At 44.4% G+C, this 70,662-nt stretch overlaps 4 protein-coding genes and 1 long non-coding RNA gene across 6 annotated transcripts in view; all 5 read right to left on the bottom strand.

Moving 5' to 3' along the window:
- The window catches only part of LOC102570319 (keratin, type I cytoskeletal 13), a 6,416-nt gene extending 4,195 nt beyond the window's left edge, over positions 1–2,221 (bottom strand). Inside the window, exons 1-3 of the mRNA XM_059726954.1 lie at positions 1,482–2,221; positions 385–467; positions 1–27 (exon numbers count right to left, since the gene is read on the bottom strand). The exon at positions 1–27 is cut by the window's left edge and continues 130 nt beyond it. Of these exons, the coding sequence (XP_059582937.1) occupies positions 1–27; positions 385–467; positions 1,482–2,138 (767 nt within the window). The 5' untranslated portion in view covers positions 2,139–2,221. The remainder of the gene's footprint in view (positions 28–384; positions 468–1,481) is intronic.
- Positions 2,222–16,261: 14,040 nt separating this feature from the next.
- LOC102576528 (keratin, type I cytoskeletal 19) lies at positions 16,262–22,881 on the bottom strand. Its single transcript, XM_006264564.4, has 7 exons — positions 22,313–22,881; positions 21,552–21,634; positions 21,182–21,338; positions 20,060–20,221; positions 19,165–19,290; positions 17,766–17,992; positions 16,262–17,047 (listed from the first exon to the last, which is right to left on the bottom strand). The coding sequence occupies exons 1-7, from the start codon at positions 22,787–22,789 to the stop codon at positions 16,912–16,914; spliced, it is 1,368 nt and encodes a 455-aa protein (XP_006264626.3). The 5' UTR covers positions 22,790–22,881; the 3' UTR covers positions 16,262–16,911.
- A 4,594-nt stretch (positions 22,882–27,475) lies between these two features.
- On the bottom strand, positions 27,476–42,122 carry LOC109280454 (uncharacterized). 2 transcript variants are annotated; one of them, XR_002086784.2, is made up of 6 exons: positions 41,945–42,122; positions 36,518–36,654; positions 34,915–34,994; positions 29,706–29,867; positions 29,030–29,150; positions 27,476–27,819 (listed from the first exon to the last, which is right to left on the bottom strand). It is a non-coding gene; the product is annotated as an uncharacterized LOC109280454 (long non-coding RNA). The 2 variants fall into 2 exon arrangements; XR_002086779.2 differs by lacking the exons at positions 34,915–34,994; positions 36,518–36,654; positions 41,945–42,122 and adding an exon at positions 32,752–32,874.
- A 4,848-nt stretch (positions 42,123–46,970) lies between these two features.
- On the bottom strand, positions 46,971–55,402 carry LOC102570551 (keratin, type I cytoskeletal 14). Its single transcript, XM_006264538.3, has 8 exons — positions 54,736–55,402; positions 51,225–51,307; positions 50,537–50,693; positions 49,932–50,093; positions 49,697–49,822; positions 49,352–49,572; positions 48,600–48,649; positions 46,971–47,304 (listed from the first exon to the last, which is right to left on the bottom strand). Exons 1-8 carry the CDS (start codon positions 55,327–55,329, stop codon positions 47,210–47,212), a joined length of 1,488 nt encoding a protein of 495 aa, XP_006264600.3. The 5' UTR covers positions 55,330–55,402; the 3' UTR covers positions 46,971–47,209.
- Positions 55,403–62,499: 7,097 nt separating this feature from the next.
- LOC102570783 (keratin, type I cytoskeletal 14-like) lies at positions 62,500–69,615 on the bottom strand. The gene is made up of 8 exons (XM_006264539.4): positions 68,850–69,615; positions 66,934–67,016; positions 66,146–66,302; positions 65,438–65,599; positions 65,203–65,328; positions 64,885–65,105; positions 63,866–63,903; positions 62,500–62,858 (listed from the first exon to the last, which is right to left on the bottom strand). Exons 1-8 carry the CDS (start codon positions 69,435–69,437, stop codon positions 62,761–62,763), a joined length of 1,473 nt encoding a protein of 490 aa, XP_006264601.1. The 5' UTR covers positions 69,438–69,615; the 3' UTR covers positions 62,500–62,760.
- Between the last annotated feature and the right edge of the window lie 1,047 nt (positions 69,616–70,662).

The following is a 70,662-nucleotide window of genomic DNA, read 5'->3' as shown; positions in this document are numbered from 1 at the left end:
TGGCAAAGGGCCAGCTCAGTCTCATACCTAAACCATGGGCAAGAAAAAGGAAAAAGTTAGGGTTGCCAACCCTCCAGGATTGCCCTGGAGCCTCCAGGACTTAGATATAAATCTCCAGGAGACTGCTGAGAATCACCCGGAGATAAATTATAGGGCACTCATTAAAATAAATATTAAATGTTGAATCCAATTTATACAGTAGTCATCCAGTGGATTTTTAAAATGTAATAATTTTGTGCATTTGTTAAAACCCACAAAAATGCCATCTGTCCCAGCTTGAAACTCCTAATAATACCTCTTTGGAGAATTTCTTGTTTGAGTAGGATGTGCGGGAAAGGAGAGAAAATAAGAATGAAGGTTTGTATCACATAGAGAAGCACTCACTTCATTCGGAAGTCATCACCGGTCATCCGGCTGTTATCAATGTCCAGAATGATCTTGTTGTTATCAACGGTGGCACACACAATCTGGAAGAGAACAGATTATGAAGTTTACAGTCCTACAGGCTCCTCACTGTCTTAGGTTCAATGTCTCAATGTAAATTTTGGCTACTGTTGCATTGCCCAGATTTTTCTTTCAATTTATTTTCTGTTTCTTTTGGGGGGTGAAATAAATTTATATTACTCCCTTATTTTTTACATTCATGGAAGAAGTAAGTACAGACAAGCTGAGTATCGAAGACAAGTTTGTGAAATGCAGTATGTGAAATGAATTCATATGTAAAAATATACTGATCCAGAGAAAATTGTAATTAAGGTAGGTGCTGAGTAGCACTATTTATAACATGTCTCAAATTTGCAAGTACAGAACACACTTTTCATTTTAGAATTCATCATTTCAGGATATTAACTATGTCCAGATGCTCTAATTGATGATTTCCTGTTTCTTATGACCATTTGCTTTGTTTTTCTGAGCAGTCTGACTCCCCTACACTGCCTAAAACCTAATTTGGAATTACCTACTCAAAACTAATAAAAGCTAACCAGAAAATGTTGTCCTTTAGGTTTCTTTTTTTAGGAGAGCAATAGTTCTTTATTCTGCACGGATGTGCAAATTTTGTTGAAACAGAAATAAGATTTTAAACTAAAATTCTGGAAAACTCATGACAGCACTACATGCAATGAAACAGATAGCATACTCAATAAATAAATATCTCCATCAGTCTCTTCCTTGAGCATTAATTTATCAAAACAGCTTGAGACAAACTTCATTCAGAAGGACTTGCTTCAGAAGGACCAAGCAAAGATTGTTCCCTGTGCCTACCTCAATAGAAATCTAATCATGAAAAAAAGAAAACAGCCATTTTCAGTGCATTTAACTTGCAATGAAGAGTTTTATACATGCAGTTGTCTTAGTATATGACTGCAAAGAGCACTGAAACAGTGAAATGTTGCTTCTGAATACCAATGTCAGGATTTGAATACAAACTCATGGAGAAGCCTTTACAGCAGGGAAGGCAGCTGAAAAAAAGGAGGTCCTACCTGGTTTTGAAGATCTTCTATTTCCCTGATGTAGCAGCTGTAGTCCTTTGGCTCACAGGTGGGGCCATGCTTGGCATACCAGTCCCGGATCCTGCACTCCAGTTCAGCATTCTCTTCCTCCAGGCATCGCACCTTGTCCAGGTAGGATGCCAGGCGGTCATTAAGGTTCTGCATGGTTATCTTTTCATCACAGCAGAAAAGTAGGCCATCACCCCCAGAGCCTCCCCCAGGAACTATGCCTCCACCAAAGCCACCACCAAAGCCACCACCAAAACCACAATCAATGGGACCTCCAATGCCACCAACAAACCCAGAGCCACCGCCAACACCAATACCACCACCACCACCAAAGCCACCACCAACACAGGTGCTGCCACTGCTGAATCCAATGTTTCCCATGTTGCATAGTCCTACGGCCCCTCCATAACTTCCACCAGCTAAACTACCAGTACTCAGCCCTCCTCCATAACACCGTCCACCACCGAAACTCCTGGCAGAAAAACCTCTACTGCTGCCCATCCCACCAGAGATGCTTTTTCCAGAACAGACTGATGAAGTCCTTGCTCCCCCACCACCTCCACCAACACCATAGCTACCACCACTGCCCTTAGCTGAGCTAGAGACAGTAGTAACTGTTCTCTTGATTCCACAACTCATAGCCACAGCAATTAATTATCCAACCCAAACCCGAAAGCAAGAGGCAGAGCTTGATAGGAAATCAGACTGCAGATTATCTGTCCTTGTCACTCTTCATTTATACTTACACAGTGGGTGTCACAAGGAGGGTGTTTCTCCTTCCCATGGGGCTGACTAGTCTTGCTGTTTCTGCCAAGAATAATTTCCCAAAGGCAGCTTCCCTCCAGAAATCCCAGTACACAAGGAAGATGCTTTACATATCAGCAATATTTTTTATGAATCATCAGCTTTTCTTTATGATGAAATCTTTACACTAACAACGAAAAACAAGTGTCTGGAAGATGCACTGGAAGATACAGGGATACACTGGATTATACAAGGAATAATTCTTTAGTTAGAGCTTGTTGAATCAACAGTTTCTTAACCTATTCTTAATTTATTTAAATTAATTTTGTTCCTAATAACACTTTTTATATGAGGTACTGGTATTGGGAAACACAAGGTCAAAATGAATTAAGGAAAATGCAGTGTCATATTCTGGAGAAATTAACAGTATGATGTAATTACTATGGAAAGATCTCAGATACTGTGGTACAAAAGTAAAGTCCAACCAATATCCCTATAATGGACCCTTGCTCCAATATACTTCTAAAGATAAGGAGGTTCTCAGGCTATGGGATAATCTCTGGAAGGAAATAGTGTCTGGGTTCCCAAACTGTGCTCTGTGGATTGGCGGGGAGAACTTGCTGGTGATCTGGCCAGACCTAGCTGCTTAAAAGTTGCTGACTCCTCTTTCTCCTTGTTTTCAGTTGTCCAAGGACACCAAGATAAGCTAACACCTTATAATCTATTTCCTTAATGCTGCTTTTCAAGTAAAGTAAATATTGTAGTTGCCACCTGGTTGTTACATGATTTTGAGTGGAAACTGTCATAATCTCTGCAGTGGTGAGTGAGTTGATGTCTCCATGGACAACTTCCCTCTTGATAATATGCTGCTTGGTATGGAAAGGTCTGGGAACCTCTGGCACAGAAGACATAACATAAAAGTGGACTGTGGATCACACTAGAAGAGGAATGGTTGTAAAGAATTTCCCTTTTGTCCACAGGGCACGGACAAGATGTGACCTAATAGAACTTTTCCATTGCCAAAGAGTAAGACTCGGTGCTGAGGAAGGAAATTAGGCATAAAAAGAGCCCTCCACAGTTGTGAACTGAAAAGGTCTTAACAGTAATTGGAGCCAGTACAGTCTAGTTGGCTCCGGGAGCTTGGGCATTATTGCTGATACGATATACAGGCTAGAGCTGTCTGTGGATACTGGAAATGCCCAAAAGAGAGTTATTTTTGTTCAAAAGGTCATCTTAGTTCAGAAAAGTCTTTTCAGTACATACTGGTGCACACATTCTCTTATGAATGGAAATGTACAAGTTGTTATTACTGTAGTAGTAATTGGTCTCTGCCTCACATACACCCAAAAAGTCCTGTACAGAAATACTTGTTAGGAGCCCTCATTTATTTTGAGGGTGACATCTCACAGAGAAGAGAAGATGTCACCTACCCTCTAGAGAGGGGTCCTCCTTGTCAATGAGTCAGAACCAATTATAACCAGTCTAAACCAGTCTGCTTTAGAGTTCATACTGACCTTCATGAGCTTTTGTTCCTAAGGTGCTGGCAGCCTGTACTTCCCAAATTAGGAGTGGTGGTTCACTCTAAAATGGGATCCTGAATTCACTGATTTATGTTGCCTGAATGAGAAAGACTGTCTGTGTCTGTGTAGGAGAGGGAGGAGAGAGAGAAAGAGAGAGTGATTTACCAGAGTGAGATAGAAAGTGCTCCTGAAAGTGTTTACTGCTACACTCATCTAATTTTCCAATTCCTACTGGTAAGATTTCAGAAGAAATTACCCAAAAGCGTCTCCAGAAAATAATGTTTCTGAAAGAGCATTCCTTTTCCTCTCTCTAAGGCATTGTTTTAAGGGACAAATGTGAAAACTTACCTCCCTGTGGCAGGGGAAAGTGTTTGCCTACCTATCTTAGCAATTTCCAGATGGACGGAAAGGATGGACCGTAGTCCACCAAAATAAACTGGTCAATTGTAAGGGTTTAGCCTCATTCAGTGGACCCAGGTGAGGTTTCTATAAATGTCCTACCCACCCACCTCTGCCAGATGGCCTCACAAAATTGTCCATTTCATGTGCCTGATTTTTATTCCACTTGTTACTATTTCTGTTCATGTCATTTTTCTCTCTGGGAAGTGGGCGAGCTGTTTTGCAAAACAAAATCAAATAAAGTGAGACAATCTTGCTAACCATTCCAAAATTTTCAAATAAGGTTTTTCACCTCTTTGATGGGCCTCATCCAGACAAGCAGGGGCATGTGGCTTGTGGTGCCACAGTCCTCTTTGTGGTGCCACAAACCACATGTGTGGAATGTGAAAGCATGCCCCACACTGCAAATTTGCAGCACAGGGACAAAATTTGCTACTGGAATTTCCTGGTAGCAAAAAAAAGCACCAGGGGAAAAAGTGTAGGGCACGCTACAATAGCATACACCAGAACAAACTGAGGCTTGGTCCTCCAGTGAGACACTCTGGATAACGGCCAGAGTATCTCTGTGCTCCATTTGTGCCCCAGCTGTTCCAATACAGCAGGAGCCAGGAGGAGTTGGGCAAGGGCACTTTGTGTCCCACAACAAAGTATTTGTGCAGGGGCATACGCTGCAGCACAAAAAAGTGACACAAATTTGTGCTGCTACTACTTGTGCTGCTGCAAGTGTATACTGCTGCTCATCTAGACACGGTCTTGAGCTCTTTGGTGCCAGCCTGATACTAACCCAGAAACAATGAAAAACCTCATAGGAATACCTATATTCATGGGATTTCCAACCCAAATTTTGCAGATGCAGGATGTTTTCATAATCCCAGGGAGGATCCTAGTAATGTGCTGCTCACTGCAGGCCATTCAGATGCATCTCATCTCACATGTGCACAAGCTGACAGCAATCTCTCAGCAGCTGAGACTGAGAACCACCTGCACATGTACCACAGTACTGGGATTGTTGAATCAATCAGAGTCTTTGTGGCATTACTTTTCTATTTTCCTTAGAACCTCAGACTAAAAATGGAGGGGACCTTTTACTGTCATGATCCCTCCTATCTCACACAGCCACATCATATAGGCCTGTTCAGAAGGTGATCAAGATCCATCTTAAAACTACTTAGGTTTTCTGCCCTCACTACTCCCATTAAAAGGCTGTTCTGGAGCCTCTCTGCCCCATTTTACTGCCAGTTATACAGACCATGCAGCTTTTAGAGTATTCAGGGACTGCATGCAAGCCATGGTTTGTATCAGACCTTTCGATGTCCTTTTCCCCACTTGGAGTACCATCTTCCTGTCAACATCTCCTTTATGGCATGCATGAACAGAGGTCTATCAGTTGCACTTTGACTGTTTTAGCAAAACCTGTGTAATTTTGCAATTAGCTGAAAATGCCAATCCTTGATATTCAGACCACACCTTGGACCAGGCACAGAAGTACTATTTAATGCTCACCAGTTATATAGTTAACCTCTCCTCTGCCTGACTGCAACCTAGCCTTTGACTTCAAAACTTTCATCTTCATGATCTTTTTCCACAACAAACAGTAGTGGTGTGGTACGACCTCCCACACATGGGGGTTTTTATTTATTTATTGCCATTACTCTGGCACTATGTGTCAATGAAACAGAAGAGCCCAAGTCAGGAGCCAAGGCCCAACTGTACTAAGCTCTGTAGAAATGCAGGGTGTAAAGGTATCCCCTACCTCCAAAAGGCCTTGCAATCTCTGTATGAGACAACAGACAACAGAGTAGATACAGGCAAACAGGGGGAAATAAGAAAACAATGAGACATTAGTCAGTATGGGTGCGTCTATGCATTTATTAAAGTGTGGTGCCAACTGCACATTAAATTTAGTACTCATATAATCAAGTACTGAATAAATGTGCAGTAGGGTGCCGTACTGCACATTAACATGATTGCACGCTTTGTATGTGACAGTTAATTCTCAGCAGACTAATATTACTGTGTATTAACCTAATAGTATGGTTTTGGCTGTGACACTGTAATGTGCAGTCTATCAGTCTACTGCACGTTAAGCCTCTCACGTTGATGCACCCAATGATGTGTAGCGGTCTCAGCACACCAGAAACTACAGCCAATATTTTCATAAGTCATATGATACGAGTTTTAAGAAGGGATCAGAAGGAGGACAGAAGGAGGACAATAAAGTAGCTTTGCGGATGTTTATAGGGAACTGCTATCAAAAGTGAGGGGCAGCATGAGAGAAAGCAAAAAAGTTCTTGCTTGAAAGCTAAACAATTGGGTTTTGGAGGTGGAGAACATGGGCTAACTGTGATGGTCACAATGTGCAGAGATCTTCTTGAGGATGTACCCACCCCATTTCTTACTTTGTCAGGTTGTTTTACTTATCAAAAGGTGGCTAGAGCAGTGTTTCTCAACCTTTTAAGTAGCAAGTACCCCCTAATTTCTGAAAATTTTAATAAGTACCCCAACACTCAATTTTCCAGGGGATTTTATATTTACAGACTAATGCGTGCCACATGTTGGAAGAAGGGCTATGTATATAAGGCCGTGATATGACAGATGTCTGATCTGGTGTGGGTAGGATTGCCACCTTTTACACCAGGGGTGCACAATTCAAGTATGTACCTGGGCTAAAGGTGATGTTGGCTAAAGCTAGGAGGGCTGAACCCAGTGCCACACAAAGCACGGCACACCAAATTATTACTGGGGAATTTAAATTTACTGGGGAATTTAAATTTTTTGCCATAGTTTTGAGAGGAGGAAGTGGAGAGAGAGAGAGAGAGTATTGGGGTACCCACATACCCCCTGCCTGTGTCTCGCATACCCCCAGAGGTACGCGTACCACAGGTTGAGAAACTATGGGCTAGAGAATATCTTCATGTGTACTCCGTGAGAAGGGTGTGTTCAATCCAGTAAAGCATTGTTTGTGTGAGTGTTGCTTCAGTGATGCTTCTGCAACCTTGTTAAACATGATTTTATCTTGTCACTTGCTGTAATTCTCTTTTGTAATTTGCATAATAGTTATTAGGCACCGTTTATTAAATGCTCTAAAATCTTTGAAGTGCAAAGAGGAAATAAGATTAAAATAATTGCTGCATGATACATATGGACTTTCATGTTTTTGCGTGTGTATGACATTGGGCTGGCCCCAGACTAAGAGACCCCACCTTTTAAACACAGATTAATTCTTTTCATCTGGCTAATGATTCATTGGTTTATAGTGACTGAATCTGATTGAATTCCTGTAAGGAAAGCAAAACAATTGCAGCAACGAGTTTAGCAATATCATGGACCGACATCTTAAATATACCTTCCGTGGTACTGCTTTGTACATTACTTTAGTTTCTTTCACACTGACAGTTACCTGCAAGCTATAAACTGTTTCAAGCTGTTTGCTGAAAAGGAAGTGGAGCCCCAGCAGAATATATTCAACAAGAGAAGATTGTCTCGTGACAGAAGTTTGCCATTCATCTCCTTGATTTATTCTTTGGAGAGTTTTAATTTGCTCAGTGAGTCTGCCAGATAATCAAAATGCAGTAACAAGACCCAGAACTTACATCTTTGGTGGCAACATCAATCATCACTGCAAAGAAGAGTCTAAAGAGGCTTACATTAAGCCATATGGGAATACTGAAGAGTGAACGAAGTCACAGCAAATTCATCCTGCTGTCACATCTGTCATCCTGAGAGCTGCTTGCAGCATATGTTGGGAGAGAAAGAAAAGCTGTCACCTGCAGCTCTGCTCTGAGGTATTCTGGAACACAGTGGGAAGCCAAAGGCAGAACTGGAGTATTTTAGGTACTTCTAACACCCAGATACCATTGTGATGGGTGCAATACAGACAAACAGACAGAGGTGTGTCCAATTCAGAGTTCCTTCTGCAAATATAATTTTATTTAATATACTTTTACCTATTTTCCACTTAATGCATTTAAGGCAATGATAATCAGACAGCAACTTCTAGGCCACAGACATTGCAAGGAAATGTTATCACAGTTCTTTCTACCTGCACTTGTTGGTTCTGTCTTTCATGCAATCAAGAATAATGCAGCACAAATGTTCGCTCTTTCTGATAGTCATGGTACAGGGAGTTAACTGGATAACTGTATTTCTTTTGAACTGGAGTGTGTTTGCTACTATTCACCTGCTGCTATTCTTTTGCTGCTGTGGCTGTTTGGTTAACACTAGGTGCAACTGCAGGGGATGCTATGTTGCCATAGCATCGGTGGGCACAAACCATGAAGCTGATGCTACATCACCATAGCAACAAGCTACAGTACAATAACTCTTCGCTACAGTGACATAGTGCCCAAAAATAACCATACGCGACCAGGACTGTGCAGTAGTGGTAGGTACTGCACAGTCATTTAGTATTTGCAAGTACTAAATGACTGCACGTACTAAATGTAGTCGGGGGCACACATAGACATGCCCACTGATTACTCACCTGGCTGCTGAGCCAGTCAGGCCCAGAGTGTCACTGATGTAAGATGGGAAAAGCATGTGACTGCCTCACAGGGGGCATATCTACATGAGACATTTACTGCAGAGCTGGCTAATTAGCTCTGCAGTAAACATCTCAGTGTCTACACATGCGCCCCTATTAGGGCACAGGAAACTAATAAGCTCTGCAGCACGGTAGTATTTGTAAATGCAAGTACTACCCTGCTGTGGAGTTTTTTTGTGCACAGCAGTGCACATGTAGATGCTGACCTGGCAGGCTGGGGAACAAGGGTGCTTCAGTATGGAGGCTGCCTGCCAAGTAGTACCCTTACGATCCGCCTGCCCCTCTACATCACAATGAGCCTGGTCAAAGCAGCCCCAGGCTGGCAGGCTAACCCCCAGGGCCTCCCAGTGGTTCTCAATGTATTTAGACTCAAGGCACACTTCAGAAATTGGTAGTTCTTCACTTTCATTCATTTTTTACTATAGAAAAATAATAGGCTGCTGGGCACTTGGGTTAAGAATCACTGATCTATTCTTTCAATCACAGTAGTGTGGATAGATGCCACAGAGGTACAAGGCACTACTGTACTAGACACTGGACAAAAAGCAACATAAAGACAAAGCCTACCTTTGAAAGCTCATTATGGAAGGGTTGGTAATCATATAGTGGTTTATCCTTATGTAATTCTTTATAAGTATTAGACACTATGCAATAAATAAGTGAAGAAAAACATAATTAACATGCCTACACCACAAAAGGTACTTTTATGGAGAAATGCTAGTTCATGCCTCACACCATAAAGCACACCAGCATCCAAAAAAATCTCGAATGTACCCAAACCCGTTTATCTTCTTACCACATAAACAACTGACTTCCAACACTTCGCCAGCCAGCTGACTAAGGGGTTCTCCTTTCAATCACCTAATAGCTGCTGATCTTCTGTCCCCTAGAGAAGGCCTAGAGATGTCTTTCTACTGATACTTGCATACTATATTCACTTCTGCTCCCCCATGAATGGGAAACCAAGCTTTTTTACTGCCAGGCTCCCAGTGATATTAACTCCAGCTACTGGCATCAACACTGACTGCCTCCCAAGCTCTGAAACTCCTCCCTTGGGGTCCACCCACATTCCTTAGCTATTGCTACTTTGGCTCCTTCTATTCAACCTTTTCTGCCTTTTCTCATGCTGCCTCTTTTTCCAAAGGCACAAGGCTTTACTAGTCCCCTTCTCTAAATCCATCCCCAGAACTTGCCCCCTTCAGCCTGAACCTCTGCCTCAGTCCTCAGTCACCACTTGCACATGCCTGGCCCAGCTCTTCCTGAGCAGTGGCTAGAGGTGGGGGCAGGCTAGGCTGGGCACCTATCCTCCTGCCTGGGGCATGGCTCGGTGGAAGCAGGGCCAGGGGAAAAGCTGCTGTGAGCACAGGCAGCTCACACACACACATGTGTGGTGCACCCCTGACCACAACACCCTGGGCAGTCATCCACATTGCACACCCCTCTAAGACTGGCACTGTGTGGCAGACAAATTCACCCTGCCAAATTCTTTTCTCGGTGTTTTTCTAACAGTGGTAGGGCACTCTTCTGGCGCTGAGAAAAGAATCTGGTGGGGTGAGCTTGCCTGCCATAAAGCACTGGCCTTAGGGGTGGGCAACATAGGTAACCACCCACAGCACCATGGTCAGGGGGATGCCACACACACACACGTTTGAGCTGCCCCTGCTCACAGCAGCGCTTTCCCTCCAACCCTCCCCATCCAAGCCCACCTCAACCAATCCCCATCCCAGGCAGGAGGAGGGTGCCCAACCCAGCACACACACACACACACACACACACACACACACACACACACACACCCTCACCTGCAGCCACTGCTCAGGCACACCATGCCGCTCTGCCTCCCCACTGGCCTGCACCCTTCACCCCTGCAATTCCAGAACTTTTACCTGAATTTTTGCCAACTGGCTGAGATGCCAGAGTGGCCTACAACCCAGGATGTATGGTCACCCTATCTATCCTGCACTTAAAAACCACAAAGGATGGATATTCGGCAGGTTCTGTAGCTCAGGGTTGCATGTGACCTGCCAGGGGTTAACATGCAGCCCCCAGGCTCCTATCTGGCCTCCTCTGCCCTTATTGATTGGACTGCAGCAGCAAACAGGGTCTCTAGGCTTCCCTCCCTCCTCTGGCCTCTGTTGCATGCCCCCACCTGAAGAAGTGGGGCAGGGTGGGGCAGGGCACAGCCACTGTGTTGGGGGAGCTGGCAGACCAGAGTGCTCACAATGCACTGTACAACAGGAGAGCCTGTGGCAGAGTAGCCCAAGGCAAGGTAGGGCATCATGTACTGTGTGAGGGGGGAGTGCCTACACATGGATGGCATGCAGCCTGAAGAGGCCATGAGGCCTGCAGTCCCCAGCTGCTTAGAAGTTAGACATCTCTGCTCTAGGTCAGGGGTGTTAAATATACGGCCCACAGGCTAGATTTGGCACACATAGCCTCTCTATCTGGCCTATTAGGCTACCAGAGAGCACCAGAAGTTGGGCCTTCTGGGTGTCTTGGACACGGTCATCAGTGGCGAGCTTGGCTCACCACGGCTAGCTCCAACATTTCTGCTGCCCCTGCTGCCACTGAACCACATGCTGCCACTGCTGCTTCTTTTTATGTCCTGTCTGAGAATGTTGATGACAGGTATTTCGCAGAATTTGCAGATTCGTTAGAATCTGAGGGGGCCGTGACATGAGCACTGCTATGGCCATTATGGCAGTTGGTGCCCCAAGTAAGTTTGACACCCTGGCTCTAGGTCATCTGTCCCTGTATTTACCCACCTGTAGAATTAGAATCAGAGAGATTTTCCCTAGGGCTAGTGACAGCAATCATATGCAGATGGTTAAACACTATCGCTTGATTAGAAAAACACACAGAAAAGGCAGTTCCAAAAGTTGCCAGTTCTAATTTACTCTGTTTTAGAAATGCTTTGTATTGCAGAGCATATGTCTTGCTGTGACCCAGTCTGTGCTCTCAGTGCTGAGAACAGTGGTCTCCGTGCAGTCGTGCCATGTGACTTGGGGTAGAGGGTGAGAGGGCAAAGGAAGAGGGCCTAGGAACAGACTGTGCTGTAGGCCAGTAAAAAGCTACGGCCCAGAAGTGGGGCGGGATTCTGGCTGCAGACCTGCTGGCAGTGCTACCTTATCTGGGGTTTCCACAAGTGGGATTAGTCCATCAGGATCACATTCCTATTGGTACCACCTCTATCCAAGGTTAGGAGGACAGTGTGTCAAACCAAATAGTCACACTAGCAAGTATCTTGAGTTGGCTAGATGGAAAAGTTACATCAGATGGCCTTCATGCCATCATTCAGTTTAGGATATTGGGGAAACTCTATTGAACAACAGTCATGAAAAAAAAAAGGCTGCAAGGCAAGAGGCCTAACTAGCACATTTGGTGCCCAGGGCAGAGACCAGGATGGGAGGCATGCCGAGCACACCCTGCACGCTGTCTGGTGCTCAGGGTTACCATATTTCCAGTTTCAAAAAAGAGGACACCTGTCTGGGGAGTGGAGTGGATAGGGGAGGGAGAGGATGATGGTGGGGGGGGGTAGTATTTCTAACTATTACAGTAAATAACAAGTGTTGTTGCCTCAGAAATTTAATGAAAAATAAAAGCATTAAGTAAATGCTGAAGTTGCACTCAGATGACGGACAGCGCTCTTGTTTTATGCAACGTCTGCTCCGTCACCACAGTAAGCACCAAGTTTTCTTTTTCTGTTTAAAATTGAAAATTGTCTAATAAAAAACCTGAATTCATTGATTAAAAAAAAAAACCTGAACCCACATATTTCCATGATTAAATTGAAACGCTGTAGTCCGCAGGTTTGTCATTGCCCTGAAATAGAATAGTTTTCTGAAAGCATACTGTTAGGTTTACAATAATTTGGATTTTTAAGAAGTATTAGCTTTACAGCTGAATACAAGGCATGACCTGTGGCCTAGTAATGCAGCTGACCACAAGGCAGAATGATAGCTAGGCCTTTGCTTGTGTCAAGTAATCATTTTAACTGCAACAAGCATTTTCTGAGTTAAAAAGTGAATCTGTGTCTGTGTGCTAAAAAAATCAGCTACAGCTAGAAGTAAGATAAGACAGAGAAACCATTGTTTGAGCTTACTGGTTGTGTCCTTGAGAAGTATCTTCTACTGTGTAAGGTTTTGCTAACATAATGTTACTGTTACTTAACTTTTAGCTTTTAAAAAAGTGCTAGTTCAGCTTAATAGAAATATGCTGTTACAAAGATTTGTACAGCACCGCCCCAAGTATTGCTTTTTGTTAACCATATAGTCTTGCTTTGTTGTAAGAAGTATAAAAGATCGCCTCACCCTTGAGGGGGGGCCATTTTGCCTTTTGCTGGCTTCATGGTCTTTGCTCGAGCAAATAAACAGCTGTCTTTCTTTACCCGCGTTGTCTGTCAATCAAATTACAGCTAGACAACGGACCTTAGGGAGGTTTCTCCCACCACAATGCCACTATATATATATATATAGTTGTCAATTTAACACAATGTTTTATTGATTTATTTACAATTTTAAAACAGTTTGGAAACCTATCAGTGCGTCAGTCATTATAATAAAATATATTTGAAATACCTATTTTTTTTACTTTTTTTTAAACAGAAAGTCAGAGCTTTCCCGCCCCCTTTGCTCAACAAGATATAGGTCCAGCTGTGGCTGTGCCCCCCACTCTGCTGCTTTGTAGCACTGAGCAGTAGGGCTGTGCAAAGCCTTCAGTAGCCAATTCAATTCAGAGGAGATTCGGCCCAATTCAGTGTCCGAATCTCTGAATCCAATTCAAATCAGGGGATCCATTAAAAGGTCCGAATCAAATTGGAAGCCTCCAAATCAATTTAGAGAGATTCGGAGATTTGGAAGGCTTGCAGGAAATAGAAACTGGGAAGAGGGAGGGGGGTGGAGTGATCTTCCATATATGGAAAAGGCTGGGGGGGGGCGGGGAAAGACTGCTCTGATATGGACATCTGTAGCTGGCCAGTGACTGTGATCTTTCCCTGAGTTCCCTTCCCGTCACAGTGCTCCGGGGGGGACAACATAGAAACAACATAACAAGTTGTGTCTGAAGTGATCTGTGCCTTTTGTGAGCTGTCTCTCTCTTGGAGCAGCAGCGTCTGAAAGGCTCTGGCTTGCTATATAGTCTCTTGCTAGCTAGCCTCTCTTCTTGTAAGTTGTACTCAATCCTTTCCTATTTACCCTTGCCTACAATCCCTACTGTTATCCCTATCTATTCCTTTCAACTTATTCTTTCCCCAAAATCCTCTTATTTGTTCTTGTTAGTCTGTCTTAATTCTTTCCCCCGACAAAAAGAAATCTGTGTTTTTCCTGACTGTGTGTCATCACTATGCAGGAGAGCACAACATATATTACACACACACACATTTTGCAGCACACCAAACATTATGAAGCATAGTGGAAAGGCAGGTTCCAGGTCTTCTGGCAGGGAAGGGAGAGGGAGCAGAGGGAGAGCTGCAAGATCCTCCCGACCCAAACATAGACGCACCCTCTTTCCTGGCAGTGATGAGTCTTCTGCTGCTAGTGGGAGCAAAGAGGTGGTAGCAGTGCCTGCACCTGCACCACCACCACTAACACCACTAACCATTAGCAGTATGCCATTCTCCACCCCAGTTTCAGTTCTCAGCAAGAAATCTGGCAGGCCTCATGCCCGCATGACGGGCGACCATCTCTGCTGCATTTATCCCACTCTGCCTTAACACACACAAATGATACGAGTTTTGCTTTCAAGAGTTTGAGGTGCACTTTCACAGAAAACCCTGGCCTATCTCCTTGAAACATGGCAGACTTCATGCCCTCAAAAGGGGCTACCATCCCTGCTGATTTCATCAGAATCTGGAAAACAATGACAAAGTTATATGTATTTTAGTGATTCCCCATTATAGTCTATGGCCGAATCTCCAAATTGGCGCCGAATCTCTGAATCCGAATTGGCCGACTTGAATTGGGACAGTGATTTGAATCACCAAATCAAATCACTGTCCCTCTGAATTGGCCAGATCCAAATCTGAATCAAATACTTGCTGGTTCACACAGGCCTACCAAGTAGCCCCGAGTGATATACCAGTGCCCTGCCCCTGCCCACGGCTGTGCCCCTCAGTCCCATCTCCACTCCCCTCTGGGCTCTGCTGGTGCCCCTCAGCTGCCACCCACATCCCCCTGCCCCCCCAAGATCCTGCCAGGTCCCCTCAGTCTCAATCCAAATTCCCTACTCTCCTCTGGGCTTTGCTGGTACCCCTTCCCCCAGCTGCCCCTGTCCTGTCCCGGCTGGAGCAAGTGCAATGGCTGCATCAGCAGCTCCAGCTCCTGCAGGTGGTGGTGGAGCAAGTCCATTCACTGCATGGCCTGGAGGGTTGGGGAGGGGAGGCCTGTGCACCCTCCACCCTGGGCAGCATCTCCCAGCCAACCGGGCTGCGCAGCTCCCCACTGCCCCCTCCCTTTAGCCCCCATGCCCTGCTGAAGCCCCAGCTCCCCAGCACTACACACACACACACACACACACACACACACACACACACACCCCTCTTCCAGCTTACTTGTATCCAGGTGCTCGGCCAGGGCAGCTCCCATACCCTGCCTGGCTGTCTGCATCTGAGTGTGTGCACAGAGAAACACGGTGACTCCCTCCCCCAGCCCCTCCCCCCATCCACTGAAGTGGTATCACATTCTCCGTGTTTTTTTGCAATAAAGTGAAAACTCAGATCTTGATTGAGAACTCAGGTCCCAATCGTGCATGCACTGGGTATTCTGGGGCCTGTGGTTCTACCTAGCAACAGCCATCTTCAAAATGGACTGGGAATTAAATCCCAAACACTTTGCCTGCATTTAAATAACCAGGTCAGATGCAGCAAAGGGAGCCAAAAAAGAGGATATGTCTAGGAAAACCCAGACATATGGTAACCCTACTGCTGCTGCCATGTTGCAGGTTCAGTCTTTGCTGTTAGTGTTACCACATGGGCTTCTTAGGGGCCACTAGTCTGACCCTTGTCTCTTCCCCACCAAATCAGTACTCAGGGCTGGTGCCCCACTCACACTGTCTAGCTAAGCTATTGCATCCCTATTTAAACCATCTCATCCAAGTGTTTGTCTAACCTGCTCTCACAAACGTCCAAGGATGGAGATTCCAATCATTAATAATGATTAAATAAAATACTAATGCTTTTCATTATGTGGATGAAAGCTTCTGAGCAAAAGCTAAAACACAGGAAAAATTGAATCAGATCTAATGGAAAATGTAATAAACCCTTCTTTTTTCTTCCTTCTTCTTCTTCTTCTTCTTCTTCTTCTTCTTCTGCATTACTGGTTATAAAACAAAAAGCATTCAGAGGCCCAGGCAAGGGAACAGGGTTTCTTTGTTATACTTGTACCCTGCTTACCTGGAAGGGTCAGCACAGCTCTGCTAACCCAGAGTCTCTTGGGTTTGTATGACTTCCAGATCTGAGTGTCCAGTTTGAGATATCTCCAACTTACAGACATGGGTATTCAGAATTTTGTGACAATTAAGCCCTTTAAAGGTTTGATAACAAATACTTCTTGGACACAGGATTCTGGATGCATCAGCAGTAGGAGCGTTTTATTTGAGACAATTTTTTGGTGGTTAGCATATCACCAATCACAGCTCATATGAACTCAAGTAAACAGCAGCAATTGGATAAGTACAGCATTACAGAATGAAAGAAGCAAGTAGCTTGATAGGCAGAGAAGTGGCACCTCTGAATAGAAATGATAGGTCTTTCTGGACAGAGGGCTTCAGCAGAACTGAGTAAATATCAGGAGTATTTTTCAGTTGATCTTTCCCTACAGTTTGCTCTCATTTTTGCCTTGGTCAGCCTCTCTAGAGGGCATGGAGTTAAATTAATCACATGCCCTTCTGCAATAATCTGTTCAGAAAATAACGAATCTGACTGTGTGGCCTCTTCATTCATTTAACGAAGAAACTGTCAGAAAAGTGGCTGGGGGCAAAAACGTGTATGGTGGCAAGCTCAGCTGCACATCAGAACTTAAGTCTTCATCCTATTGCTTTTGGTATGCCCATAAAATAGGAACATTTTGGAATCCCCAGACCACCTGCAAGAGAATGACTCTGATGCATCTTCCTGCTCAATAAAAATGACAGAGCCTAGAGAAACAGCTCATGTTTATGTGATAATAAAGTGTTCTTCACCTTGTACATCCCCACTCTGGGAAGGCAGGGATTACGGATGACAGATGGGTTGACACATTGGTTGGCACACAGGTTGACACTGGGAAGATGCAGAGAAGGAGTGAGAAGATGGAAGTCCTCCAGTTTTTCCAGCTGAAGACTCATTAACTCCTCTTCCTACTGCTCCACTGAGAGAGAGGAAGGTTTTTTGGTGAATAAAAAGAAAAAAAACTTACTTTGTAAAAAAGAACAGAACCATGGGACACTCAGTGCTTTTGTAAATCAGTACTTTTATTTACGTGCCTCTGTAGGCATTTTGGAGTCTAATATCAAGAGTCTTTATTTCAAATCTTAATTGATAAGAACCAACTGCTTTGCATACAAAAGGAAATGACACAAACTTCTGATAATGTCTTTCCCTTCCCATGGTTCACAGGCTATGTGCACAGGATCCTCCAGGGACTCTCCAGGGACTCAATTTTTCCAAAAAATTGAAATATTTTTATAAGTTTGAAATAGCTCAGACAGATTTTAGCATTTCAGATTATTTTCCATTGGCAGTTCTTGATCCTGTCTGGCAGGGCAAGTGGCAAAGTACTGCTCTAAAAAATTCTTCTCAGAAGTTCTTGGCAAACCCATAGCAGAAAGCACAGAATAACTGAGCAGATGATATATTGGTACAATACCAGGTTTGAATCATCCTTTGGGTGCTTATCTAAACCAAGGGCCCAAACCCTTGGAGTTTTTCTAAATAAAGCAAGCTAGTTACAAATCGGTGAGGATATTCAGACATCACTCTCATTCCTCACCCAGAGAACTTGCTGTTGATGTTACTAGGTCTTATGTTCCACAGTTCATGCCATTGGGGTTTTACTTCATGCTCTGGTGCACCCACAGCCTACTTACACAATTCCATGGTGCCCGCCCTCCAGCAGACAGCAGTAAGTCTGAATTTCTTGCTCCAGGCAACATTTGATGTCCAGGAGATTCCTATACTCTTGGTTCTGGCACTCCATTTCTCCCCGCAATTCAGCCAGTTGCTGCTCTGCCCAAGTGATCTGTTTCTGTATCTCAGCAAGGTGGGTATTGTAGCAGCATTTGGTTTCGGCCAGAGAGGCTTCTAGGGTGTCTCGCTGTGATTTGAACAAGAAAAATCTGCTACTTGAATCATGCGTGAGTGTGGCAGGGCACTGGTTGTGCCTGCCACTTTACAGCCATTTTGGGATCTGGAGCTGCCCAAATAAACAGGGCAGCTCAGCTGCTGGAGGCCAGGCAACAACACTGCCTGGCTGGAGGGCTGCTGGTGTCATCTGGAGGTAAGGGAGGAGCTGTAGGGGAAGGATAGGAGGCTCCTGGTTCTGGGTACAACCTAAAACTGCACCCTGGCGGGAGTGGGTGGCCTGGTGGGGCTCCCAATGGCACGGGAGCCCCCAGGAAATGCCAGGCCAGTTACCACCCCGGTGAAAGGCAGGTCAGGACGCCTTAACGCTTGGCCCCCACTACCGGGTGGGTGACCCCTTTGTTTGTAGGGCCCGGAGGGCAGACCCCAGGAAAGAGAGAGGGGCTAGAGACTCAGACCTGATCGAGAGAGTACCCTTGACTGGCCAATGCTGTGGCCAGGACCAGGATGGTCAAAAAGGCCGGGGGGGCCCACTGTGAGAAACGCCCAGAGCTGAGGGCCTGGGGCTCTGACTGGCCTGGAGGTGGGCCAGGGCTGGTAGCCAAAGGTCCGGGGGGGACCACACCCGAGAGGGGAAAATAGTTTTAGTGAGCTAGATAGCCTGAATTAAGGCAGGGTAGGCCGTCTGAAGGGAGGGATCTTGGAGGGGTCCTGATAGGAGGATTCTGGGGCCCAGCGAGGGGCCAGTGATGATAAGAACAGCTAGATGCCATCTGTGAGGCTTGGGCTGCAGTGTAGGGGAGGAATGGAACCACAGATAGTGCCCCCTGGCATCGGGGCAGTAAATGGGCAGCCTCCTGCTTATTAACATCTAATTAACTAATTACCATCAAGGCATGGCAGGTGAGAACGTGGGTGGTTGGCCCAGGAACAGGTGGGCGGGCCACTCTGAGAATGGCCCTGAGCAGGCCCCCTGTTACAGTGAGTTAATCTATTTCAAAACAAGAAATTGGCAGTTCCCAAAACAAAGCCAAAAACAATTCTCTACTAGCAACAAAGGGGGTCATGGGAGGTATTGGCACTTCCTCATAAAGTGCCAGGATGACTGCTTGCCCAATATCCAAGGAAGCCATGCGCCATGGTGTCCCAGCTGAGCTAAAAATACCACTCTCTGTTTTCACATACCATGCTGCACTGGGCCAGCAGATCAATTTCCATGCTTTGCAGTTTCCGTCTCAGTTCAATGACCTGGTTGTTGCTTGACACCATCTCCTGACTGCTAGTGACAACATCCTGATGCACTTCCTCCAGCTGAAAAACACACACGATCTTCAGAGAGCTCTTAAACAACATTGTAAGTAATGGTTCCAAATGTTCTATTCATGGAATAGAAGAAAAAGACCCAAATAGACCCCCGGTGGACAGGGACTGTGAAAGTTTGACTCCTTAGCCAATGCATCTTAGTCCTGGGTTACTTCCTTGTCATGGTTACTCCATATACTTTCATCACTTCACCTACCCCCTCCTTTGCAGCTGAACCTATTATTCCCAAATGATGGTGCCAATATTGGTGCCTGTCAGAAAAAAGCTTTTTATGGGAAAAACTTTCAGAGCTTAGTTTAAAACAAAAATATAACAAAAAAAATCAAAGGCAACGTTAATTTTAATGCCTGGGGGGTTTGGTTTTTAATGAAAAATAACTATTTTTCAAGCAAAGCAGGTTCTTTCTGAGAATACTTTGCTTTCAAATCCAGTTTTCCATTGACCAGCCCTCACCAGTCTGCTTTTGTAAGGAGATGTTGTAACCCTTTTGAGACCTGTCCTGGACAAGGAGCTTCAATATTCTGGCAATTTATTTTGAATCTGATCAGATTTAGAGTATACTGTGGGCTTTGTTTCCTACTCTGCACTGCACGATTGTCAGAACTTGAAATACCTCAAGTACTTTTACTTAATTCTCTCTTTTCCACCTCTTCTCTCACTCAGTATTAGTTGATTTTAGATATATCTAAAGTTCCAGTCAATGCATCAAACTTTATCTAGATGGCAAGCTAGCTACAGTTCTGTATATTTACTGTACCTTGCAAGCATACCAGTCCTCAATCTCTTTGCGATTTTGATCAATCAGTGTTTCATACTGGCATCTCATGTCTTCAAGAATTTTCCTTAGATCTGGCCCAGGACAGCTATTGACCTCCACACTGACATCTCCAGTTGACTGGCTTCTCAGACAATTCATTTCCTGTGGAGAGAAGCCAATGGGGGGAAGGGGGAAATGACAATATTATTTTGGTTTTGTTCCTTTAACAATAGTAGCAGAAGCCATACCACCTGTCAGGGAACAACTTCCCTACAAGGTACTTCTCAAATGTCCATCTTACCCATCTCTTACATTCCTTCTTCACCCACTAGCAACAATTACAACTGGGAAAAACTCTACTAAAACCTACAGTCTTGCTTGCCTACTTTACTGGGAAATCTGACTCCAGAAGCAGAGCAGCAACTACTGCACAGCAGTGAGCTATCCTTCCATGTTGTAGTGTTAGTATGATAATGACCCAAAGCTGTGTAAGGAAGCTCTGACTGTTTTGCTAGAGGAGAGGGTTAGTTTCCTGATGTCAGCTGTGATTCCAGATCTAATGTGTCCTAACCACAGTGTAACCAGGATCCTGCAGAGACACTTTACACTTGTCAATGCTACACACTGGCCCATGCTTTCCTGTTGGCTTACATGGACAACAAATTTACCCTGCATTCTTATAGTGCTAATTTGTTCTGCAAAAATGATTGGAAGAAACTCACTGGATGAAACCTACTCCTTTCCCTGAACTTGGTCTGAACTAATGTGGCAAGTGTATTGACTTAGGGTAAGGTCAGCCAAGCCACCTGATAGCCAATGGTGATGGACAGATGTTGGCTCCTGGAACTTTGTTTTATTCATATTGCTTTGAGAATAGACTGAGGGTCAGAGCATAGGATTCAGTGACTCTTTGTTTGCTCTGGGGTAAAGCACTTCTACTCCCTCTGGTTTAATTGCCTCAACCTAAAATGAACAGAATAATAATAATTTCATATAGAAGTTGTTAAATATAAGTAATTATGAACCTATTTATCTATTATGCCCTCTTGATATTTGATGTTTACCTGAGAACACAAATCCTCGTAACTATTACTATTACTATTATTTGATTAAATAATTTACCTCCTCATGGCTCTTCTTGACATGACATATCTCCTCTTTTAGGTTCTCAAATTGTATTTCCAAGTCAGCCCTACATCCAGTCAATTGGTCCAGAATCAGGTGTAAGCCATTGAGATCAGCCTCCACACACTGATGAAGACCACATTCAGTCTCATACCTAAACCAAAGACAAAAAAGGACAGAGAAGTCAATGCTTGAGCTCATCACAACTTCTCCTTGCTCTTATCGAGCTTGTTTATGAATGGGTCTAAGTTTAGCATCAGCCTTGTTTTAATAGTTATGCATAATTGGTAACACACAGCAGCATTGCTCATGTAACCTACTAGAGGGAGCATGACTATCTTTGTTCAAAGCAAATATCTATCCTCACTTCACTCTGTAGTCATCTGCAGTCATCCTGTTGTTGTCAATATTCAGAAGGATCTTGTTGTTCTCCAGAGTTGCACAAATGATCTGGAAAACAGGAGGGTAGAGAGGACTTTCAGCCCTGCACCTGGCTCATTGTACAAATCATTAGCAGCATAAGTAGTAAACACACCCCAGCAAATGTCCCCATAAGCACAACAGTGTGGAAAGGACCAAAAGTCTCGGAGGCACAGGTCAGAGCAATTCCATCTCATTCATAGTGCAAATGCAGGGCTGCTTTCTAAGTGTCAGATCCCAGGCTCGGGACAGCTGCACAGCTAGAGGGCTTGAGCAGGCAGGTAATTACATTCTGAATTTTGTCCTTCTTCAATAATGCTACCAGTGTACACACAGCTGGTAGCACTTCCACAGCAGTTTAAAGAAGCCCGAGGGTTTTCAAAAATCACATTGGCCTGCAATGTCAGCAAAGCGGGCAATCATCCTTGAGAGGCTCAAATTGCCTTTTGCAGGAGCAAAGAGTATTCATCAGGTTTATTCAACAGAAATTTTGACTGAAAAATTGAAGCACTATCCTAATCCATCTGAACATGGTGCAACAATGGTCCATTGTCATAGTGTTGCTGGACTTCTCTGTGCCCTCAAGCCAGAGTTTCAAAGAAGCAGTTGTCTTCACTTATTTCGATGTGTGTGCACAATCTTCTCTGCCACGTGCATTAGGATCATTAGGAGAATGATTAGAACCTGGATGAAAGAAGGAGGTCCTACCTGGTTTTGAAGATCTTCTATTTCCTTGTAGTAGCAGCTGTAGTCCCTTGGCTCACAGGTGGGGCCATGCTTGGCATACCAGTCCCAAATCCTGCACTCCAGTTCAGCATTCTCTTCCTCCAGGCATCGCACCTTATCCAGGTAGGATGCCAGGTGGTCATTAAGGTTCTGCATGGTCAGCTTTTCATCACTACAACAAACACCACTGATACCATCACCAACTCCTACAAAGCCACCACTGAAGCCAACTCGCATACCTCCACTTATGGCAGGTCCAGTGCTTCCACCGGCACAATTGCCAATTTTCAGCCCCCTCTCAGTGAATCCTTCACTGAAACTACCACCAGAAAAATTGCCGATTCCACATCTTCCAGAAGAGATTGAACTAACTATAGCTCTACCACCAACAACACCACTGCTTCCTCTGCCTATCCCCTGGGAACCACCATTAAAACTCTGCTTTGAGCTGCAGCTCATAATGACAGCAATTAAGAAGCCAGCCCAAAGCCCAGAGCAGGATGCACAAGTCAATGCTGAATCAGACTGCAGGTTTTTTTTCCCTTTCCAACAGATATCTATTTATACTTTCCACAGTGGGAGTCGCCATTTATAGAAATGTTTCCCCCCCTCCTTTTTCTGTGGGGTTGGTTAGTCTTATGTTTGTGCCAAAAATAATTTCCCCAAGGACATTTGCCTCCAGAAATCCCAAGACACAATGGAATCACTTTGTTCAGCAGCTACGTTTTAAAAAATCTGTCAGCAATATTATTTTCTGAATCATTCATTTTTGCTTGTACAACACAGCATAGCACATAATGGTGCCTAAACTGCTCAAAAACTGAAATGCTATAAATACTAAGTCCCTTCAAGATGGTTGCCAGCCAACTAAAGGAAATGACAAGATGGGCTTGTTTCCCCTGGGTTATGAGGGACTCTGAAATTGGTCTGGAAAAAGACTGGAGAAGAATAATTTGTGCTGAGTAAATGAGAGTTATATGAATAGATCTTTTCCCTTTGTAATGTCCAAGAGTCTACACTGGGCAAGATGAAAGTTGGGGAAGAATTTCTTAGGGTAATATCTTTTATTGGACCAGCTATTTAGTTGGAATAAAATTAGACAAGTTTTCAAAGACATTCTTCCTAGGGTCTCTGAATAGAGGACGCTAGGCACAGCAAGTTAAGCACAGAACAGGCCAGGGCTGAAGGAAATTCTCAGGTGTAGCAGACAATTAGCAAAAGAAAAGAAGCTGAGTATTGGGGGATCAAAGCCTACCAAAAGGGGGAACTTGGGGGGTGGGGGAATCAGTCTCACCTTCCTCGTGTCCAAAGTATTTGGGAGTTGGATAAATTATAATGAGCCATATATCCAATACCGGTGTTCGGGAAAAGTTGGGGAAAGCATTCCACATTTCTACCTGGCAAAGCTCATTTAAGGCATTTGTGACTAGACACCAGAACGATCATTCCAACTGGCTCGTGAGTCCATGACAATAATGAACACCAATCATGCTTTGTATTTAGAAATATGTCTGCCAAAAAAAAAAATCCATTCTCCAGTCATTCAGTTTGCTGAGGGCCAGGCAGCGTGAGGAAAACTTTGCCCAAGCGGGAAACAGGAAATGTATTTCTTTCTAAGAACACAAAAAAGTGGTAACTTCCTTTGCATGTAGGTCATCAAGCAATTGTTAGTAATCATTTGCCCTTGCCTTCCTGGAACTATGTATTAACTATGAACTGTGGATGTTCAGACCAACCATCCATACATAAGATTAAACTATTTTAACACTGAGAATGTAGGAACACTAAATAAGCCTGACTCATCTGCTGTTACAGGCATTGGTTATGTTTCCATTTATTTTAATAACTCAAGGGAAAGAATTCTTTGTAAAGAAGCTGAGCTGGCTGACTTTGTTGAAAGATGGTCTCCACTGAAAGAAATAACTAGTGAAAAACTACCTGCCATTGGGAGCGCCAATTTTTAGACTCCTGCTCCCCTGGAAGAGCAAACCCCATCTCAAATGAGCACAGAGTTGCTGACAGGAATGAAATGCAGGAAAGTGTTCCAGTCGTTCTCTAGATACAAGTTGGCAAAAACTGTCTAATTAGAAATATCACTAGGAAGATCTCCTGGTTAGGAGCAGGAAACCTGATTCTCTTACATGTGGAGTCGAGGTGCAGCTCTGATTCATTTCATTGGACTCACTTGTTGCTGCAAGAAAAATGTAAATACCTCCCTACTCCATCCTTCTCAATTAGGCAGCTTCTAAAGAAAGCCCTCTGCCACACTAGACATCTCTGGAAATGATGGAAGGGAGGGTGCCGCCTGGACAGCCACTTCATGCTTTTTGAATGCTGCTTTTTCCTTAGATTGAATTTTTTCTGCCTATAGTAATTTCTCATTCTACAGTTTTTGAGTGACTTATGTTTTAGGAGCAGATTTTTGTGGAATCCTAGCTAACAGGAAGGCCTCAGTATTGGGAGTTGTATGTGAAGTTGGCAACCTAACCCCATGCACCATCTTTGCAACCAAAGCAGAAGAGCAAACCAGATTCAAAACACTGATCCCAGCATTGGCCTCTTCTCCAGTGCAGCTGATAGTTTGGGAACAGGTTGGTCCTTGATTTGCAAGTTGATCAGGAAGCAAAATGCAGTTATGTCAGTCACTGGGGTTTATAACTCATTTCACTGTCAGTGAAATAGCCTGTCTTCTCCTATTGCAGATTACCACATCTTACTAGAAATGTTCTTCCCCACAAGTTAATTTGTTTTACCCTTGTATCTCCCCATATGCTGCCTCCTGGTTCTTCCTGTTTCCCTTTTTTTTTTTAATCAATTGAAATTTCATTATTCAACATTTTCTTTGTGAGCCTTTTTTCCTCCATAGGGAGGGTGTATCTAGTCCAGCAACGCTTTGCTTTCAAAATGACTGCTTCAGTAGTTTTGGGGGCAAACTCATTGTTCCTGATTTTATCTTGCTGCTGCATATTCATAATACCTCAAAGATTTATTATATCTACATAATAATCATAGATAATATACCCCTTGTGCTGACAAGGCCTTGGCTATAATTAACAAGTGAAGTCTCAGCTGTGGACTCTCCTAACCAATGTAGAACCCATAACTCCATGTTATTGCAATTTCAGGACTGAAATCAATAGCTGAGGCTGCAATGTAGACAAGACTTAAGGGGAGAGAAAGGTTCTGACTCCACACTGACCCAAGAAGCCATTAATGCAGCTGCAGGTGTGATTTAAGCAAGACTTTTGAGCAGAAGAGAGAAAGTAAAATAAGGACCAGCTGCAGTAACTGTTCCCATCAGAACTTCCCTGTCACAAGATTGTACATAGGTCACCTACAAAGGGCACTAGGTTGCATTAGGTGTGTCCCCTCTCAACAGGTATGTGGCTGTTGGGGAGGACATGACAGGGAGCAGTCAGCCAGATGATAAAACTGGAAAACACTGTGAGGTGTTTTCCCAATGAGGTGAGACCCAATGAGGGTGAACACTTCCTCAGTACCTTGTGCACTTCCTCAGCTCCCAGCAGGAGACACTCAATACCAAACAGCCTGATGGTGCTGGGAACAGGCATACCTAGAAGTTGCACACAGCTCTGAGACTGGGGTGGGCAGCTGAGAAATATGCCTGCACAGTGCATGATGCAAGCACTGGATGGGGACCATGATGAGAACATCTACTGGTATGAATAAAACAGTGCATGTGACTCAAGAGTATGCCTGTTGGTGCTCCTGCTCAGGATGCAGAGGTGGTGGCCTGGCTGCTGATGCCAGCTCTGGCAACTGGGCTGGCAGTGGCAGCAGTTCCCATTCTTGTGTCTCCTCTGAGTGGGCATCTGAAGCTAGTGCCCTGGGTACCTACTCCTAGTTACGCTACTGACTAACAGCTATGGTTTCAGGCCTTGCTCATCACACAATGGCTTCTCTTTCACTTAAGAAGATCCTATTGAGAGAGGTAGGCCATTTCATGTCTCTGCAAGCCTCCTGGGCCACTAATCAGTAGGCAAAGCCCATCATTTGTACCCACAGCCCAGATTCAGGAATGAGACTGAATCTCTGTTCTCCTCCTAGCAACCAAACCTCCCATCCTGCCACACTTGGCTTCTCCACAGTTATCAGAGACCTGGTGGGTTCTGCAGGAAGGTAACTGAGAAGGCAGGGCTGCAAAATGAGGTAAAAGTTAAAGTTATGGTGCATAGATGGTGTGTCCCTTAGCTCTTTATTCTTGCTCTCCAGATGCTTTCATTTAGTTACAACTAAAACTCTGTAAGGGCATGGGGCACTGCTGTCAAACCTTAATTTCATTAATGTAAACTTTTTGGAATTAAATACAAAATCCCCTAGTAGAGAGTGTATGGTGACTCTGTTGCAGAATAAAACAACCTAGTATAAAAAAAAATCTGGGCTCCATATAGTCTTGCATGAAAACTTGCCACATAAAGTATTTAATAATGCCTGATTTCAGACAGTTTCCTGGGCCTGGAACTAGTGGGCTTCTTCCTAGTATCTTCATTTGTACATTGTAGTATCAGTTCTTTTGTTGCCATTGTATTTCTTTTCTATGACTTTGGAGGCTGTGTTCACTCTGCCTCCCCCCCCACCCCCCTTTCTATCACAGTCTTTCACGTGGAGTGCAACTCTCCATTAACCACAGGCAGTGGCCTCCTGGATAACCTGTCTTCTGCACTGAACTTCAGGACTAGAGCTGGTCTTCCACTAAACAAGTTCAATAGAAACTTTTTAACCAACTCTCCTTGAGCCCTTTTCCTGTGCTCTGTTGACAATCCTTGCTTGATAGTTTCCGGTTCTCCCCATTTTTGCTTTTATTCATGCTACCTTCTACACTAGGAATAGCCACCCCTCCCCTTTGCACAGGGGTTCTCCCAAAACCTACACCTACTGTGAATCCAATGAGGAAACTACACAGCTGGGGAGAGAAGACTGACATTTCCTGGCACATTGGTTCTGACAAAAGACAGTTTGGAAGCTGCACAGAGATTTAGCCTGTGTTGAGACACTGTAGCCAAGCATTTTTGGTCAAGCTTGCTTGTTAAAAGCAATATATTGTGTAGAACTGCAGCTTTTCGTATGGTTGCCGCCATACACTATGTAAAGACTGAAGGAAGCAATCACCTCTTAGGCACAGGATTCTGGATGCATCAGCAGTAGCAGAGTTTTATTTTAAATCATTTGGTAGATTACCAGCCACAGCACACAACTGGGTAGCAGTGGTTGAAAAAACAGCATTACAAAAGATAAGAAGCAAGCAGCATAATAGACAGGAATATGGCCCCTCTGAACAACTCAAATGCGCCTCAGTGGATGGATAGCATTAATAGAGCCAAGCAAATGTCCACTGCATTTCTCCTTCCTTTTCCTTACACTTTGCTGTCACTTTTTCACTGATTTGCTTGTGAGCGGGGGGGAAAGGAAGGGTCGTGCATGATGAAATGACAGGCAGTCTACTTAGTCCCATGTCCTTCAGCAATGACCTGTTAAGAGAGATGAAAGGAATTATTACTTTCTCAGAGGAGAAGACAAGTATCTCCTGTAGCATAGGACACAAAAGAGTAGGATGGGAAGGGATGTCCAGATGTCATCTAGTCCAACTCCTCTACTCAAGATATGATCATCCCTAACTAAACCTGAATCCAGATCATTTATGAATATATTAAAGAGTACTGGTCCAAATACAGAGAGCCCTGGGGGACACCACTGGTCACTATGCACCATGTTGACACCGTTCCATTGATTATCACTCTCTGGATCCGACCACAGAGCCAGTTCCCCAGCCATTGGACCATAAGGTTGTCAAGGCTGCAGTTCCCCTGTTTTGCCATGGGGACATCATGGGAGACCCAAGTCAATATATTGGGTTTTATTTTCAATCCCAGCTCCTACTTGATAGTGGCAATGGGTAAGTTACAACATTTCTTAGAATCTCCTGACCAGCCTACAATGGGAAGCATATAGCAAGACAAGACATGCTACAATGCTCCACCATCAAAAGTAGAATAGAACCTGTTCCCCTGCGTTCTCCTGTCCATGTCTGGAGATCGTGAAGAAGGAAAAGAAGTTTGACTCATGTTTTGACTCAAGTATTTCTTAGCCAAACCTCTAAACCTGCTGTGAATTGCTAATAAAACCAAGCTAGTTCTCACGTTCCACAGTTCAAAGCACTAGTGTATGACTTATGCCCTCCTCAGCCTATAGTCTACATGCACAGTATCATTCTGTCCTCCCTCCAGCAGGCAGCGGTAGGTCTGAATCGCTTGCTCCAGGTGGCATTTGACATCCAGAAGGGTCTGGTATTCTTGGTTCTGGCACTCCATTTCTGTTAGTAGATCAGTCAGTTGCTGTGGGCTGGGGCCGCTCCAGCCCCAGTGTCAATCCAATCCTGTATCCCAGCAAGGTGGGTGTTGTAGCGACATTCATTTTCAGACAAAGAGGATTCCAGAGTCCCATTCTGATACTCAAGGGGAGGAAAAGCACATTATCTCTGGGCTAAATGTAACTGATTAAGACTCAGAAAGCTGGGTTGTTCAAATGTAGAAATAAAAGCAAATGTCTGCAAGCATCATAACTGGCAGCTGTATTATCACTTCTACCCACAGTGGTAGGGATGACTAGTTACCCACTATCTCAGAAATCCATCTATCATTCAAAGATAGGTAAGATATACGTGGTAGTAGCAAGACATACTAGGCTGAGTTGGGCCTGCAGGTCTCCAGGGCTTGCAGTCAACATCTCAGTTCAGTGATCTGGTTGTTGTTTGACCTGTCTCCTGACTGCTGGTGATGATCTCCTGATTCACCTCCTCAATCTGAAACGTTACAAAGGAACAAAATGAAAATATTTAGTGGGTTTTTAAAGATCAGTGTCAGGAGAAGATGGTGCACTCAGCAGTGGGGAAGGAAAGAAAAGGAGTAGCTAATCAAAGGCTGTAAGGAGGCCGTGAGCTATTGGAAGCTTTCATTTCACTGCTCTCCAATGCACCTATCTTCTGGTTATCCCCGACAGCTTCCTTGCTCTTTAGGAGACCCTGTTATTCCAGTCCTCTGAAGTCCCACCCAGTTATACCACTACGCAGCTGTAATGACATGTTGCAAGCCATCTTGCTGCCCCTGCCCTGAGCTAAAAAGCAATTTGGAAATATAATTAAATACTTCAATCCACTCTTGGCCATATTGCATACAGCATTCCTTTTTTCTCATTGTGTGACTCTTTGATACTGAAATGTCTCTGGTACTCTTTCTTAATTTCTCTTCTCCTTTTGTTCCTCACTGTAAGTATTTCTTTATTTGAGTTCTGTCTAGAGAGCCTCTCACTGTATTATCAAGATGTCCAGGGGTCTGCAGGTATAGTGTGAGCATTTTACCTTGCACGCATGCCACTGCTCAGCCTCTTTGTGGTTGCACTCCATCGTATTTTCATACTGGCATTGTTTGCCCTCAAGGCTTTTCCTCAGATCTGGGTCAGGACAAATGTTGACCTCCACATTGACATCTCCAGTTGACGGACTTCTCAGATGATTTATTTCCTGCAAAAAAAAGCAGAGTAGCAGCGATATTCACAGGGTGAGTATGGAGCAGCCACATGAAGCAACTCCACTGTGAGGCCCCTCCCTGGCTCAGTGCACAGCTCCCATGAAATCAATAGAGCCTCGTCAGCCTGATTCCCTAGTGAATTTGACTCCAAAAACACTTACTAGGCAGCAATGGGTTATGCACCAACTCTGTGTTGTAGGGAGGGTGAGGATGAATGGAACCAGAGTGAGAAACTTCTGACTGTTCTGCTGAGGAAAAATGAGGTTCCTACAAAGATCTGTATTTCTACATCTACCTGACCATTCCAGTTGCTGTATGATGAAGATTGACTGAAGAAACAAACCTGATGAGCAAAATCCACACATTTCCCTGAAGGGGCATGGATTAAGGATCCAGATGTGGTCACCGAGGGAGGCTGAAGCCAGCAAAGCCATGCAGTAGCCAGTTCTGATAGTCATATACTGTATTTTCCCACATACCACATGCCCCCAAATAAGACATGCATCTTGTTTTGGGAAGTCAGAATGAAGAAAAGAATATTTTTACAGAGTGATGGCTACACAGAGCAGAGACAGAACTGCAGCTTCAGCTGACTCACCCTTCCATTCCTGCCTAACTAAAAACTGGAACCCTAGCTGCTGCTAAAGACTGGCCTCCCTTGGTAGATCTATGACTTTGAAAAGAGCTAAAGAGTTTTCAGTACTGTGAAATAGGAGTAGAGAAACTAGGAGCAGCTAGCAGACAGCAAAATAACCCAAAGAAAAGCTGGCTTGATTAAAAAGGAGAGACTACTGTTAACACCTGTGGAGTGAAGAACAATGAACTATGTCAATTGACTCCCACAGCTGCCTGAATAGTAATACAACTGCTACTGCATGGTGGATCAGGAATCAAAGCTAACTGCTTTTATTCTGGACAGAAAATCAGCTATCCTCCTTAGACATGTGGTGTGTGAGTAAATACAGTATTAGCTTCTTGAAGTGTTGCCTTGAGAAGAAGAGAGAATGAGTTAGTGGTGAGCAAATTAACTCCTGGGTTCTACTCCAATCTCTGTTACTGACTTGCTCTTTGCTGCTGAACAAGTCACTTCTCTTCTCTGGGCATCAGCTTTCCCATCCAGAAAATGAATTGAATAGAATAGCACAGGGGTTGTCAACCGGGGGCACACATGCCCCTAGGGGTACTTAGACAGGTCATAGGACATACACAGGGGCAGGCGAGGACGGAGCACATCCTGGGGGGCGGTGGCAGCATCTCCCTCAGTGGCAGCATCTCCCCCAGTGCATCCCATACTTTGTTTCTTACTGGGGGAAGGGGAGGGGTGCACTGGGTGCCACCAGCCCCACAGAGCATACCATGGCACCTCCCTGCCCCACACCTCAGCTTACTCTCTGTACCCACTCCCAGGAGCAGGACTGGGGAGGGGGGCAAGGGCAGCAGTGCCCCCCTGCCAGACAAGGTGGGGGGGGGTCTTGCACACAGTGACCACCGCTGTCACCACCACCCAACGCCTCACACTCCCGCTGCTGCTGCACCTGTGCCTGCACCGCTTTCCTATGGCCCATTGCACATGCAGCTCCATGGGATGCTGACAGGCGGCGCACAATTGGCCAGGCACGAGGCCCATCAACAATCCGAGGAGCTGCATGTGCGATAGGCCAAAGGAAAGTGACAGCGGTGCATGGTGGTGGGTGGTGGTAACAGCAGCAGCCACTGCATGTAAACCCCTCCTTCCCCAGCCAGCCGATGCATGTGCAGCCCACAGAGGGGTACCGCTGCCCTCACCTCCCCAGCCCTGCTCCTGGGATCGGACACAAAGACCTGCTCCCCTCCCCCCCCCCCCCCCGCCATTCCCAATCTGGCCCCCCTCAGCCCCTTCGCACTCCCCCGCCCCGCCCTGGCCCTTCCCCTGACACATGCTTACCCATTAGGGGGAATGTCTGCATCTCCATCTGCGTGTGTGTGTGTGCGCGCGCGCGCGCATCTGCCTGTGTGTGTGTGTATGCATCTGTGTATGTGTGTCTGCATCTGCCTGCCTGTGTGTGTGTGTGTCTGCATCTGCCTGTGTGTGTATCTGTTCCCTGCTCACCCAGTGGCAGCAGGCACATGTAGCCCACCCCCAACACTGACACCACCGCGGCTGCCTGCAGGAGCTCACTGCTTACCACCGCCAGGCCCCTGCCGCTGATGCCACCACTGCCTGCAGGAGCTCGCCATGCCCCCCAGCCTTGGGAGACATGCGACATTCATGGTGGTGGGGACGCTAAATGCAACTAAATGCATTTAGTTGCACTAAATGTAATTGTCCTCTATTCTTGGGGTACCGCAATAGCCAGCCTAGGCACATGGCTCTTGGGCATGTGGCTCTCGGGCCAGTGGCAGCAGGGTGCAGAGTGCAGCCTGCAGCAGCAGCTGCCTCCACCCCACACACAGATCTGGGGGAGACATGCCCCCAAGGCCTCTGCCAGGGCGCGCTCAGTGGTGGGAGCTGCCCCCCACCCCCCGCACCCTCCAGATGAACTGCTCTCTTGGCTCCGTCCCACACTCCACCTTGGCTGTGCAACACCTGCCCCCGCCCCAGTCCCAGCCCTACTCCCTCTCTCACCATGGGGGCCTCAATCTTTTCCCTGTGCCCCCCCCCCCTTAAAAACAAGAAAAAAATATAAAGGGGTACATGAGCTAAAACTTCGAGGCAGAAGGGATACACTTGTTAAAAAAGGTTGAAAACCCCTGGAATAGCACAAACCTCAGATGGCCCCCACAACATGTAACTATTGGATAATCTACTTGTTGATTGTACGTTCATTTACTAGTTTCAGATTAAATATATTTGACAATGTAAAGGTACTATTATTACTAATTAAGAAGGAATCCTACCTCCTCATGGTTCCTCTTAAGACAGCACAGCTCATCAGTCAGAGCCTCAAATTGTAACTGCAAGCCAGGCTGGCATCTAGCCAGCTGTTCTAGAGCTGGTTAGAAGCTAACAATGTCAGCAGCCTCCATGCAGTGACAAATCCACAATCAGTTTCAAACCTAATCCTTGGGCAAGGAAGATACGATAGTCAGTACATGATCTCCCCCTATAGTGTTTGTGCTGTATACAGCTCAGATAGGTCAGTTTCCCTAGCTTCTTTATTTTCCTCTCTGTGTTTAATTGGCAAAGAGCTTCATTGCCCATAAGCTGCACTTAAACAACTCAGAAACAAAACTCCTTTTTCACTCCAGGTGTTATGTGTTTCACTCCAGGTATGTTTTATTTTTTATATTTCCTATGAATGCAGATCTTGACACTCTTTTCGTGTTTATAGTTTTAGCATTGCAGCAACAGAAGCAAATTCTTTCTCACCCCTGTAACAGAAGGCTTGATGCTCCTGCTACTTTAAAGTGAGATAGGCAATATGAAAAGCAGCCTGCATGTGTGGCAGAGGCCAATTAAAGGGTCACCTGACCAGACAGGCCAGGCTTAAAACATATCAACCTAGGTCCTAATCTAATTAGGCAGTCTAGCCCTGAGAGCTATAGAGAGAGGAGCTCCTGGTCAGCAGGGCTCCTGGGTAACACCTGAGCTGGGGTAAGCAACTCTGGAGGTCTGGAAAAGGGACTAAGGGGATGAGGTGGTCCCACCAGGCCTGGGAGTACAGAGTCCTGGGAAACAGAATAGAGGGATTGGGACCCAGAGGAGAGAGCTTAGGAGGGGTGAGTGTAAGCAGGGCCAGAGAGCCCAGGGGTCTGTAGCCCATGAGGGGTGCATGTAAGCAGGGCCAGAGCACCCAAAGGTCTCACTGGCCCAGAGGGGGGCCAGGGCTCAGAGAGAGGGGCCAAAAGTGAAGGAGGTCCACAGCATGGAGACTGGCAGGGCCAGGGGAGCCCATGAGTCTCAACTAGCCTAGAATCAGGGCCCAGTGGGAGGGGGCAAAGATTGGGGGGTTGCAGCCAGAGACTGAGGGGGCTAAGAAGCCAGTAGCCCAGGAGGAGCATGTGTCAACAAGGACAAGGGGCCCTTAGCCTGAGAGGGATGTTAGGAACAGCAGAGAGAGAGAGAGGAATGAGTAACACCTGTGAGAAATGGATGTGGGTACCATACTGGGGAAGATGGAGCCCACGTAACTTAAGGCAAAGTAAAGATACATGGGATTGGGGATCCCTGGGGCAGCCTCTCTTTCCAAAGATCTAAGAACAACAACGCATGGCAGGAAAAGTGAAGGGGAGCAATCTTAAGAAGCGAGGACAAAGCAGGGACTGAGTGGCTACCAGGGGACATCACAGCCACCCCTGGGACGAGTGCCTGTTACATTGGTGCATTGGCAGGGAAAGCAGCTGTGCAGGAGAATGGAGAAATGACCCTTTGGGTGAGCAAGAAAGAGAGCAAGCAGGGCTAGGGAGCCCAGAGAGCTCATCTGGCCTAGGAGTGGGTCCAGGGCCCGAGGACAGAGGGAAAAGGCTGAGGAGGGCCACAGCCAGAGACTGACAGGGACAGGGACCTGTAGCCCAGAGACTAGAGGGTTCAGTTAAGAGGTGGAAAAGGCCAAGCAGGTGAACCCTTCAGGAAAATCCTAGACTTATTTTCAGGCTAGAACAAGGTTTAGAACCAGAAAGAGGGCTTGTGAGGTGCAGAGACTAATATGATGCCCAGAATGGACGGCCTCCCTTTGCGTAAAATATTATAACATCAAGGCATGGCAGACGAGGAAACGGGGAGTTTGCTCAAAGAGAGAGCAGGTTGATAAAGACTGAGGGCTCCAGGGGCATGATGGCCACTCCTGGAGTTGTACTTGGTTACACCCCCAAATAAAGTAATGGAATTTCCCATATCCAAAAGCTCTTTTGGAAGGAAAGGCCAAATAAATGCTTCAAACTGCCTGCAAAATGCAATGTTCATGGATTGCATCTGTCATCATAATCATGGCTTATCATGTCATGGATATGGAAGTTCAATAGTTTTCTGAGGCTTTTTTGTGTTTTATTTCTGGAACATGACTGAGATGTGGGAACACAGGGACTTTTGACTAGCTTTGTCCTGTATGAAGACATACTCACGTCACTCAGAAGTCATCTGCAGCCATCCTGCTGTTATCAATGTTCAGAAGGATCTTGTTCTCCATGGTTGCACAAATGATCTGAAAAAGGGAATGGTAGAGGGGACTTTCAGCACCACTGGTTCTTCACTCTGCACTAGGGCAGACAGTAAAAGGAGCCCATTATAGGCACAACAATGGGAAAGAGACCAACATTCCCAGAGACTAAGCAGTTCCTTCTCATGCACCATGGAAATATAACAGTGGCATCTGTTGCCCAGATCCTGAAAGTACCTGCTTTAACACAGACCTTTGTACATCCCTGACCCCACTGCTCATCTCTGCAGCTGACCCCCATCACACATTAGAGTAGCCTGAAGGCATGCTGTTCTAAATTATGTGAGAGTATAGTGTCAGCAAAGAGCTGAAAGTGCAGCTGCACATCCCAGAGCCATTAAGCTGTTTTTCTATCAGAAGATGCCCACAGTGCAGCAAAGCAGATGCACCATGCAAAGAAATGTGTCTGATATGAATATCAGCATTGCCTGGTGTACATATTAATACAATCAACATTCATAGACACTTTACAGTTTTCAGGAAACACTCTTGCTTAAAATGTAGATAGAAGAGCTTGCAGCACCTAAGCAATATAAAGTTCAAAGAATTATTTATTTCTAAGGCATAGTAGCACCTATGTTAATATGGGAGACACTTGAAAGTCCAGTTATCTGCATGAGTGAATGTTACAGCTTAGATAAAAGAGAATACAAACTAAGACAAATTACTGTTAACAGATAAGATGGTAAACATGGAAGCTAAGTGACCATAGTGTCACAGAAAATTAATGGGTCTCCAGGAAAAGCAAATAAAAAAAGAGGCTTTGGGACTGCTGAAGCAGCAAAGAACCAAGAAACATAAGTGAATAAAAATCCCATAATACGCATCGTTTCCTGTTCATAAATTATTGTAATTTGAGTGGGATCACACCAAGCTCTGCTGATGCACAAGATTTATTCACTTGCACTTTCACTCTCTTAAGGGTGTTTATAGACATGCTCAGGGGGGTTGGGGGGACTTTAATTAGTGCAGCTTCCAGAGTATCAGCATCCCTGTGCTGAAAGATGGCAGCATTGAACGAGCTTTAGTTTAAAGCACTCTGCCACCATTTTTCAGAGCAGGGACACTGATACACATGACGCTTGAGTCTGCTGGAGTGCGGTAATTACCACGGTCCAGCAGACTCGATTAATCAAGCTGCTCCAATGTGTTGTAATTACAGTGTGTCACGTGTATAGGAGCCCTAAGAGGGTTTTTTTTTCCTTGAATCCAAAACTATTAACACATTAAGATACCATTTCATTCACCAGGACTGTTAAATTTAAATTCAACTGGGAAATCTAAACACTATCCAAAGCCATCTGACCATGTTGAAACAATGGTCCATTTTCATGGTATTGCTGGACTTTTCCATGCCCTCAAACCAGAGTTTCAAAGTAGCAGTTGTCCTCACTTACTTCTATATGTACATGAAATAATGCCTCTGCCATGTGCATTAGGATCTAACCAATGATTTCAAGAGAAGCCAAAGAGAATGATTAGAATCTGGGTGAAAAAGGAGGTTCTACCTGGTTTTGAGGATCTTCTATTTCCCTGTAGTAGCAGCTGTAGTCCCTTGGCTCACAGATGGGGCCTTGTCTCATGTACCATTCCCAGATCCTGCATTCCAGTTCAGTGTTCTCTTCCTCTAGGCACCGCACCTTGTCTAGGTAGGAAGTCAAGTGATCATTTGGGCTTTGCATGGTCATGTTTTTATCACTAGAGACTAAGAGGCCATCACCAGCTAAATGACCCCCCAACTCCAAGAAAGTCACCACCAAGGCCACCCCCCCTAAAGCCACCTTGCACACCTTCTTCTACAGCAGGTCCAGAGCTTTCGCTAGTACAGCCTCCAGCACTCAGGCCCCTCCCAATGAATCCTCCACTAAAACTACCACCAGAAAAATTGCCAGTTTCACCAGCTAACCTGAAAGGGACACATTGTACAGAGACTGAGCAAATTCTAGCTCCACCAACAACAGCACTGTTGCTACCATTACCCTTCTGCTGGGAGCAGGCCATGAAACTGTTCTTGATGCTGCAACTCATAGCAACAGCAATTAAGAATACAACCCAAAGCAAGATGCACAGCTCAATATTCAGTCAGACTCCAAGCTCTTGAGCCCTGCATATCTCTACTTAGACTTTCCTCAGTGGGTGTCAACATTAGAGAGTTTGGTTTCCTTTTCTGTGGGGTTGGTTAGGCCTATTGCTTACGCCAAGAATAATTTCCCTGAGGGCCTTTCATTTGCCTCCAGAAATCACAAACACAGATGACATCTTTCACAGACGAGCCTACAAACTTCACTTCATCGACCTACTGGATAGAAACAATCATGAACTAAATATAGACATTGGATTTATGACACATTATAACCTGCCTGATATCTGACTCTTCAGGTACCTCTCCACTATTTACCAGCTACATTCATTCACCTCTCCCCCTCCCCCCCAGGCTCTCTCTCACCCACCAGCTCCTCATTTTTTATCTTCATTGACTGGCTTTCTTGTATGCATACCAGCCTCTGGCTTCTTTACTATTCATTCCATACAGGAAGAGCGCACACACCAACTGCAGATGCTTCCTCGACCTGACAAAGGGTAGTTGTACCCAAAAGCTTGCAAAGAAGAATTTTTCCAACTATCTGAATTGGCCTGATAAAAGATATCAGATTTACCTAAAGAACTTTGTCTTCCAAAACACAAAGAAAACAGTTTACATGTCAATGGCTTATTTTTTAAAGTCCATTGGTAATATTATTCTCTGTATAATCAGGTTTTTATTTATGATGAAAGCTGTACAACAGCAACATGGAACATATTGACACTGAAGACAAACAAAGGAACGAGCAATTGTAACCATTTTCCACAAAGGTCTTTTCCAGCACTAATGTCTAAGAGACTACTATCCACAGACTTGCAGGGAAAAGTACATTGGTGCTAGGTGTGATCAGACTTCAGTCTGTCAGATCATTTTAGCTTGCTTATAAATCCTGGCCTGTGCAATGGAGTGGAAAACATAAAAAAACCACATTGCATATCAATCACACTTTACATCTATGTATTGTGTTGTCTGCCAAAGCACATTCTCTGGGGGTTCAATTTGCTGAAGTCAGTGTGGGAAAACTTCAGGCAGAGGTTCTCTAAATCAGAGTCTTTTTCTTTCTGACAATCCAAAGGAAAAGGTTCTATTGGATATAGGCTTTCAAGCAACTATGCCCTGCATGCATGCAACTACTTGATTTGATGCACCTCCAGTTACATGGATTAAGGTACTTCTAAGAGAAGACAGGAGAAGCTGCTACTCTTCCTGAAAGAAGTGAGATGTCTTTGTGTAGTAATAGGTATCAAGTGCTTCCATCTGTGACCTGTCATCTATGAACAGAGGATGTTCATACTAGCCAGGTACACAGTTTACACGAGACTTCGCATCATGGAGAATATCAGGAGCAAGAGATCTATACAGGCATGAGCTCAAGCTAAGGAAAGGCAGTAGAAATCCTTCCACTGTGTCCCTGAAGCAAGTTGGGAAAGACTCCGTGTATTTAGAAAGGTAGCTAAAATGATCCCCTAAACTGGGGACCCAATCTGATTTTCAGTCAGAATGCTGCACTGGGGAAGGAGAGAAACAATCAAAATACTTGATGGGGTGAATCCTTAGCAGTATTTATTTAGCACTCTGAACAATTCCACAGGACCCAGCTGTCTCTCAGAGGAAGGTTTTCACATCTCTCTACACCTAACTCCTCCCTGCCTGAAACCCCTTAAAGAAATCCACCTGCTATCTGCCCACTCATTGTCTTCTAGAATAGACACTTCTGGAAGTTTGTCAAGGGAGCAATATAATAGCTACTTCCTAGAATAGCTAGTTCTGCCCATGGTCATTGACCATTAGTATCTTTTCAAGAGCAGAATTAACAGGAAAAGCCCGATCTTCCCTTTACATATGTCGGGCTGGAAAATGTGTAGTGCTTGCTAAGCTTCCAACATTTTCCTCTGCCAGTGTAATACACTGTCTCTTATTGTTCTTACTTAATGCACTTGGAAATTTTATGCGCCATGTTTTGTTGTTTGCCTCATTCATGTTCTTCCTCTTGCTGCTTCTCACAAATCACATTCTGTCTCCATTGTCTGTCAACATTTTCTTTGGCATCCGGCTGTTCTCTATAAGGAGGGTGTGCCCATTCCAGCTCACTTTCAGAAGTGTTGCTTGCCTTTGTGGTGGGAGAAACCTCCCTAAGGTCCGTTGTCTAGCTGTAATTTGATTGACAGACAACGCGGGTAAAGAAAGACAGCTGTTTATTTGCTCGAGCAAAGACCATAAAGCCAGCAAAAGGCAAAATGGCCCCCCCTCAAGGGTGAGGCGATCTTTTATACTTCTTATAACAAAGCAAGACTATATGGTTAACAAAAAGCAATACTTGGGGCGGTGCTCTATAAATCTTTGTAACAGCATATTTCTATTAAGCTGAACTAGCACTTTTTTAAAAGCTGAAAGTTAAGTAACAGTAACATTATGTTAGCAAAACCTTATACAGTAGAAGATACTTCTCAAGGACACAACCAGTAAGCTCAAACAATGGTTCCTCTGTCTTATCTTATTTCTAGCTGTAGCTGATTTTTTTTAGCACACAGACACAGATTCACTTTTTAACTCAGAAAATGCTTGTTGTAGTTAAAATGATTATTTGACACAAGCAAAGGCCTAGCTATCATTCTGCCTTGTGGTCAGCTGCATTACTAGGCCACAGGTCATGCCTTGTATTCAGCTGTAAAGCTAATACTTCTTAAAAATCCAAATTATTGTAAACCTAACAGTATGCTTTCAGAAAACTATTCTATTTCAGGGCAATGACAAACCTGCAGACTACACCTTGTATTGGTAAGCTCATTAATGCTAATCTCAGCACTTTAAGTATAAGATAACTCCAAGATTATGTTGATCATGTATATTTCCATGTTTTCACATCCCAGCAATACTTTGGCTATAATTATTAAGAGATACTATCTATGCTGGCAGCATTAGGAACTGCTGCAGCTTGAACAGTGAGATCCACTATTTTGAAATGATATTTTTTTATTTTCCATTTAGAAATGTCTTTATGATAAGCAAGGAAATAAAACAAACATTTTCCAGAATTACTGTTTTTGATTTAACAAAACCCCATATTTCTTGGAAAAAAATATTCTCCAAACAAATGATGAGCCTGTGATACGGGACCTTGTGTTCCCTGTATAAACAAAACCACAGAGTAAATGATCAGTCATCCTGATATGATTAATGTGGCTCTTGGGATTCTACGTGTTAGCTCTGAACCCCTGTTGCAGTCAGCAGAATGTTTCTTTTTTATCCAGGCATTAATTTGTTATCTGATTAAGAAAAAGATCTTCTGACAACTAAGAACAAAAGTCTGACAACAAGTTTAGCACCTTTCACTACTGTATACACATGTATCCACTTGGAGGCTGGTGGGCTGTCAGAGCTTCTTCAAACTGATGGTCAGTCCATAATGCCTACCTGCCTCACTATTGGCCAATTCCTTACACAGTGTGCATAAAAGCACAGAATTATCTGCAGAAGGTAATTCATCATACTCTCCCTCTAAGTTATTTTGTGCAGCATCTCTCTGGATCTCCAAACTAGACACTTTCCACAGTCATAGGAGTATGGCAGACTCAAGATTTTTGAGAGGCCAAATGCTACATTTCTCTTTTCTTCTCCACATTTTTCCAGTAATTTGTGAATTACAAACAAAATTCCATGTACTTCATTTTCTAAAGCTGAATTGCTTTTCTGCAAGGACTTGGTTAACTATTGTAGTCAATAATGTATCAAGGAGATTTAGGTTTTTGGCTCCTGCATAATTTACTCAACAACACTTTGTGAGAGATGTATAGTACCCTTGGTACTGCAATTCTGCCCTGTAATATCACTGCCAATTTACCTTAATCATAACCTGTAGTACCTTACCATAGCATGACAAAAAATTAAAATATAGATACATCAAAGAAGATTAGCATGTAGTTCCAGGGACTGACAGGTGAGAAGGCCTGAGGGCTAGCTCTGGGATTGCTCAGACCCAAACCTTTATGGTATTCCCAATCTATACAGGAGCTGTTGGCCCAATTCTTTGGTTGTTCTTTCAATTTTTATTCTAATCTCTTGCAACCTTGCTAGCTCAATCTGGAACTTCACACTATCCTGAGGAGATCATTGTTCGGTTTTCATTTTGCTCTTCAAAAATATTTGCTATTAATAATGCAGGTTCAATGGATATTGTATCCTACAGTAATCACCTCCTAAAGTTTAGCAGTTACAACTTCTCCTAAAAGGGAAGAAGACTGGTCTATTAACAAGTTCATCTGTCCATGATGGTTCAAAGATTTCATGGGGCTTGTCAAAACTGTTCTTGTTTTTACTAATTTTTCTTGGTTTTGTTTTTTTTCAAATAATTGAGGTGTTGATATCATTTCTTTTCTTCCAAGGAGTTCTTTTCAGAACTTAATCAGCAGCATCCCAGCAGCTTCATCTTATATTTAATCAAATGTGAATTTCCTCTTTTATAAGGTCTTTTAATAATATAAGTTAAGTGCATAATGGAAGGTGTTCTCTGGAGTGAGCTTTTATTGGCTTTTCACAGATTAGTCCACAGCAGGAACCTACCTAGCCCCTACATTGAAGCAAAGAGTAGGCATACATGAACACTTGTGAAAGACGTGTTCAGACCCAAACCTTGGAGCCTGTGGCAGGAAGCATTTTTCCCCAGATGGGTGAGTCCAAGACAAGAGAGTTTTCAAGGACTTCCGAGAAGGCAGTTTGTTATTGTATCGCAAATGTCCAGATAAAAATGACAACCACAAATGACAAATCAACTGAAAGGCCTCCTCCTAACAAATTTGTTATGCTGTCATTCTGAGTCCTGTGAAATGGAAAAAAAAAATTAAATAGTGCTCACCATGGCATCTGTTTCTTATCCTTCATTAAAAAATAAACCAAAACTGCAGTAGAGGAAGAGTACTGTGGTATGATTGTCAGAGGGCCTTCTACTCTATGAAGTAATTAGGATCAAAAGATCAATGAAAATGAGAAAAAAAGACTAGGTTTTCTTAAATGATAGATGACAATCCCACCCTCAACTTCTCCTGCGATGACCAGGGTCCTTATATTGCCTTGGACTATCACTGCATTTTCTGACCAGAAGCAACTAGTAAGCAACACGCAAAATAAGGAGGTCCTTTTTAAGTCAAGGATGGCTGTCTTAGCAAGACTGTTCAGGGTCAGAGATAACAGAAGAATCCCATTCTCAAGGGAAAGAACTTTTCATAGGTCAGTCATTGAAATTTAGTCAAGCTTGCAACTCCCACTGTCTCTGCTTGTGAAGCAGCCTTTTATCTTGCTATTGACTAAAATATCTCACTTCAAAAGTTCTTGCAGTTCTTCTTTGCCATATCCAGCTGACCTGTTCCACTAAGTGTAAAACTGCATCCCAGAGGCTCCAGAGTTCTGCCTCTGACTCGCTCATTTATCTACCCTATATCCGTTTCACCCTCTCTGTTAAAGAGTACTAATAATAAGTTCTACCTACCTTACAAGGGTGTTGCCAAAATAATTGACTGAGATTAACTCAGTACTTTGAGGATGGAATGAATGCAATATGTTGCAAGTGCTATTATGATTATTAAGTTTGGTATTAAGGTATCCTATGCATAATCCAAGACAAAGTTGACAAAGGTCCTTTCCAGAGCATTTCTTTGGTCTACCTTTTGGTCCTCTGCTCATTAGAGGTTTCTTTTTCATCACTATTCTCTGAGGATCTTCCATGCTCTTTACAGAGAGCATGTCTGTCCCACTAGAAATTTCTTCTTCAACATTCCTTCTGCAACTCCATAAGGAATCTTTTTATTTGCAATTGCACCTTGCAAAATCACCATGGAAAAGTTGAAAAGTGCCCTTAGTTATTTGTCCAGCTCTTTGATGTGCCAGTTGTCCATGTTGCACAGATTTGAGAGTCCTAATCCCTACAGCAGCGTAGTAATAATCATCATAACAATAGTAAATAAATTCTGAATACTTTTGTGTCTTCAGAGCATTGTGTGGTGCAAAAGATAACTAAACATGCTGAGCATTGCTTCTTTTCATGTTTGTGATATTACGGTGATTTTATGATCAGAGTTGCATTTTATGCTTAGTATTGCACTGTGCCTTGGGATGTATTTGCCTTTTCATTAAAAGTACATTCCCTAGGCCATTAAGGACCATGTCTAATAAAATTCTACCCAAGGACTGAAATCCATTCTGACTGAAATTCTGATGGATGCATAGTCTGTGGTGTGTTGTTACTTCAATAATTTTTCTGATGATCAACTCAAGGTTCTCTGGTGCTTATCAATAAGAAAACAAATACCTACAAAAAATAGTTAAGATACAAAATCTTCATTTAATCCTCCAGAGAATTTTTGTCTCCTCTGACGTCAGGAGATTAACAGATGTTCTCAGTTTAAGCCTCTTAGGGCAATGCATAGATGCACCCTCTGTCACCATATGGCATGCTATGACAACATAGCAATCACATGGCTACTCGTGATAAATAGCTACATCACTGTATCAGTGCACTTCCCACTTATAGCACGCTGCTACAGTGATGCAGCATGAAAATTTAAGCATGCACCACCCATACAATGCAGTATGGGCAGTTACTGCACCATGTTTTAGTACTTCCAAAAGGAAGTACTAAAGCACAGCATAGTAACAACTTCACCATACAGCGACATGTAGACGCACCCTTACAGAAGGAAAAAAGTCTGGTGTGTTGGCAAATGTATCCATCCATTATGAAGCAAAAATTTTATGGGGCTTATAATAGTACTCTTGGTATCATCATCCATCACTGTGAAGTCAAGGAATCCACAGTGCCAAAATACATTTTTGATTAATTATGATACTTCAGATGTATACAACTGCCAGTTATTGGATGAAATGCACTAATTTCCCTGTACATCTGTGCCTTGATTCTTCTGTATATCTGTTCCTCTGTCCATAACTCTCATTGGTGACAAAACCTAAATACAGTCAATAAAGTCTATTGATAGGTTTCTATTAAGCTTATCCTGGAACTGTAAAAAAATATGGCTCTATTTCTTCATGACACCTCCAAGTCTGAAAGCACCAATGGAGGGGCAGGAGGGGGCCATGGCCCCCAGGCCCTGGCCTGGGGCGTGGCGGGGTAGGGGGGCACACCGGCCAGGTCCTTCAGACTTCTCATCATGTGATGTGACTTTAAGTATTGCTACAAGAAGGACAGGGAGGGCAAATGCAAGCATTTGCCCCCAAGTACCAGAGACCCATGGTACATCACTGTGCTCATCCCTCCTGCCTTTCCCCTGTCCCCATTCCCCACTTGTCACATCAGGTACAGCATTAAGTTCTGATCTCCTTGAGTCAAGGGAGTAGATCTTTATGTGTGCTCCTTAAAGACTTTAATGCTCTTATGAGTGCTGTGGAAAAATGAGTCATTAATAATAACCTATAATTTATCACCATGGGGATTAAAACCAGCTGAAACATCCACCTGTACATGGTAAGAATCCAAGAGAAGCCGATTAGCCTCTGGCCTGAGCCCCAGTTCTGTATAAACAGGGTAAATGGTGAGTAGTAGGTTTCAGCCATTGGCACTTCCCACCCCAGTGCCACATGCGGAAAAGCACAGACTGAGATCTAGACAAGTCCTGAGGCCTTGGGATCGATAGTGATCTCCTCTTCTATTTAAGTCATGGAAGGAGTGTGGCTAGTGGATGCTGGACACATTGGCTACACTATTAGGCCTGACATTGAAAGGTCTGTGCATCACCTGCCCGGGGCTCAGAACTGAATCAAATATCCCCAGAAGACTAGCCTTGTAGAGGTTCTGTCAGTAACCAGTTATCATGTAAAGCCTCAGGGAGGTGCTATCTGGAGTCCTGCTTGCAAATTAGCTTTCTACTAACAAGGAGCAATCATGCCTTTGGCTTCCTCTTTCTCCATACAGTTAGCAAGCAGTTACAATCAAAGAAAGAGCCAGGTAGTCTGTCTCCAATATTATGCAATCCAGTAAAGCAGTTCACCTACAAACACTGTTTACATAGACAGTTACTAACTTATGTACTTCAGTTTAAGGAATTTAACAATAATCCACTCAATGTCACATTAGCAAACAATTATTCTTGTCTACCACCATGCAGAAAAAATGTTTGCTTTTCACCTTGTTAAGTGTTAGCCCTAAGGCAATGTCATGAGCCTGATGAAACCATTTTTAGACAAGATGCTTGTTAGTGTGATTACGAGTAATGCACCCAGGAATGCCAGACAAGTAAAAAAAAAAAGGAGTTTATATGAGACATGTGATCTGTCACTCTGCATGCCTTATTGTATATAAGGATGTGGAGAAGCTTGAGAGAGTCCAGAGGAGAGCCACGTACATGATCAGAGGGCAAGAGAACAGGCCTTATGTTGAGAGGCTGAGAGCCATGGGACTCTTCAGCCTGGAAAAGCGCAGGCTCGGGGGGACTTATAAGTATATAAGGGGTGTACATCAGGATCTGGGGGAACGCCTGTTAACCAGAGCGCCTCAAGGGATGACAAGGTCAAACAGTCACAAACTCCTCCAAGACCATTTCAGGCTGGACATAAGGAAAAACTTTACTGTCCGAGCCCCCAAGGCCTGGAAGAAACTGCCTCCAGAGGCGGTGCAAGCACCTACTCTGGACTCCTTTAAGAGACATTTGGACGTTTATCTTGTTGGGATCCTTCAACCCCAGCTGACTTCCTGCCCCTGGGGCAGGGGGCTGGCCTCAATGATCTCCTGAGGTCCCTTCCAGCCCTATGTCTATGAAATCTATAAATTTCTAAATTTATAGCAGCTGACTTAGAAGTTCAGTGGAATATAGTTACAGAGGTAGGTTTGGAGCTGTCCCAGCTGCTCCAATGAATATAATGATGACTATATGCAAATTGTGAAACAAAGAGCTCTCTAGATGGAATGCAAGAGTACAATTTCCATCATGCAAGAACAGAGTACCTAATGCCAGGCATCTAAAAGCCAGAGCTACTTAGTGAGTGCTTGCACATGTGTGCTTTACTGAAGTTAACTAATTAGCTCTACAGTAAAGCATCACTGTCTACAGGTGCACCGGTATTAGGGCACAATAAACTTTATAAATTCTGCCATAAGACAGTACTGTCAGGGATAGTACTATCTTACAGCAGAGTCATTAAGTGTGATCAAAAGCATATGCAGATGATGACCACTGGGCACACATTGCACTTGGTCATCCCAGCCAGCCAGGAGCCAGACTTCCAGCTCCAGCCAGCCTCTTTGCCACCCGGCACTGCCACCCAGAGCCCAGGGCCCTCCATACCCTCTGCCACCCTGGGGCTGCTCTGCTCTGACTCAAATTGCTGCTGTCCCAGGTGCACATGTAAACACTGCACCCAGGAGCAGGGTACTCCAACTCAAACGTCTCCAGAGTTTATACTGTGTAACATTAATTGCACATGTAGATCACCAGTGAAATTAACACAGGCCCAAATCTGTACTTCTAATTATTTCTGAGTAACCCAAATGAAAGTAGCAGTCCTACTGAAGTCAATGATATACCCCCACATGTGAGCAACAGCTACAAAACTGAGGCCAGGATTCTTGGCAGTAACTGGCACATTGACAAGCTGTTCCATTTATTTGCACTGAAACACCATCCCAACCCACAGCCTCCAATGTAAATCCTATTCAACCATTTCCAGGTATCTTAACAATAAGAGGAGGGGGAGGAAAAAGACATTGTTCAGTTTATTTTTGCTATATCTGAGATTGTCCCTTTTGTACTCAGCTTCAAAACAAATCCATCTTGTGGCTGTCCATGAATGACATTTGGGTATCCTGATTACCTAACACCAAGGGTTGGAGAGGGTTTGCATCAGACCTTGAAAATAACTACAACAAGGCTCCATTTTGCATGAATAAGAAAAGCTTTATTCAATGTTTTCAGAGTGCAGTACAGCACCTGAACACAGTAAAGAATAATGTGAGAATTAGCAAAAAGAAGGAATATGAAAACTGAGCTGCAGTGCCTCCTGTGACCCCATCAGACACAACCTCAGTAACTGTTTATCTCATTGAATCTTTTTCTTGATAGTATCTGAAAGTCTCACGCCTCTGGACTGGGGGGTCACAGAGCTGTCTGTCCTCTTAGCGGGTGGTTTGGTGGACCTGCTCACGAGAAGAAACTACCTTTCCATCTTGGACCTCTTCAACAATTGTGCGGACTTGACGAGTAGATGATACTATAAAGAAGAGAAAATAGAATTGATTTTTGACATAGGAAGGACAAAAGTTGCCTGATGCATTATCTCATCTACTGTGACAAGAGGAAAGATTGTGTATCAATGCTCCCTGAACAGCTTGAATATACTGCTTCAAATGGTCCCAGGTTGGTTGAGGGGGAAAGGAAAAAAATCTAACCACAAGACTCAGTCTGTTTAAAGACCCAGATGAGGAAAGATGAACCAGAATCTCAACCTGGATTAATGGAAAGGTTCACAGAAGTTTGCAAACCTTTCAAGTGGAGGTTGAACAAGTTGCATGCAACTCTGAACTCAAATTTATCCATCTCCCTAGAGTCCAGTGATGAATTTAGGATTGCCCCAAAACAAGATCAAACATGGAAGCCATTTGAATTTTTATGTAGAAATTGATTTTTCAAGTTTTTCTAAAACCAGAGCTTAAACAAAAAAATCAAGGTATAATTGAACACTTATGAGCAGAGTATGTTATTACTGAAGTAAGAATCTCCTCTTTTGTCCTTTGAAGCAAAAGCAATACATTTCATACAGCACTTTGACAACTCTGTTACAATGCCCATTTTGCCCAAGTTTCTTTTTCTGTTTTAACGTTAATTTTTAGCACTTTCTATTCCTGTCCCTCCAATGCCCAATATTCACCACACACGATATTGTCCTAATTAACAAGTCACACAATTTCTTAAGCAATTAGCTTGAACTCTGCAGCAAAAGGTCTAATAATGCTACTTCTAGCAACTGCAACTATAGCTTTATAGATATAGGAGCGTGTTTCAGAAAGAAATAGCAATTTTGAAATGAAACCATTCTGTGTGCCATGATCATTTACTAGACCACATCGCTTCTCCACATAGTCATAAACAATGGGTATATTCAACAATGCAGACATCAGTGTTCCCCACTTCTGTGTAGCTTCCCACTCATTGCACACAAAATTGTTTTATTTCAAAATTGCCATTTCTTTCTGAAACACCCTCGTACAAGATATCTTCCTGAATGTTACTCAGCTAGTTGCTCCTTCATTAATATTGTTGATGTTCATCCAATGCTGTAAGAATCTTTGTTGCAAAGACCCACTTAAATTTTGTGACTGTTTTAGTGTGTCTAGGATGCTCACAAGTTGTGGTGATTGCAGTCATTACCATGTGATGACCAAATATTTCTGAGGCATGGTTCCATACCACAGATCAGTTTGGCATGAACCATAAACATGGCACACTCTGTAAAGTCAATTGTTATACTCACAAGTGCATAATACATCAAATAAGACATATCCTTACCATCTCTACCAGAATGTGAGGACAGACCTGAGGAGTACAGGGCAGGAACGCTGCAAAAGGGGAAAAAAAGGATGGAAAATTAGAAACATGAATATTTCTTCCAGATTACATTGGGGGAGGAGAGGCAGTAAAGTCACAACAAATGTTTTAAAAAAACCTTATACCCCAAACCAGGGAAATCATTATTTTAGAAGAGTATCTGACAATATTTGTTCTGAGATTGTTTTTCACTGCTTGCAACAAGCTAATGGATTCTCCCTGACATACACCAGTATCCTAACAGCAAGAGGAAAAACCTTTGCAGAAGGGTCTGAGCATCACTAAGAAGTTCACCAATACACATAAATTCCATCCCTCCCCACAGTACCTCCTGGTGCTCAAGTGAGGCAGATCTTTGGGGCCTAGGCCTTTTTTCAAATGGGGAAAAATAAGAATGAAATTCAGGGGTTAAGCTTACACAGTGTGCTAGCATCACAACCAAGGCAAAAAAAAAACAAACCTGTCTTATTCTCAGGTCTTGGCTCTAACCGCTCAAACTACAGTGCCAGCCATTGAATAGTGCAGACAATAAATACATCCTCTTACAAAGGATGCTAACAGGAGATAGGTCGTTGTTCGATCCCTTCTTGGTTTGATCAACTGCTCTTGATCCACAAGTAATTATTTCAAAGAGAGCCTTCTAGGGAACACAGTGAGTTCAAAGGTTTCTCCCTGCCCCGTGTCATTCTATCTAGTCAACTCCATTCACGTACTGGGCATCCTCGCCCTCCAGCAGGCGGCGGTATGTAGCGATCTCCTGTTCCAGCCGGCATTTGACGTCCAGGAGGATCTTGTATTCGTGGTTCTGCCGCTCCATGTCACACCGGAGCTCAGCCAGCTGCTCCTCCACGCTGGTGATCAGGCCCTGGATCTGCGCCAGCTGGGAGCCATAGCGGGCTTCTGTGTCAGCCAAGGTGCCTTCCAGGGCGGCTTTCTGAGACGGGAAAGCAGAGAGAAAGGAATTCAGGAGGAGGGAAGGTAAAAGGGCTCATTCATTCCTTCATTTGCCAGCCTGTGTGTGTGTGTAGGTGTGACCCTTGGGAGTCAGTGCTACGTACCGTGCTGAGCTGGGACTGAAGCTCGATCTCCAGCCCCTGGATGGTGCGCCGGAGCTCCGTGATCTCGCTCTTGCTGCTCTGAAGCTGTTCTGTGTTGATAGCGACTTCTTGGTTCAGTTCTTCTGTCTGGGATAAGGGAGGACATGGCTGTTACTGCACCGGTTACCGCAGACAAACCTCAACCACCAGCGAGGAGTGTCATGGAGTCACTGTTCTCCACGCAACCGATACATACCTGCTTGAAGAACCACTGCTCAGCCTCTCTGCGGTTCTTGTCGGCCAGGTGCTCGTACTGCTCACGCATTTCAGTCAGGATCTTGGTCAGGTCAACTCCTGGAGCAGCATCCATCTCTACAGTGATCTCTCCACCCACTTGGCCACGTAGGGCATTCATTTCCTGTGAAAAGGAAGATCCATTATGGCCATCCCCATCTTAATGGTACAGTTCCCCTGCAGCACATCTAAGGAGGCTCTTCCCATTGAAATTTTGACTGCAGACTTTAAAAAATCTTCCTTTGGGTTTTAATTGCATCTGTTTGGAAAATAAAATCCCAAACATCAGGTGGCTTCACAGCCTGGTAACCAAGCTCAGGGTTTTTATCCACAGTATTATGACGTGTCTTCTGTAGTTGCTATCAGGGAGCTAAAGGTGATTGTAACTAACCTAGGACCAACAGAAGAGTTGTCTACAGTGAATTATTCCTTATTTCTTTAACCACTGAAATCCCCTCCCAAGCCCCCCAAAGCTCAGAAATATTCCAACTACTTGGAGCTGGCCTAATTCCCACTGGCTCTCATCTACAATTCCCAGGCCTTGCTTCTATGCTGTTTCTTCCTCACCTCCTCATGGTTCTTCTTGAGGTAAGCCAGCTCTTCCTTGAGGTTCTCAATCTGCATCTCCAAGTCAGCTCTGGCCAGGGTCAGTTCATCCAGGACCCTACGCAGGCCATTGATGTCAGCCTCAACACTCATGCGCAGGGCCTGCTCAGTCTCAAACCTTGAAACACAAAAGAGTTTGAAACCTTAGACATACGTCAGCTAATATAACTTCTCTATTCCTTTCCCGTCTCAAATTTGCCTAGTTTTTCACTGTCTTTTTTCCAACAATGTGTCCTTCTGTGCAAGTATGCAGTTGTTTTAGAATTCAGAGAGGCTAAACCGTTGTCTTCCAGCTACCCCTCAGCTTTCTGATCCATACACTATTTTGGAGCATGTGACAGCTTCATAGTCAGCAAGGAAGAGAAATCCAGAAGCAAACTGATGTTTTATGCTGTATTTCTGTCTCATCAATGTAGTAATAGAAGTTACAGTTTAGAGATGCTCCCAAACAGGAGGCAAGGGAGTTGGGACCTGGAAGATGATAACTCAGTTAGAGAGCTGTTAGCCAGACAGCCAGCCAGAGAGACTAAAAGACTTCAGAGTCTTGCCTACTGCTACTGCTCCACAAATAAGACTTGTTTTTTAGTTATTTCTATTCTTGTGTGCTGGTGTTTCTTGAACTTGGTGTTTCGAGGGGCCCTGAACTTACTTGGTTCTGAAGTCATCAGCTGCCAGCCTGGCATTGTCAATCTGCAAGATGAGGTTGGCATTGTCGACAGTTGCAGCAAGGATCTGGGAAGCAGAAAGGAATAAGAAGAATTAAAAAATAAATTTCAAGGTGTACATGTAGCTGATTGTTGAAAGGATCCAAGCAGAAGTTAGGGAAAGAATTAACATTCATGGTCAGAAGCATCATTGGACTTCCTGTCCAGTATGGTAATACTTGTGTAATGGCACCATGAAAAGGAGAGGCATGCATCTCTGGATCGGATTCTCTTTTGCACGAAAGCCATTTTATACTTGTCTAGTAAGGTGAACAAGCCTAAAAGGATATGCAAATATAATTCACACTCACATTAAGTCCCATTCACATTGCTAGATGAGTGCAAAATCTTAGTGAAAAAGAGAATCTGGTTTTCTCTCTAGATCCTTATACTGCACTCATCTCTTAGCCAAGTGCCTGCAGGACTGCTGGGCTTCCTATGAGAACTCCATAATACTCATTTGGAAAGAGGGAAGTGAGCAAACACAGTCTTGTCCCTAGTGATTTCTCCTTCCTAACTGTACTGTTGCCTCAAATATTTTGGCTGGGTTTTTAAAGCGTTTGAATAGCCTGAAGGCCAAAAACATCCTGGGGAGGAAGATCATCCTGGGGAGGAAGAACCAGCAGCATACCTACAGGCTGGGGAACTCCCTTCTCATCAGTACAGAGGCAGAAAAGGATCTCAGAGTCATTATTGATGCCAAAATGAACATGGGCCAACAGTGTGGGGATGCGGTCAGGAAGGCCAACCGCACCTTGTCGTGCATCCCCAGATGCATCACGAGCAGGTCCAAGGAGGTGATCCTCCCCCTCTATGTAACACTGGTCAGGCCGCAGTTGGACTACTATGTCCAGTTCTAGGCGCTGCACTTCAGGAGGGATGTGGACAGCATTGAGAGGGTTCAGAGGAGGGCCACCTGCATGATCAGGGTGCAGCAGAGCAAGCCTTATGAGGAAAGGCTAAGGGACCTGAACCTGTTCAGCCTCCACAAGGGAAGGCTGAGGGGGGGATATAGTGGCCTGTTACAAACTAGTCAGGGGGGACCAGCAGGCATTGGGGGAGTCCCTGTTCCCCCGAGCACTACCAGGAGTGACTAGAAATAACGGTCACAAGCTGGCAGAGGGTAGATTCAGGCCATCAGGAGGCGCTACTTCACTGTCAGGGCAGCTAGGGGCTGGAACCAACTTTCAAGAGAAGTGGTGCTGGCTCCTACCCTGGGGGTCTTCAAAAGAAGGATGGATGAACATCCTTCCGGGGTCGTTTGACCCCAGTACTCATTCCTGCCAGGGCAGGGGGTCAGACTTGATGATCTGCTCAGGTCCCTTCCGACCCTACCTACCAACCAACATTTGCAGCTACAAGCTAAGGAAAGAGTACTCAGACCCCATGCTTCAGAGAACATGACTGTCAACTTGCAGAGCTCAGGAAGGACTCTCCCTCTCTCACCTACAGGATTATTGCATGATTGTCCAGGTGTATTATTGGAGGGGAAATGGCAGAACTGCCCTCTCCTCAATATCACTAAGTACTCCCTCCTGTATGTCATCAGGTACTGGTCAATGCGAGAAACAGCATATGAGACCTGTGAGACCTGACTGTGCAGAGGTCAGATCTCCTATTTCAGAACCTGTTTCCATTTTTTCCTTTGCTCCAGGACATTCCTTGCTATCATCATACTCTCATGAGAAGAATAGGGATAGCACCTAGCTTCAATTCACAGAGCAGAAAACCTCACAGTATCTGACTCCCTTAACAAATGCAAGAAAGTAACTTAGCCTGCAGTGCCAAAGACAGGAAACAAAAATTGTGGTTGTAAGGAAACCTGTGAATGCCAGGAGAAAAAAGTACACTTAGTAATATTCTTTCTTAGTAGCTCAGAGTCTGGTCAACCACAGAGCATCTCAGTTGCTGCCTCCCTGTTGTATCACTGATTTTTATCACTGGTGCCAGGTAAGGAAAAGCTAGTGGTAGAGGCACAAATTCTGCATTGTCACTACATCAGGGACATAATTCCTAAAAAGCGTAAGTGGCATATTAGCTTGGGCTGCTGCCTTCTTGCATCTGTTTGTTCCCCTATTGTAAAATATTTAACAAGGAATGCAACTTTGCTCCTTATGAAGGAAAATCATTAAATTACTGATGCCCGTAAGTCACTGCCTTCCAGGTGCCCCATCCATTGCCTCCTGTGACAATCTGATGACACTCCCATTGCCTCCAGCAAGCATCTGAGCATCAAAGAGGCTGATGATGAAAGTCAACACTTGGTCTACTCCAAGCGTGAAAAATCAGACTTCATGAGTTAGGTGTGACCAATGCAGACTCCAGCACTGCAATGGAGGGAGTCACCAGAGCCTTTGCTTGAGACCTTCCTCCAGAAATGCTCAGATTGAACACTGAATGAGTGGGCTCTGCTTCTGCCTATGCATTAGGGTGTCCATCATAGAGGACAGTCCGGTTGTCCTCTGTCCTCTATTAATACAAAACCAGATGCCTTTATGTCCTCTATTTTTCACTTGAAGAGAAAAATAGAGGACATAAAGGCATCAGGTTTAGTATCAATAGGGTACAGAGTAGCAGAAAACTGTAATACCCCCTATGATAGCCACCCTACTTTGCATACTTCAGTTTTCCACAGTGTACATACATACTAACTTCAGTGAACTTACACCTGACTGGTATAAAGGGGAACAGAATTAGGCCTAGATCGTCCTAAATCTCCCTGGTTCAGAGGGAAGGGAAAATGTCAGGTATTGTCACAGCCATTCCCAAATGGCAATGCTCCCCTCTCCCCATTACCATTTAGTTTCATCTCTTTTTTAACCTCTAAATCCAGCATCATTATAAGCAAGTCATGATTAGTGGCCAATATTGCAACTGCTTAGCATCTGTGCACTCATAGCCTTTTCAAATAGGTGAACAGTGCCAACCAGATAACATGTCCCTGCCTGAGGAGCTCACAGCCTATTTCTGAGCTGGACATCTGACAGCAGGAGCACATACTCAGAGCATATGTAATATCCAATAAAACCCAACTCTCTGCATACACTCATCCCAGCATTGCTAGTCTGGGAACCCTTTTAGGGACAAACTGCTAGAAGCTAGAGCACCCAGGATACAGTTTATAATAAAAGTAAGTGGTTTATTAGCTTGGATTGCTGCCTTTTTGCCTCTGTCTCCTTCCCTGTTGTAAAACATATGACAGGTAATGTAGTTTTTCTCCTTATGAAGGAATACCATCAGACCACTAATACCCATAAGTTACTGCATTTCCCTCATTTGTTTCTGGCAAAGTACAAATGAATGTATTTCCATGAAGCCCTCATTATAACAGTTAGATATAATTAGACGGGTCTACCATCAATTAGAGCCCCATATATTCAGTTTTCAGACACAGAGCATTTTTAATGAACAGTCTCATACAGGAGATGTCCCACTTCTGTAACAGCAGTGTCATACCTTGTTCCTCAGATCCTCGATGGTCCTGTAATATGGGCTGTAGTCACGGTCTGGACCTGGGCCTTGCTTCTTATACCAGTCCCTGATCTTAATCTCCAGCTCACTGTTGGCCTCCTCCAGAGCGCGCACCTTGTCCAGGTAGGCAGCCAGGCGGTCGTTCAGATTCTGCATGGTTTCCTTCTCCCCAGCAGGGAGAATGCCATCGCCTCCCCCAAAGGGCCCACCAAAGCCAAGTCCACCACCAAAGCCTCCACCTGAGCCACCACCAAAGCCACCACCAAGTCCACCGCCAAAGCCTCCACCCGAGCCACCACCAAAGCCACCACCAAGTCCACCACCAAAGCTGCCACCACCAAAGCCTCCTCCCACACTGCTACAGTAGCTCCCTCCATAGCCACCACCCAGACCACCTCCAACACCAGAGATCATTCTAGAGGAAGAAACTGAGTAGCCACCAGATCCCCCATGGATAGTTGGAGCTCTGTAGGCGCCTCCACTGAGATGCACTGAGGACCCTCGGCTGGAACCACCACCAAAGCCACCCAGCCCCTTGAGGGAGGTCGAAGAGGAATATTGTCTGATGCTGGTGGTCATGGTGAAGGGTAACAGAGGATCTAGAGTGTGAGAGAGGCACCCAGATCAGCTGTGAAAGAAGCAGAATGCTAACTTCACCCTGACTTGGAGCTCCCTTTATAGCCAGAGCCAGGGGGCGTTGCCATTGCCACATCTTTGTTTCTTTCTTACATTCCCCAGGCTTTTCGTCACCCTGAAAGTCTGAGCCAATTTCCAGAATCATCATTTTTCTCTTTGTTCTATTCATGCCTTTTGCTACATTTCACTAGAAACACATCACCGCACAAAGGGCGTCACTCTGCTTCCTGTGCTTCCAAATGAACAGTCAGGTATGATTCAAAGTGGGAGGATCATCGCTCAAGGCTACGTTTTAACATCACTTCAACCTATTAAGCATGCGAGAAATAATCAGGGTTCCTTCAGCAGCATTTCAACCAACTAAATCAACCTCTGTCTCAGGTCATCAGAAAGATCAAAGGACCTCTTGAAGCTAAGGGGCTTAGTGTGATTAAGACCCCTTGATTCCCCAGGTATATGACCAGGTGTCCTTTTATAGCTGGGTTGACTGAGGGAAGACTTTGGTGTGAACCTGAAACAAGGCTTGCACTCACACCTCGGGATCCAGCATAGACTGATTTAACTATTCTGTGGCACAATCCCATCACCCCTCCCCACCCTGCTGCAACCTGCATGTCTTAAGTGTTACACAGTGCTATTCCCAGGCTCCCTGAGTACTCAGTAACTCTTTTGCAATAGCCAGAGTTTCAAATGAACCTTTAACCCAATCTGTAGAGATGAGGGGGGAGTTCAGCCTCTGAGGCCCCATTCAGTTCCAGGGCACAGCTGTTAGATGGCACAACTTAGAATTTACAGAGTTCTCCCAGAAAGTGTGTGGGTCAGCATAGAGCAAGAGTAAAAAAAATAGTCTAAATGGTCTGGAGAACAGCTGTTGGGTTTGTAGGACTTGAGGATAAAAAACAGCGCTGAGCAACAGAGTGCTTTACCATAAGTTAATGAGCAAGTTGATCAGATCTACTCTGAAATTCCCTTTGTGACTGCCTTCTCTGGGAGTCTAATCCAAAAAATATAGATACTCCCAGTAAACAAAACAGCAGAAGAGACACTGGCTGCCTTTGAAGAACTAAGACTTTCAGGAAACTGAAGGGCTGAGCGCAGAGAAGGACATAGCTGTCTCAGTACTAACTCTGTCTGAAACTGAAAGTCCTCTAGCACAGACCTGAGTGTTACAGGTTAATGATGTTCCAGGGTGTGGGTGGAGAAAAGTACACTTCCTCACGTGTCTGTTTGCCAATCCTTTACTTTCCTAGACAGGCCCTAACAATCCCATTCTCAATAGCTAGAAATAATGTTCCTTCTCAGATCAGCTGCCAAGAAAAGAGGGGAAAAATTATGGTTTGATCAGAAGCTCAAAAGCAGCACAGGCTTGTTCCTGGAGAAACAGTAGATCAAGCTAGACTATTTGATATGGTATTATAAATCATAGTGTCATTACTAGATAAATCTAAAGGGTGTTAGTTGAGATTTAAGGCAGGATATGAGAAAAATGAAGGCATTCTGTAACAGAAGTCTTTAGTTCAAGGACATTTCACTGTCTGGACAACCTAACCACAAAGTATTGCAAATAGTTTACACAATGCTGTTTGTTTGAAATAGAAATGTGACCAGTATAAAACATTCCTGCTAGTTTCAACTAAGCAGAAATACGACTTTTATAAATATATATTTACCCAAGTGACAAGTTGGCACTAAAGATCATAAAGTTAGAGGGCTGTTCTGTAAATGCTTCTCAGACAGTACATAGATGAGTTAAACCATCTGATTAAAATTTATGATGTGTAATCATCTTAAACAACAAGCTAAGTTTTAGTTGTCTAGAAGTTACTGTCATTCAGTAACTAACTGAGAGTATTGAGACTAAAGAAATTCATTGCATCCAGCGACACAGGAAGCTCCTTCCAGTCCCACATCTTATGTTCATGTGTTCTGTTTATAAAAGGTTACATAATAATGAGCTGTGAAACACTTACAGAGTTCGGCCTCAAAGCAGTTTAATTTTGTGGTTAAGAGAAATGAAACAATGAGAAAGCAGCATTTCATTGGCTCATACAATAAAGATTTTTGCCACAGTTGGATCTTTGCTGAAAGTGGCATAAGAGCTGATAAAATTCCAGAGAAATGAGAAGGGAGTCAGAATTGTTACTTCGGGGGTGCAAGGCATGATAGCCTTCTATGTGTGCAACAGGCCTCCACCCCGCATCATTCTTGATGAGCAATTGGCTAGTTCTTTAAGAATGAACTTGGCTACATTCTGCATATAAATCTGTTTGGCAGAACCGATGTGAGCTGTCCTATAAGTGAGATCTTGAAGATGGTCGCATCCTGAACTGAGTTCGGTTTTTGCCATCATGAACACTATCATCTAGCAGTAACATATAAAGAGCTGGGCAAATGAGGCACCAGCCTTATGTGCTGACTTAGAGGGGGACCTGGAATGGCAGCCCCACCCTGACCCCGGCTTCCCTGAGGAGGTTTTGCTGCTCCAGGACGTAGCAGCCCCACGCTACACGGAGAAGTAGCAGCCAAGTGCATGGCACCGCAACAATGGCAGCTGGGGCAGACTGGCAGCAACATAGCTGGGGTGTTTGGTTCCCAGGATAGGTAAGACTGACTATGGTCTTCCATCCTCCCTGCAAATACTCAACACTGTCCCTCAGCCCACAGATGCAGGGGGTCCAAAAATATAAACCTAGTTAAGGTAACAGGCAACTTAAGCTTTATCTAACCAAGCCATCTCACATGAAGATGGTGCTGGGATAAAGCAGTCAGCAAAGAACACTGAACCCTTTGCCAGTGCTGCTGCAGCACAGATGTGGGAAGCTGTGTGAGGGCAGAGAGGAGCCAAGGTGCTGCCCTTTAGCAGCCTCCAGTTGGTACATTTGCCACGGGCCACCATTACCTACACTGCAGCTGTAGTCAGGATGCAGCCATTACCATTTCAGTTATGGCCTGGGGGATTTTGGGCACAGCAGAGGATCTGAGCCTGAGAATGAGAACTGCCCTCTAGCTAGGTTTAAAAATAATTTTAATTACTTCTCCCAGGTTTTTTTTTAATTATGTGTTTGATTTTTTTTCTTCCAACAAAATTACAAAGTCAAATTCTGCTGATGTTGCTGTTTCCATAGAGTCACACCACCGAAAGCAGCAAAATCAGATTCTCTCTCTCTCCTTTTTTCTCTGTCCATATCTCACAAGCACATATATGCACACAGCCCCTTTGGTTGTCTCATTGGGCTCTGAATTCAGAAGGCTGATTCCATATCCCCCAAACTTGCACAGAAACAGACTGCTGCCCTAAACACACAATTAGGACACTCATTTTGGGAGCAAGATGAAGAAGAAAAGTGTCTGAGCCCCAGCAGGGGTGTAGGTTGTAACCGTGTTGGTCTAAGGACATAGGCAGACAAGGTTCTTTGGGTGAATCTGATATCTTTTATTAGACCAACTTAAATAGTTGGAAAAAAATTTTAAGCAAGCTTTTGGGTTTAAAAACCCTTTGTCAGGCTGAGGAAGTCTCTGCAGTTGGTGTGTGCTCTTCCTGGATGGAATAAAAAGTAAAGAAGCCAGAGGCTGGGCTGGTATGCATACAAGATAGGTAGTCAGTGAATATATAGATTGAGGAGTCAATGGGTGAAAGACATGCTGGGTGGTGGGGGAGAAGGAGGATGAATAGTGGAGAGATACCTGGGGAGTCAGGTGTCAGGCAGGTTATAATGTGTCATAAATCCAATGTCTATATTTAGTCCATAATTTTTAGTGTCCAGGAGGTTGATGAAGTAGAGTTCATAGGCTTGTCTCTGGGAAGTGTTTTGTAAGTTCCCTTTGAGGATCAGGACTGAGAGATTGGAGAGAGAGTGGTTTTCTTGTGAGAAATGTGCCTCCACAGGTAATTGGGTATTTCTGTCTTTGATAGATTCCCGGTGTGCATTCATTCTGGTGATATCTCATAACCAGCGGTGTACAATTTGTGGGGGGGGGTTCTTCTGTACTGCAGTAATTCTTCCCATGGTTTCTGGGTAGCTCTTTCAAACATGCGATCTCTCTCTCTGGAGCAGTGCCCTTGTTGGGTGAAAAGCCCTTTTAAGGTTGGTGAGGTGGCAATCCCAGGTGTTCTCAGTACAGATGTGGTGGTATCTGAGGGCTTGGCTGTATATCACAGCTTTTTTGGTGTGTTTAGGGTGATTGCTGGTTCTGTGCAGATATGTATGTTGGTCTGTGGGTTTCTTGTATAATATGGTCTGTATTTTATCATTCTGGATACTGATCATCGTGTCTAAAAAAGAGATGCTGGTGCTGGAGTATTCAAGAGATAATCAGATGGAGGGAGGATGATTCTTGAATTTCTGATGGAACTCAATCAGAGATTGCAGGTTTTCAGTCCAAATAATGAAGATGTCATTGATATAACTTAAGTATAGCAAGGGTTTGATGGTGCAGTCTGAGCCCCAACATATATGTCTGCAACCATGACAGACAAGGACAGTGTATGTTTCTTTTCATGATGAGCTTCTGAAGTTTGCCCTAGTTTCAAAGTGTCTATTTAAAGTTACTGCTAAGAAAATTAGTAGTGATAGAATGATGCTGTAGCCATGATGGTCCAGGAATTATGTGCAAGGCAAGGATTTTGTGAAGTGACCTAATGAAGAATATACCTTGCATTTGAAAGCTTGTCTAACTTTATCACAACCATACAGTTGGTTCAATAAAAGATATCACCCAAGCAAATCCTTGCCTCTCTGTTAAAAAAGGACATTAACAGTCAACTTTGATGTCTCTTTTTAAAGTCTCTGCCAATTAAATTTCATATCACATATGTTTAATTTTGCCTGAAAAGTGACAAGTTTTTATTTTAACCTCTATCCTCCTGTCTCAAGCTGTGCCTGTCTGTCTACCTGAGCCACTATCCAAAATTATGTTCATCAACAAATTTCCTGAGGTTTGAGTTCAATTATTGATATTCAAAGCAGGACAGAGATAAGCTCTTACCTCTGCACCAGTTGTACACTGGCTCTGCAGTAGCAGGAGTCATGAAAGGGACTTTCATCCTGAGAAAATTTCTATTTCTATAGCACCAGGGTGTGTCTGGCACTTCACAAAAGAAGAAAAAGACAAAGCCCTGCCCCAAAGAGCTCTCATTAAAAGAAACAAGCAAAAAAAACCCTCCAAATTTGTTTTAACTGAAAGCGCTTTGGGACAAGAATCTTGCCCAAGCACATCCACAATAATACAAAAATGCAGACATGGCTTCCAGAACATGGAACTGTTTTCCCACAACTGTTTTTCTGATCCTGCCCCTTCCCTCTCCTCTCCCCTCCCCTCCCCTCCCCTCCCCTCCCCTCCCCTCCCCTCCATCCACAGCTCACATGTATAGACACCTCAGTAGCATCTGAGCAGGATGGTAAGGGGTCATGTAGGTTGTAAAATTCTAAAACAGAGGGTACGTCAACCCTGTCTAGGGCAGAGGTGTGACTGCAGTACATGTCCCAAGCTAATATTAATTCAGCTAACTCAGATAACAATAACCGCATAGCCACAGAAGCTTGGACTAATTAACTGCACAGTAAATGCTTCAGAATCTACACATGCGTCCCTATTAGGGCACATGAAACTAATAAACTCTGCAGCAGGGTAGGACTTGTATTTACAAGTCCTACCCTGCTGCAGAGTTTTTTGTGCACAGCAGTGCACATGTAAACATGGAGGTGGCTAGCTGGAGCATGAAGGTGCTTCAGTACAGAGGCTGCCTGCCGGCTAGCCCCACACTAAAGCACCCTTGTGCCCCAGCCAGCTCCTCCACAGCACATTGCGCCCAGTCAGAGCAGTCCCAGGCTGGCTGGCTGACACCCCCAGGCCCTCTACCTGCCAGGGCTGCTGCAACCCAGCTCAATGTTGTGCTGCGGTCTGGGCACACATGTAAACCACATACCGTGGAGCTTCCCAGGGGTAATAAACTGTGGAGCAATAAGCTCTGCAGTCTATTGCTGCACATTAATGGCACATGTAGACTGCAACAATAGACACTCTAAAATACAACTGAAAGGTTCCTTCCCAGCTTTTTGGGGAGAACCAGAACTCTCGCTGTTAGCTGCCAATGGTAAAATCACAGCAAATTTCCTGGAGGAAAGGACTTAAAATCAGAGGCCAGGTTGTGCCAGCCTTCCATATGCTCCACAACACCACCCCATGAATCATCTCATTGGTTTCAGTAGCCCTAGTCAAGGGGCAAAGAACTACCTGAAAGCAGAGACCATGGCAGAAGCTAACCAGGACTCAGTACCTAGATTTGCTTTCCAGGAGCCACTGCTCCTGTTGGGAGAGGTGAGAAGCAGAGGCGGAGTGTACCATGGATTAGGAGTGACTTTTAAAGACAAACATATGTAGAAGCTCAAACCCAGCATGCAGTAATCTTATTCCACATGGACCATAGTCAAAGCTCACAGATATCCAAGGGGTCTATCCTTTCCTCGCACCTTGGCAGCCGCTCGTGTAGCTTGTCATGCTAAGGAATTCTCATTGAATGTCACTGAAATGTTATTGCAGGTGAAGATGCCATTCATTACCACAAAGCACTATTGCCTGTATAACTCAGCCAGTGCTGAGAGGGAGCTAAAAGATTTGATAATTATACACAGTTGACTGTGAATGTGCTTGTGGTTTTCATTGTGCATTATGCTCCTTGGCTCAGATTCACTAAGTTGAGGAAGTCTTATTTTTGCCCTGACCCTGTATAATGGCCAACAATGATCCATGTGCCCCTTACAGAACTGCAGAAGACCCAAGCCTGACAGGATTCATTAAGGATCTATCTCAGGTTTCACATCCTGAGACCACTTCAGCCTGGGAAAAGATATCTGAGACTATTTCATCAGTTCCTCTGTAAACCCCCAGCCACGCTGGACGTGTTCAGTAAAGCACTTAGGGCTTTGACTTGGCATGCAGTTTGGGGGTACTAATTCAAATCACATGGTAATCTAGCATATAGTGCCTTGCAGTGAACTTTTGAACACCTCCATCCCCTAGCAGCCTGTGAGTGTTGGCAGCAGTCCTAACAAACAGCACCAATGCCCCCACGAGGTCTGTGTCAACCTAGAATTACCGAGGCAAAACTCGTAATTTGCATGAACGAAATGAAAAGCTTTATTGGACGTTTACAGGCAGAGCATAGTGAAGCATTTACAGAAGGGTGAGGAACACAGTGGTAGAATGGGAAGGAACACACTAACTGAGCTGAACGCTCTGCATAACCCAGGCCTGTTCAAGCTTATGGCAGAAGCACCCATCTTCAGCACATGGCGTGGAGTTGTCTTTCCCTTGGCTGTGAAAATAATGATTCGGATGCATCCAAAGTGCCTAGGCCTGGAGCGGCCTGTGGTCTTAGCGGGGTGAAAGGTGGACCTGCTCACGGGAAGAAATCACCTTTCCGTCCTGGACTTCCTCAACGATCGTGCGGACCTGACGAGTGGTCTTAGGTCCTACACAGAAGAAAAAAAGAGGAAGCTGTTACTAGGGGAGGAGGAGAGACATGCAGTCGTGTAAAAAAGGGGTGGGTAATCGTGGCACCAGCCTTGGGCTCTGTCTTAGAAGGGGCACTAGGATGGCAGCCATCATCGCTCTGTTGCAGAGAACTCAGAAAGACCACAGCAGGGCAGGATGATTTTGACACTCTGGATTCCTATTTGAAATCTCTGGGTTTATCTGTGAATCATGTGTATAGGTGTTTGCACACCTCACAGTGCTGATATTGAGCAGCACACCACAGCACCCTGAAAAGGATCTCATGACACTCCAAGGGGCCATGGCACACTGGCTGAGAATCACAGATCTAAAGTGATTGAGGGAGAGTTATGAATTTAGCATTGTTTTTCAAAGGAAGCAAATACATGATTAGACTAATACATTTTCTTTTCAAGTAGATGGGACCTCCCAGTACTGTACTGGAATATGAAGGAGAGGCTACTTCACACTAGCCTTTGTAGAACACAGAAATGAAAGGAAAGGGCATATTGGCTGGAGCTGGTACATTGATTGAAAATGTCAATCTTTGGAAAAACTGAGAACCCAAAAATCCAAAAAAAATTATATTTTTTCCTTTCATTTTTTTTATGTTTGTTTGTTTGTTTGTCTTGCAAATGGTTAAAAATTTCCTTGGAAAGCAGACATATTTCTGAAAATGAGCTCATTATGATGGAAACACACATTTCTGCCAAAACAGAGTTTAAATGTGAAACATTTGACAGCCAAATATTGACTTTTTTATACAGTTGATTTAACTGCACAACTTAATTTTCATGAATCCATCGCCCTGTTTTCATTCATGCACAGACATTTGTCTCAACAATGTCTTTAATATGTTGGAGGAATAATTCCTTATCATTCATATTCTGAACCCACTAATAAAGGAGACCTTCTGGGATGGTAGTTGTTAAGGATGAGATATGAGAGTGTGTGATGAATTTTTCAGACAAGAAAAACCCCTTACCTTCTTTGATAAACTGGGTGGAGTACTGTGAAGACATGCTACAAGAAGAGAGAAATGAGGGCAAGTTAAAATCATGGGCAAAAAGAAAAGGATGCAGTAAGTGATAGAACAAATGGGCTGGCCTCTCATGGGGGAAGATAATTATTTAAAACCCAATCTGACTAATTTCTTTATTGCATCAACATGTGAATCACTAGTGTCCTGTCCTTAAAATTACCTACTGCAGTGGTGGCCAACCCACAGGAAGAGTGCCACAAGGGGCATGGGCAGCCAGTGTGTGTGGCACATGACAGATTGGGGAAGGGGTGGGTATTGGAGCAGCAGTCAGGTAGGGGGCTGGGATCAAAGTGGTAGTTTAGGAGAGGACAGGAATCAATGCAGCCAATAGGGAGAGGTCAAAAATCATGAGTCAATGCTGGCTCAAGGGTCTGGCCCCATAGGAGCTGCAGGGTAGATGCCTCCAAATTCAGTGTTGTTGTGTCCTGGTGGTGACAAAATTCAGTAGCACTCTGCAATGCAATATCTAATTATTACAGTGGCACTGTCTCATACTTTGGACTTAAGCTATGTCATGCTTGCCAAAAAGGTTGGCCACTAATGATCTAGCATTAAAATTTGAGGCAGAAACACAATCTTGGAAAGATTTGTAGGGTGTCGAGGTAATTTAGACACACCCATTAAATGCTCCTCGGACCCCCCTGTGAGATATGTTAGTCAGTTTAGCTTCATAGAGTCACAGAAGGAGCTGGGAACAGAATTTAAGTCCTAACAGCTGAAATTTTATGGTAATGGCTATACAGCTCTGATCCCTAGAAGGAGAAAGAGAGGGTATGTTATGCACTGTAATTCAGAAACTGAATCTCTCCCATGTCAGGGTCTGACTAGAGAGATAACAGCAGAGAGCCTCTGGGCCACTCATTCTTGGATATTCACTCAAAACAAGGCTCTAGAGGACATAGTTGTTTCAGAGGCTTCTCCCTGCCCCATATCATTCTATCTAGTCAACTCCATTCACATACTGGACATCCTCGCCCTCCAGCAACCGGCGATACGTGGCGATCTCCTGTTCCAGCCGGCACTTGACGTCCAGGAGGATCTTGTACTCATGGTTCTGCCGCTCCATGTCACACCGGAGCTCAGCCAGCTGCTCCTCCACGCTGGTGATCAGGCCCTGGATCTGCGCCAGCTGGGAGCCATAGCGGGCTTCTGTGTCAGCCAAGGTGCCTTCCAGGGCGGCTTTCTGAGAAGGGAGAGCAGAGGGAAAGGAATTCAGGGAGAGGGAAAAATAAGGGGTCACTCATCTCTCTGCTTGCCCATGAGAAGTCAGTGCCACACACCATGCTAAGCTGGGACTGCAGGTCAATCTCCAGCCCCTGGATGGTGCGCCGGAGCTCCATGATCTCACTCTTGCCGCTCTGAAGCTGTTCTGTGTTGATGGCAACTTCTTTGTTTAGTTCTTCTGTCTGGAATAAGGGAGGACAAGGCCATTACTGCACTGGTTACAGCAAGTAAATCTTGGCTACCAGCCAGGTGTGTCATGGAGTCACTGTTCTCCATGCAACCGATACATACCTGCTTGAAGAACCACTGCTCAGCCTCTCTGCGGTTTTTGTCGGCCAGGTGCTCGTACTGCTCGCGCATTTCAGCCAGGACCTTGGTCAGGTCAACTCCTGGAGCAGCATCCATCTCTACAGTGATCTCTCCACCGACCTGGCTGCGTAGGGCATTCATTTCCTATGACAAAGCCAACCCATTATGTTCATCCACATCATAACGGTACAGTGTTCCTGCAGCCCATCTAAGGAGGCCCTTCCCATTGTCAAAATCTTAGCTTTGCCAGGAAGAGGCCTTATGTTTGTTTAGCAAGTAGCACAGTGGGGATCTCATCCTAACAAAGGCCTCTGTCATTGCCACTAATCAGGTCATAACAAGATCCCATCTGAAGAAATCTGCATTTCGCGGTTTCATTTTACTTAGTTCAGAGAAGCACAAATAATAAAGAAAGCACAGGTGACTTCCCGCCCATGAGGCAAAATTCTGATCCCACACACAGCTCCAGTGCTAGCCTCTGAAATATGAAGGAGTAAATGAGTCTTACCTGGGGCCACAGAGGGTATGTAGCTGTAAAGTATGAATTATTCCCTGCTGGCTTATCCCTGAAAGTTCTTTTGCTGCAGCCCCAGGCCTCAGAACAAGTCCTGCTGCTTGGGCCTGACCTATTTCCATTGACTCTTAGCTACCATTCAGAGGCTCTGCTCTTGTGCTTAGCGTTGTCCTTACCTCTTCGTGGTTCTTCTTGAGGTAAGCCAGCTCTTCACTGAGGTTCTCGAGCTGCATCTCCAGGTCAGCTTTGGCCAAGGTCAGCTCATCCAGGACTCTACGCAAGCCATTGATGTCACCCTCGACACTCATACGCAGGGCTTGCTCCGTCTCAAACCTTGAAACACAAAATAGATTAAGAAACAGACATGAGAAGCCATCCAGCCACTGTCAGTGGGTCACCTTTGATTGCCACCCCCTTTGGTCCATATTACCACCATCCTTCCCATGTCTTAACACCCACAGTGGTAGGTAATCCAGTGAGTGAGGTGCACTAGCCAATTGATAAAACAGCACTAGTGCTAACCAGGTATTTGGAAAGACCAATAACTTCACTTGGTATACTGGCAACCTGTACCACATTTAACTAACAGGTTTACACTTCACCATCAATGTGTACTTCCCCCTGGCTAAATTAATTGAAGCACCATTGCCCCCACCTGTCTGTTTTGGGCAACATTCAAAATAGATCAGGTCCTTTTTGTGATATAAATAAAATTTAAAAATTCTACTGAAAACACAACATTTCTCAAACTCCTAATGAGATTCATTCACTTATTTGCTGTTTTGGCTTTTGTTGTTATTGTTCTCATTATGTCAAAGCTTCCTCAGGACCAATGAAAACTGCTAAGAAACTCCCTCTTTCCCAGTCAGTGTTCATGTATGCTGGCCAAGGAACTTTAATTGCACCATTCTCATCTTGGACAGTTGCTTCCTTGTTTCCACTCCAAAGGGAGAGTGGAACTTACTTGGTCCTGAAGTCATCAGCTGTCAGCCTGGCATTGTCAATCTGCAAGAGGAGGTTGGCATTTTCGACAGTGGCAGAAAGGATCTGGAGGCAAGAAGACATGAGAGCCAGTGAAAAAAGAGTCTGAAAAGCTCCTCTTGTTGCTGAGAGGTACAAGCTAAGATTTGTGATTAAGGAAGGGTCTGGGGCATCACTGGATGACTTCTACAAAGAGAAATGAGCTGTGTCTAAGTTAAAATGAAGTGAGCGAGCTGTGTCACACTGCCCCATGTCTCTCTTTCCAAATTACCCATAAGCATAAATAATGTCTCCTAAGATGTGCATGGAATAATAAGAACACTCCATCTCATGCTTCAGGGTACATGCTAGACACACACAGTTCAAGAAAGAATCTCCCTCCTTCTCCCCACATACAGAATGAAATAGTTCTCAAACAGTTACTAGTGAGGGGGAGACCACCTAAACTCTGATGCACTATATGGAGGTGACTGTCGCAGGCAGAGCTGGAAGACCATTGCTATGGCTGTGGTTTGGCAAAGCCTGTTCCTGCTTGCTCTTTAATGATCTCATTCAAATTCACTTATGGGAAGGAAGCAAGAAGAGGAATGGAGTGTACTGAGAGGATGCTCACAGTAACTGATGTTTGTAATGCATACTCAGCTACATGTAACACACCCTGGATGTCCAGTGAGATGCAAGACAGGCTGTGAGGAAAGAACTGAAATGTGGAGCCGTACAAAGGGCTTGAAAATGGGCAATAGGCATTCTTTGACAGCTCCTCTGCATCCTTGAGCGCCTCCGCATGAAACAACAAATCCCATCTCTGTGCAGAGACGCCTGATCCTGCTGGTCCCTTCCAGGCCAGTTACTCTCTAATGTCCATCATGCCCTTGGGCAGAATTCTGTTTACTTTGAGTGTATCTAAATAGCACATTTCTCGCAGTTTTCTCCAGCTTTCTGGATGAGTGCTCTAACCACTCAATTGTAAGGACTAAAACATAAAGGGATTCCCCTCCTCATCCTTCTCTTTCCTCCCCTTTTTCCATCACTTATGGTCCCTTTTCGCATCACTTATACTCAGGTACACCTGTACATAGATGCACACCTCTACCCAGCCAGTGCATGGCCCATTGACCACACTCAGTCTACACACATGCTTGCTTGTTCACAGTGCAAGGGAAACTGAATTGCTCCCCACATGTAAGCAAAAAGAAGGCCACTTGCATGGCTAAAAAACTGCCAGTTAAACACACGAGGGGAAATAGAATACAGATCCCTGGGTTTACTAACAATCACTTGTAAGTGAAAAATGAAAAGAGCAGGAGGAAGAAAATCAACCTGCTCAAGATGACAACACAGGAAACCAAATCAGCAGGGAGACAATCTGCCCCAAAAAGCCTAGGATTGAGATAATAGCAGAAGGTAGGCAACATGCTTGTCATTATTTGGTTCCCTCCTTAGATTTTCAAGTCCCAAAACTCAGCCTAGGACTGACAAAGCCAAAGCAATTGACAACAAATTGCAAATGGCTTGACTGTACACATGCAGTCACACTATCATGAAACCTTGAAACACAAAATAGAATCATGGTTGGTATACAGCTAGAATCTTCACCTGTGAATTAATTTTCCATAGACTCAGCAAAATCAAATGCATTATCAATATGAACTAATATCCATAAAACTCTGCTGCTGCATTACTGCCTCTCATGTCTGTTACATGCACCTTTTTGGAGGAACATAATAATTGAGGTTGTCAAAGCACTAAGTCCACATCCTTCATATTTTCAAATACAGGCTAATGAGACCTTTTGCTTTCACTTGATTTTCAGCTGCAAGTTACACTGTTGCTTTGCAGTACCCTTGTGGTCACCTTAATAGCACCTTAGACCAGAAATGTCCTACTTCAGTGCCATACCTTATTCCTCAGATCCTCGATGGTCCTGTAATATGGGCTGTAGTCACGGTCTGGACCTGGGCCTTGCTTCTTATACCAGTCCCTGATCTTAATCTCCAGCTCACTGTTGGCCTCCTCCAGAGCGCGCACCTTGTCCAGGTAGGCAGCCAGGCGGTCGTTCAGATTCTGCATGGTTTCCTTCTCCCCAGCAGGGAGAATGCCATCGCCTCCCCCAAAGGGCCCACCAAAGCCAAGTCCACCACCAAAGCCTCCGCCTGAGCCACCACCAAGTCCACCACCAAGTCCACCACCAAATCCACCACCAAAGCTGCCACCACTGAAGCTGCCACCACCAAAGTTGCCACCACCAAAGCCTCCTCCCACACTGCTACAGTAGCTCCCTCCATAGCCACCACCCAGACCACCGCCGAAGCCAGAGACCATTCGAGAGGAGGAGACCGAGTAGCCACCTGATCCCCCATGGATAGTTGGAGCTCTGTAGGCACCTCCACTGAGACGCACTGAGGGCCCTCGGCTGGAACCACCACCAAAGCCACCCAGCCCCTTGAGGGAGGTCGAAGAGGAATATTGTCTGACGCTGGTAGTCATGATGAAGGGTAACAGAGGATCTAGAGCATAAGAGAGGCACCCAGCTCAGTTGTGAAAGAGGCAGAGCACTAACTTCACCTGACTTGGAGCTCCCTTTATAGCCAGAATTAGGGGGCGTTGCTATTGCCACATCCCTGTGTCTCTCTTACATTCCCCAGGCTTTTCATCACCCTGAAAGTCTGAGCCAATTTCCAGCATGGCTTTTTGTCTCTCTTCTTCTTGATCATTTTGTCACATTCCACTACAAATGCTTTGCCTCAGAAAAGGGTGTGTCCTTATGTTTCTTTTTCATTTCCAAACAGTTGGGTGTGACTTAGAAGAGAAGGCAATTATTGCTCAGGGCTACGCTTTAACTTGACACTGTTACACCAGAGACATGAAGACATTCAGTCTCCACCTAGTGCAGCCTCTGAACCCTCCATTGTGACTCTGAGTTGCATGTGAAAATCTTAAATCATGAATTTACTCTCAAATCTGTTTATTAGCTTTGGCATGGGAGTCCGGAGCCAATAAAAAGGTGCTGACTCAAGCGCTCTATGGCACATGTCCTTTATTTGCAGCTCATCCAAAGTCACTTGGAGTCCACTGGCATCTTTCCAGCTGGGATCTCTCTCAGAAAAACAAGTACAGACCTAGCAGTCAGAGTGTGAATTAATCTCAGCCATATTTGACAAGGATCCCGTAACTCCACACAGAGCCTCACTGGTCATTTCTACTTAAGTATCAATCTTAGATAAGGGGCTAGAATTAGAGAAGGGCTTCGAACTTCAATCTCTCTCCTAGGCATGGGATTATTGTTCAGGTATGGGAAATGTAGGGTATTTCCAAGGTTGTAACTGGAGAAGGGCCATATTTGCCCATGTGACAAACTATGGGAAATAAGTAGTAAAAATGGAAAGTGGATGGTTTTAATCAAGCAGTGCAGGGCTGAAGGCACATGGGCTGGTGAGGCAATAAAGCCATAGGAATAGTTGCCTCTGTAATTTGAATCATAGAATCATACAAAATGAGAGTTGGAAGGGATTTCAAGAGGTCATTTAGTCCAATCCCCTGCTCGAAGCAGGACCATTCCCAACTAGATCATTCCAGCCAAAGCTTTGTCTAGCTGGGTCTTAAAAACCTCCAAGGATGAAGATTCCCCCACCTCTCTGGGTAACCTGCTCCAGTGTTTTACTACCCTCCCCATAAGAAGATTCTTCCTAATATCGAACCTAAACTTCCCTTG

The sequence above is a fragment of the Alligator mississippiensis genome, chromosome 4, assembly GCF_030867095.1.
Source record: "Alligator mississippiensis isolate rAllMis1 chromosome 4, rAllMis1, whole genome shotgun sequence".
Classification (NCBI taxonomy): domain Eukaryota; kingdom Metazoa; phylum Chordata; order Crocodylia; family Alligatoridae; genus Alligator; species Alligator mississippiensis.
This window is presented reverse-complemented; position numbering and strand designations above follow the sequence as displayed.

Bases quoted from the DNA above. Each gene is read 5' to 3' on its own strand.
- LOC102570551 (XM_006264538.3), bottom strand. From the start codon at position 55,329: ATGACCACCAGCATCAGACAATATTCCTCTTCGACCTCCCTCAAGGGG. The intron at 50,694-51,224 runs GTAAGTTCAGGG...TTGTGTTTCAAG, and splicing joins GCTGATGACTTCAGAACCAA to GTTTGAGACTGAGCAGGCCC. The intron at 47,305-48,599 runs GTAAGGATATGT...TCTTCTTTATAG, and splicing joins CTCACATTCTGGTAGAGATG to TATCATCTACTCGTCAAGTC.
- LOC102576528 (XM_006264564.4), bottom strand. From the start codon at position 22,789: ATGAGCTGCAGCTCAAAGCAGAGTTTTAATGGTGGTTCCCAGGGGATA. The intron at 21,635-22,312 runs GTAGGACCTCCT...CCTGTTTTCCAG, and splicing joins TAGAAGATCTTCAAAACCAG to ATCATTTGTGCAACTCTGGA. The intron at 21,339-21,551 runs GTGAGGATAGAT...TCTTTGGTTTAG, and splicing joins GCAGATGACTACAGAGTGAA to GTATGAGACTGAATGTGGTC.
- LOC102570783 (XM_006264539.4), bottom strand. From the start codon at position 69,437: ATGACTACCAGCGTCAGACAATATTCCTCTTCGACCTCCCTCAAGGGG. The intron at 65,600-66,145 runs GTAAGGACAACG...GCTTTGTCATAG, and splicing joins TCAAGAAGAACCACGAAGAG to GAAATGAATGCCCTACGCAG. The intron at 65,329-65,437 runs GTATGTATCGGT...CCCTTATTCCAG, and splicing joins AGCAGTGGTTCTTCAAGCAG to ACAGAAGAACTAAACAAAGA.